Raw genomic sequence first — 72,089 nt, forward strand, 5'->3', positions numbered from 1 at the left:
TCAGACTTCGCTGCATTGATTTTAAAATTTTACCATGTAACAAAGTGATCTATTTCAGCCATAACAGCAGGGATGGATATATGTGATTGAGTGATATATACTAGGACATCATCAGCAAATAGAGAGCACTTGTACTCGGTGCCTCCCACCTCAATCCACCTAATATTGGGGTTATGGCGAATTGATGAGAGCAGGTGCTCCGTCACTAGGATGTATAAGAGAGGGGACAGAGGACATCCCTGCCTTGTCCCATTGGTGATTGTGAAAGGTGATGAAAATGTTCTGACGCACCCCCTGGGCCTTGGGACACCCGGAGCCGGACCCTTTTTGGTGGATGCTGGTGGTTGTAGTCTTCGTGGCGGCGACCCGGTTCCGTGGCTCAGGGCGGTCAAACCAGTGGCGGAACTATTTATGTGGTTTTGATGTTTAAATGTCCGACTACGCCACCCGTGGATTGCGGTCAGAGTGAACCGCCGCTACAGGGCAGACCGCTGAGGCTGGTGTTGTGGGTGCAGCAGAGCGTAGCATAACTCCCCACGGGAGGAGTATAGCCTCAGGGCAGTGTATGCGGAGGATGGGGGTGATGGTGCAGGGCAGCAGCAGTAACGACACGGAGTCAGTGATGCAGTCCAGGGCCTTTACTCACAGTTCTTATTATCCAGACCACGTCTGCAGGTAACGGCTGCCCACGTCGTACTGTGCTCACCAGGTGAGGGGCTCAGACAACTCCCAGATAACTTTGGAGCACTTCACAGGACCCCCTTTGTGTGTCCTTTGTCTGGCCTTTCTTACCAACACTTCTGTCCGGCTGCCTCGGGCCTCCTCTTGGTAAACTTGGCGCCAGTTTCCCTGACCCTATGTGGTGCCTTCCTAGCGGGTGTAGCGAGGGGCTGCGCCACATAAAATGTCAGAGCCTCCGGTTTCTAGCTGAGGGTCGTTTCCTGCCTCCACTAGTTCGGGGACCGGTCTCCCCCTTTGGCCTGACCCCTCCACGCAGGTGGATTCGGGCGTGCGGTGGTGACTCGCCCGTCCGCACCCCTGGGATCCCTTCATTCCTCGTTCCTGGAGCCTTCTCCGCTCCTCTTCCTTCCTTCTCCCTCTTCCAGGCCTGGGCCTCTGTTACTAGGCCCGCCTCCGGAGCAGAGCTCATGCAGAGCCCCTGCTCCCTGCCACTTCTGCTCAGACTTCTCTGCACTGAACTAAGATGGTGCCCACCTTTTATACTCCCTTCTCAATGCACCCAGGAACTGCTTCCTCCCTGCTCCTGCACTACAGGGTTCCCCTTCCTCAGTGGTCCCTCCCCCCACTCCAGCCAGGGACAGGGACTGTCGTGCCCATCTCAGGGGCATATTGGTCGCCCTGCCCCACGGCAATGTGGTGTAATGCATGCAGGTGTCGGGTCCTGATCCACACTCCATCCTTACCTGAGAGTGAGATATCACACCTCTGGGTGAGGTGCAATACGTCTGTAGCAACCGAGCCCTCAGGGTGCTACAGTTCCATTTATCTTCAGCCTAGGTGACGTATTGCGATACAGGGCCGTGATTTTGGCTATAAAAGGGTCCCCTAGACCCCTACCCCAAGCTTTTTAAGAGAATCATATATGGCGTGCCAGGAGACTCTATGGAATGCTTTCTCAGCATCCAACGAGAGTATCTAATTACAAATTTTTAACTGCATCTAGCCCAGGAAATACTTTGTGCCTAGTAGCAGTGTCTGCTAGTCAGCGGATTATCCCGGCTGTTAAGCAAGCTACACCACCTGTAGTTTAGACACTTAATTTTTTCAAAGGAAATGCTTCGGGACCATGGGATACTTAGTGAAGAGCATCAGGAGGCACCCCAAGGCATAGGGGCTGGGACTGGCAGTAGGATGCCTTGCGGTGGACAGCCGAGCTCGATCCTTATAAAAGCTTTTTAACTGCAGCAGCTTTAGTGGACGCTACTGGAGCTGGAATTACCGCGGCTGCTGGCATGAGACTTGCCCTCCAATAGATCCTTGTAAATGGATTTAAAGTGTATTCATTCAAATTAGAGAGACAATTTAAATTAAAAAGCTTAGAGCTGCCTCCACCACAGGGGGGCTCGCTCGACCCACCAGCGGACAGGCACCAGTATTGGGAGAGGGGGGCTGGCCGTCAGGGTTCACCGCGGCTCTGGCACAAACCCGGCGACACGGAGGTGGCACGGGCAGGAGCGGACTGAACGTGTAGGCTTCTCACTTTTTGGATTTTAGAAGGGCATGACATGCCTATATTTGTGTCTCCCTCTGCTTTTACTCCTCCACCTCTTTTCTTTTCGCATGACTATATGTACTTGTCACTTTTCCATGTGTTAGTTGTGTCTTCTGAGCAGTTTGTCAGCTTTTGGACACCTTTGAAGGTGTTTTCTATGTGTTTCTATGTGTTTTTGTTTGCCTGCCATTGGTTTTAACGGTGTTCGAAGGTGTTCGACGAACAGTTCGACGAACAGTTCGGCGAACACACGGGTGTTCGACGAACCGAACTCGAACACTACGGGGGTGGCTCAACACTACACACGACCATGCCTGGCTGTAGGTTCAGCGGTGTCAGCCACAGATCTGCCTGCTATTTCAGAGATGTCCACAACTCTTCAGCATTGTGCGGTTTGTCACCTAAGCATATTAGCTTCAGCACAGCCTGTTGGCGCTTGGCTGAGGGAGTGCTGCAGTGCTTCCAGCTTGTGACTGATGTGGTCATTTTGGAGATGGAGACTGAAATGGATAAGGTGCAGGAGCTGTAGGATGTGGGGGGCAACCCTGAGTGACCCAGGGCCCGCAATCCTCGGTGTCGGGAGGATGTGTTCTGTCTCAAGGTCTGACCGGGTGTAACATCCCCGGCGGCGTGCTTGCATAGAGTACCACCTCCCACTATGCAAGACCGCAATCTTACCTGTCAGTCCAGCCTGCAAATCTTGCTCCAGTTCATGCTGTGTGCATGTCTCTTGACTGACTGCTTAGGGCGGCGGCCCGGTTACTTCCTGATTCTTATAGCTGCTGTGGGCACACCCCTAATGCGTCTCCAGCCTATTGCTGTGAGTCTCAGGATATTTAAACTCCCTCCACCCAGTAGGAGGTGCCTGAGCAACACTAACATTCAGTGTGCTCCTTTACTCTGAAGTTGCCAGGTCCAGTTCTGCTTCATGTCTGTTTCCGCCATCTCTGGGGGCTTCATACCCAGACCTGTTATCTGTGACTTCTTGTCCGTTTCCGCCATCTCTGGGGGCTGTATTCCCAGGCTCGTTCTTGTATCTCTTTGCAGTAGCAGTTCCTGTCTGAACTGTATCCTAGCCTGTTACCTGTTTGTCTCTATGTCCGTACCTTCCCTTTTCCTTCAGTATCTGAACCTGCACCTAACTCCAACTTGTTGTCTCTGTACTTCTGTTTGTGAGTTTTGTGTCCACTTGCTACTTCATAGGAAGTACCTTGTGTGTATCTGGTTCTGCTTGTCCCTTTTCCCTTCCTCCGTATCTTCCTGTATTTTCCAGTCTGTTCCATGTGAACAGAGCCCTGTCCTCTCTGCCTTGTCCACCGCACCTGCGGTTTCGCTCCACTGTGTCTTGCCCACCGCTCCGGCAGTTTCTCTCTGCTCTGACTTGCCCACTGCTCCGGCAGTTTCCCTCTGCTCTGCCTTACCCACCACTCCGGCAGTTTCTCTCTGCTCTGACTTGCCCACCGCTCCGGCGGCTTCCCTATGCTCTGCCTTACCCACCGCTCCGGCGGCTTCTCTCTGCTCTGACTTGCCCACCACTCCGGCGGCTTCTCTCTACTCTGACTTGCCCACCGCTCCGGCGGCTTCTCTCTGCTCTGCCTTGCTCACCGCACCAGCGGTTTCTCTCTGCTCTGACTTGCCCACCGCTCGGGCGCCTTCTCTCTGCTCTGCCTTGCCCACTGCTCTGGCGGCTTCTCTCTGCTCTGCCTTGCTCACCGCACCAGTGGTTTCTCTCTGCTCTGACTTGCCCACCGCTCCGGCGGCTTCTCTCTGCTCTGCCTTGTCCACCGCTCCAGCGGTTCCGCTCTGCTCTGCCTTGCCCACCGCACCTGTGGTTTTCGCTCCACTCTGCTTGCTCACCGCACCAGCAGTTCCTCTCTGCTCTGCCTTGTCCTCCGCTCCGGCAGTTTCCCTTTACTCTGCTTGTCTACCGCATCTGCGGCTCTGTACCTGTCTCCCAGTCTGTACTGGACCCTATGCAGCCTGCGCTCCAACCTGCTAGTACCTCCTGGTCTGCACTCCAGCCGTGCTTGCCAGTATCTCCCTGTCTGCATACCAGCCGTGCTTGCCAGTGCCCACCTGTCTGCATACCAGCCGTGCTTGCCAGTGCCCACCTGTCTGCATACCAGCCGTACTTGCCAGTACCCACCTGTCTGCATACCAGCTGTACTTGCCAATACCCACCTGCCTGTGTGCCAGTCTAACCTGCCTGTTTCTGCATTCCCTCGTGTGGGTCAACAACTGTGACCGGGGTCTGACCTGGAGTTGCACCTGGTCCCTCTGCTCGGTTCCTCCTTGGTCCACGGAGTCGACTAAGCCGCTTGGTCGGATCGGGTTGATACTTAGTTACGCCCCTCCAGGCACTCCTCGGTTCATGGTACAGTGGGATCACTAATCATTGCTCACGCCAGTCAGTCCGGGTGCGAGCGTAAAACTGTGTCCCAACTTCCACTATGTTAACCCAGTGTGCCGTCAGTGAGATGTACCGTCCCTGCCCACAAGTACTTGTCCACATGTCCGTGGTTAGGTGGACTTTCCCAGTAACTGTATTGTTGAGGGCACGGCTAATGTTGTGGGACACATTCTTGTGTCATGCGGGGGTGGCATACCGGGAGAACTAGTGGCGGCTGGGGACCGAGTACCGAGGGACGGCCGCCGCCATCAGGTTGCGGAAAGCTTCCGTTACCACGAGCCTAAAAAGGCAATATTTTGAGCGCAAGCATTCGCGAAATGTGTGAATTTAGTAGTGTGGCCTGTGGGGCGTTAGCTGTGTATTTGCGTTTGAGTTCCAAGGACTGGGGTAGGGACAACTGAACACTGTGCTGGGACAAGGATGTGGACCTGCTTGCTGATGGTGCTAGTTGAGAGTGTTCAACGACAGGTGCAGGGCGGGAGGCATCTTGGCATGCGCCATGGACAGGGAATTGGCGTGCATGCACAACAGCGGAACAAGCAGTGGTGTCACCTGCAGACACTGTTGCTGGACCCTGGGGTTCGGCCCACTTAGTCGGGTGCTTTCCTGCCATGTGCCTGATCATGCTGGTGGTGGTCAGACTGGTAGTTTTGCTACCCCTGCTGATGCTGGCCTGGCAGGTGGTGCAAATGGCCTTTTTGGGGTTATCGGTAGAGTCTTTAAAAAGCAACCAGACTCGGGAAGACCTAACAGTTGTACTGGCAACTTTCGTAGTGTTGGTGTTATGAGGAACGCTTTCCCGCCTTGTGTCTGCGGCCACCACACTGCTTCTTCCTGCCTGTTGCGGAGCTATACCTCCCTCCCCCTGTATGCTGCTGTCTTCGCTCTGCATGTCCCCCTGCCAGGTTGGGTCAGTTACTATATCATCCACCTCCTCGTCTTCCACTTCCGCACACTGGTCCTTCTCCTGACTTTCTGACAATTGTGTCTCATCATCATCCACCTCTTGTGACAGTTTCCCACCGTCGCCTTCGTGTGACCGTGGCTGCTCAAATATTTGGGCATCGCTGCATGCAATCTCCTCTTGCCCCGCTTCAAGTGGACCGGGCGAGAGGCCCGGATCTATAAATGGAAAAGTGAACAGCTCTTCAGAGTGTCCAAGTGTGGGATCAATTGTCTCCGGGCACTCGGCATGGTGGGAGGAAGGAGGATCAGGGTGAGGAATATGCAATCCAGACTCACGGCTATTGACACTTGACCATTTGGAAGACAGGGTGGTGGTGGTGGTGCTGGCTAAGTGACTGGAAGCATTATCCACTATCCAACCAACAACCTTTACACACTGCTCTGTGTTCAATAGTGGTGTTCTGCAGTCCCCTATTAATTGGGACAGGTAAGTCGAGCGACAAGATGTGGGTGTTTGTTGTGCCACAATTTCAGATTGCCCATGGTCTCGGCCTCATCCTCTGCATGCACCATCACCATCACGTCCACTTCCTCATCCCTTGCCACGTGCCTTGCCCATTTTAAATGTGGACAATATTTTCCACATTCACTACAAATGGCTGGATTTGAACCGCAGTGATATGCGATATGTGTGACGAAAAACCACAATTTTAAATAGCTGGCCTGTAGGTTACTATTTTTCACAGCGACCTCATGTCAATAACTTCACTGACACACTGCAACAAAATTGAAATGGAGGCCTGAAATGCCTGAATTTGGAGCACACTTATATGTGATACGTGTGATGGAAAACCACAGTTTTAAATAGCTGGCCTGTAGTTTACTATTTTTCACGGCGACCTCGTGTCAATAAGTTAACTGACACACTGCAACCAAATTTAAATGAATTGCAAATATTTTCCACGTTCACTACAAATGTCTGGATTTTTATCGCTGTAATATGGAAAGAATCTGGCAGTATTCTGAAATGGCAACAAGCAAATGGAGCAGAAAAACTGTGTTCTCTGGATTGCTTTTTAAGCAAATAATCAGGATTAAGATAAAAAAAAAAAAATTATACATGGCCCCTGATACCTGGGGCTATTTCTAGAAATATCTGTAACAGCAGGAGCAGACAGAACTGGAATGGAGCCTCTTGTGCTGTATTCACTGCAGTCTGCCACATACACTGCCTGCCTGCCCAGCTCTGATATACACTACCGTTCAAAAGTTTGGGGTCATTTAGAAATTTCATTATTTTTGAAAGAAAAGCACATTTTTTTCAATGAAGCTAACATTAAATGAATCAGAAATACACTCTATACATTGTTAATGTGGTAAATGACTATTCTAACTGCAAACGTCTTGCTTTTATTGCAATATCTACATAGGTGTATAGAGGCCCATTTCCAACAACCATCACTCCAGTGTTTTAATGGTACATTGTGTTTGCTAATTGTGTAAGAAGGCTAATGGATGTTTAGAAAACCCTAGAAAACCATTGCACAACTATGTTAGCCCAGCTGAAAATGGTTTGGCTGATTTGAGAAGCTTTAAAATTGACCTTCGTTTGAGCTAGTTGAGAATCTGGAGCATTACATTTGTTTGTTCTATGAAACTCTCAAAATGGCCAGAAAAAGAGAACTTTCATGTGAAACTCGACAGTCTATTCTTGTTTATAGAAATGAAGGCTATTCCATGCGAGAAGTTGCCAAGAAACTGAAGATTTCCTACAACGGTGTGTACTACTCCCTTCAGTGGAGAGCACAAACAGGCTCTAACCAGAGTAGAAAGAGAAGTGGGAGGCCTCGCTGCACAACTGAGCAACAAGACAAGTACATTAGAGTCTTTAGTTTGAGAAATCGACGCCTCACAGCTCCTCAACTAGCAGCTTCATTAAATAGTACACGCAAAACGCCAATGTCAACGTCTACAGTAAAGAGGTGACTAAGGGATGCTGGCCTTCAGGGCAAAGTGGCAAAGAAAAAGCCATATCTGAGACTGGCTAATAAAAGGAAAAGATTAATATGGGCAAAAGAACACAGACATTGGACAGAGGAAGATTGGAAAAAAGTTTTATGGACAGACGAATCAAAGTTTAAGGTTTTTGGATCACACAGAAGAACATTTATGAGACGCAGAACAACTGAAAAGATGCTGGAAGAGTGCCTGACACCATCTGTCAAGCATGGTGGAGGTAATGTGATGGTCTGGGGTTGCTTTGGTCCTGGTAAAATGGGAGATTTGTATAAGGTAAATGGGATTTTGAATAATGAAGGCTATCACTCCATTTTGCAACGCCATGCCATACCCTGTGGACAGCGCTTGATTGGAGCCAATTTCATCCTACAACAGGACAATGACTCAAAGCACACCGCCAAATTATGCATGAACTATTTAGGGAAGAAGCAGGCAGCTGGTATTCTATCTGTAATGGAGTGGCAAGCGCAGTCACCACATCTCAACCCCACTGAGCTGTTGTAAGTGCAACTTGACCGTATGGTACGCAAAAAGTGCCCCTCAAGCCAATCCAACTTGTGGAAGGGGCTTCAGGAAGCATGGGGGGAAATTTCTCAAGATTACCTCAGCAAATGAGCAGCTAGAATGCCAAAGGTCTGCAATGCTGTAACTGCTGCAAAGGGAGCATTCTGTGACGAAAGCAAAGTTTGAAGGAGAAAATTATTCTTTCTAATAAAAATCATTATTTCTAACCTTGTCAATGTCTGGACTATATTTTCTATTCATTTTGCAACTCATGTGATAAATAAAAGCATGAGTTTTCATGGAAAACACAAAATTGTCTGGGTGACCCCAAACTTTTGAACGGTAGTGTATATATATATATATATATATATATATATATATATATATATATGTATATATATATAAGTTGTGGAATACCTAGACTAGCAGGACGTTCAATGGACCCTCTTGCTATATGCACTGCAGTCTGCCACATACACTGCCTGCCTGTCTAACTCCTGCTATCACCTTCACCACTGAAAATATGCAGCTGGATTAGTCCTCATAGAGACTGTTAGTTCAGATGGATATATATATATAGATGTTGTGGTATACCTACACTACCTAATACACAAGCAAATCTCTCCCTGACGCAGCAGCAGCTCTCCCTACTCTGCCTGGTTTCGGCGTAGACTGTGACGAGCATGGCGGTGCCAGGTCTGATATAGACCTGATGACGCTGTCGGCCAGCCAATCACTGTAATGCCCACAACCAACATGGCTACGGCATTATAGTGTGTGGCAGGCAATCCCTGCATGCTCATTGGCTCTCTAAAGAGCGCCAAACATGCAGGGAGGGGACCCGAGCTCCCGCCGAGCAACCCGGAAATACTCAGCGAGCGCCGAGTATCTCGAACAGTGAGGTGCTCGGGCGAGTACTGAGCAGTGGCGAGCATGCTCGCTCATCATTAGTGGAGAGTTGACGCTCAACCCAGAGAGGTGAAAAACTATACTCTTGGAGAAACCTTTTCAGTTTTTGCACCAGATCCCATTCATAGCACAACTATTTAGTTGTCAGATGGAGGTGTACATTATGTGTGGGTTAGAAAATATTGTACTCTGTCATTTACAATACCATTTATATATCATTTTATTAACATAGTTTGAAAAAATAACATGAATCACATTACATATTAAGTATAACTTAATATTACTAATCAATATTCCACTTTAGTTACTTGATATTATTTTGTTTCTGGGTCAAAGTTCAGAATACAGAATTGTATTCTGGGTAGACAACCAGCTGAAAAGAACACAAAAGGAGGAGCATTGTGAGGAGCTTAATATTTATCAGATGCTTCCAGCCAATCAGCTCTACTGAGAATACCTTTGAAGTTGGTGATTGGCTAAGAGGGTTCTCCTCCCAATGCTCCTCCTTTATGTCCTTTTCAGTTAATTGAACGCTGGTCACATCTGCTGTAACAGATTTCTTTTTCAAGGCAGTGGTCATGCAACTATTTTATTATGGCTAATACATACAGTATATACTCCTCTATTATCACAGTAAGGAAAACCCATACATAAAGGGAAAATATTTGGGTACTGAATGAAACATTCTAACTGCACATTTAGATTAATATACTCATCAAAATTCCCATAGCAAATACTTCTAGTTCAGTATTAAAGGGAATCTGTCAGCAGGTTTTTGCTGTCTGAATCTGAAGACAGCATGCTGTAGGGGTTAAAACAGAGATTTCAGCAATACCTCTTATCAAGCTCTGTGGTTTTGTTTGTTTGAAGTGATTGTTTTAGCACCAGTAGCTTATCATTGCTGGACACAGCAGCTACCTCCTGATCCAGCCTCCTGTGATAGGCACCTCACAGTCTATAGACATTGTATATACAGAGCCTGGTGGGGGCGGGGTTAGCTTTCTGAGCTCTGCTTTATTGCTAAATCTAAAAGCTCTGATTGTGTGTGAATGGCTGCACCCAGTAATCTAAGTGATACATTGTGGGATTCAGCTTCTCTTTGCCTACATCAGGCTGCTCTCAGATGAGGTAAAAAAAAACCTGCTGACAGATTCTCTTTAAGCTTCTGTTATTTAATGGAAGAACTTTCTGTACATGATTCTTTGGGTAGCTGGAGAAGATTGGTTTGCAGTTTCTTGCTCATCTTACAACACATCAAACTATATACATACTTCCGACACATTGATGAGGCATAGTAATACATTAAAGGATCAAGACAACTACTTATGCTGCTGATACAAGCACAAAGAATGTATGAGAAATATAGACACTCAGAATGACCATTAATGAAGTGCAGATAATGCATTAGAAAGATAATATTGGTTGGACCAAAGCAAATAATGAACACAGAAAGGACTATGATAGTTAAGAGAATAGCTCTTGTCCTTTTAGTAGAATTTCCAATGTCCATTGTGCTTTTACTCAAGGTTCGAATAATTTCAATGTAGCAGAATATTGTAACGAATAGTGGAAAGAAGAAAAAAATAGAGGAAAAGGCAGTAAAGTAGTACATATAGAAGTTCTGTTGGTCTTTTAATTCCAGCACGTCATGGCAAGTTGTAATGTCCAATGAGTCAATGTAGAGAGTTTGCTTGGTAAGTAGAAGAGGAACGGTGCTAGCTATGGATACAAGCCAGATGAAGACACATACTAGCCAAACTCGTTTCTTTGTGCGCCAGGTGCGAGAGTGTATTGGAAACACTACAGCCATGTATCTGTCCACACTCATACTTGTCATGATCAGGATGGAGCAGTACATGTTACAGTAAAAGGCGGCAATGGCAAATCGGCACATTCCTTCTCCAATTTGCCAGTTGTTCCCAGAGAATCTATAAACAATGTAGAAGGGCAACACAGCAACAAAGAGCACATCAGCTGTCGCCAAGTTCATCATGTATATTACTGCTGGAGTTTTGACTTTTATCTTTAATAGAAACATTAGAATCGCCATTATATTTAGAGGCAGAGCCACAGTGAAAACCACAGTGTAGACCGATGGTACAAGCTTGGTCAACCATGTGCTAGACAGGTAGAATTTGGTGTAATCTGAAATGTCACCTAAAATAAGAGAATCTGCAAGAGAAAACAGAAATATTTGTTTTTTATTTCAAAGATGACATTGACCAGGACAGACACAGATGTAGAAGCAGATAAACTTACAATGCTGGCGCTATAGTTAACATTAATTTAAGTCAATTATTGTGACACCAAATATAATGATTATTTTTTGCACATCATGCAATCTGAAATAAACTGGCTGTACTATAAGAAAACTACAATCGAGAATCACAGGACGTATCAGATGTGATTAAATGCAAAACTGTTGGTTCTTCAGGTGCAACTAAACATTTTCTTGAAAAACACAATGGAGATTTAAATGGTTTTGGTTTCTTTGGACTAGAGAGGGTTAACAAACCTAGATGTGGTGGGAATTGGAGGAAAGTGCTACTAAACAGGGAAGCCTTTTTGATGTATATCTGTAAACAGGTGTGTGGATGCAATGGCGCAGAAGAAAAAGATGCAGTGGTAACTTGTACCAAATTATTTATTTACTTACAGAAAAGGTTGGATTACTATGGTACAATATCAAGAAGTTAGCAAGGAAATGGAATATTGTAAAGTATTTCCAACATCAATGGGTTAATTCTGAGATTGTTTCAACAATTCTAACAACTTAGTTCTGCTATGCAAATAAATGTACAATTACTATAAATATTAATGTCTCTATCTAACACTCGGTCTATGATGCGTCAGATTCTGCCCTGCGGTCAGTACCGTCGTCTCTATGTCTACTATGATATGCAGAGCACAGGCCCTATCGGAAGACAATGTTGAGTCACTTCAGCAATGCATGCCTCTGTCCCCCGAAGCACGGCTCTGTCCCCCCTATACCTTAATGTATGTGTGGCGCCCGTGTCTATAGCGCCACAAAATGCCTCCATGTGTGATATAATTCATATGCATTGCCAGCAATGGTGAGGGATAAGTTCTCTGCTGTTTTCATTACATACACATATTGATACCCGATCCCTTATTAGAGGATTGTGCACTTTTGTCCAAACCAGGAAGTTGTGCACGACCCCTTGTAGTTTTGAGGAGGAAAGATGTAGCATCATGGAGGGTCCTGGTACAAGGGAGAGAAGCGTGCTCCCTCTGCAAGGACAAGCTGCACAAGGCTGGGTCTCAGTCCCACAAGCACAGAGACTTCCAGGGTCCGTGCTAAACTGAAAGACCGCTCAGTCTTTATGACTGGCAGAAGAGTGTTTTTTTTCTAGGGGCTCAGCCGCACATAGAGTCAGGAACACTACTACAGAACAAAGTAGGTGTTTTCCACAGGATTCAAGCTACCTGCTCGCTAGAAGGGATCACGGATCCAGTAACTGTTCACCTTGGACCCCTGTGGATTCAAGGAATCTTTTACCAGAGGTATAATGAGCAGCAGGAAGGCTACACAACCTCACAGCAGAGAAACTGAACCCCCACCATGCAGGTCTGTCCAAAACCCTGTATGTGAATTTCATAGAATGTTCTGGAACTGTTTGCAGAACTCTAGTAAAAGGTACAATCTGGTTATTACCCTGTGTAAAGCTAATTATTTTCTGCTGCGCCATTCCTGCTCTAACTCCCCTGGGAGCCAGCTCTGGTTGGGAAGGGTTAATCATCTGGCACTGCTCATCAGCACCTAACTCCCAAGGGCCCTCATGAGTGCCCGGCCATACCAGGCCGAACATCCCAACTGGCGTCACGAACCTTTTTATTATTTTATTATTAACCCTCACAATTGATAAAGACTGGCGGGCACCTCTGGTCGGACCATACCAGCACTCAGACCGCCGTGCACCAGTACCATGACTGCACCAGCCCAGCCGGGGCGGCACATATGCCTAGGTCACAGTTCACTTGATTGTCTTAATTCCTCTATCTGGTCACACGATCGTCTGGACCCCGTCTGTCCGCCCACAGGATCTGGCTTGGTTCTATCAGATCTGGCTTGGTTCTCTTGGATCTGTCTCGGTTCTCACGGACCTGGCTCGGTTCTCTGGGAACTGGCTTGATTCCTTCGGATCTGGCTCGGTTCTTTGAGATCTGGCTCGGTTCCTTCATATATGGCTTGGTTCTCTTGGATCTAGCTCGATTATATCTCTCTTCCTCTCCTCAGACTGAGGCCTTGGTTCCTTGGTTTCTCTCATCCTGGGGCTTGTGGCTATAAGCCAGCTTAGATGCTTCACACATCTGTCCTGGTACAGCTTCATCTCTACCCTCCGGCACCTTTTATAGTTCTTAACTGCAACCCAGCTACCACCTGACCTTGTGTCTCCTACAATCTTTCTCCTCAAGGGAACATGCACTTCTCTCATCAGTTCCTGCCAATGCAATTCTCTCTGCTTTCCCCTTTCTTATAATCTTTGACCAGCAGTTAGCGGTGTTCGCTTACAAACACTCTGTTATACATTAACTGTGCGGTCTTCTCGCTTTTCCATCTCCTTACATATCTACTAATTCTGAGAATTTATTTGAATAATTATGAAGGTATTTATTGACAGTTCCCTCTGTATATAATTGTATTATTATTTTGTTGATTTACATTATTCTTGCAAGAAATGTATTCATGATTTAACTAAAAGAGGAGTGTTTTTTTGTTGTTAACTGAAGTGACTGCTTGTACATCGCATGTTACAATTAAGAGCAGGGTGTGGTCGAAACGTGTCAAAATGTTTTTTACCAGCCTTTGTGCTCCATGTAATTTTTAATGAAGATTAAATACATTTTGGAATTTTAAAGACACCTACAGCATTTCTCCTAGAAATATACAGGACTGATAAAAGTTTTGTCAGGAGCTGAGAGGGAAGAAGAGGAACATGAGCTGCTAACTGCTATATAAAAATCAATGGGCTGGAGAGAGGTGGCTGGAATCTTAGCAGTTATCTCCTGAGCATAATCAGCCTTGAAAATCAGCTGTAAACTATGAAAGATAGAAGTTTTCATTGTAGAAAAGTGACAGATAAAAAAAGAAAGTCAACTGCAAACTTATTTCCATGTTGTCTAACTAACTAAACCCATTTAATAACATGAGAATATCCCTAATTGTTATGAATTTATTATAAAAAGTGAATAGCTTTGCTTTCATGGTAATAATGATCGTTCTAATTCATTGTGGTAAGAACATTCACAATCCTGGCTAACATAAAAACTATATTGTGTAAACAAACTGGATGGTATATTTTGCAGCATATACACACATTTACACAATAACCTTTTTACATACCTGTTGAATTATACTTTGCACTAAAGAAGATAAAAGAGAAATGCACAGTGTTCTTTTGAAAATCTGAAATAGAAGTAAAATTATTATTTCAAATACAGAATTTATGCCAAATTCGTCTCATCTCTTGAGAGAAGCAGGAAGAGAACCAGGTCTTCATGTGACCGCAAGTAAGCAAATCACATATGAGAACCAGCAAGCAGAGGCGAATCCTAACTAATGGCGGCAGACCACGCCACTGCTATGGGGCCCGTGGCCGGAGGGCCACAAGCAGCGTGGGAACGAGAAGGATAGGTGAGTAAGAGGTTGCGGCGGCAGAGGAGCGGGTTGCGACAGTGCAGGAGCGGGGCACACGCTGTAGCCGCTGCTGCAGCTATCACGTGTCCCCGCTGCTAAAGGGACATGAATATTCCCTCTTCTCCACTCCCATGGGCGTGGAGAAGACGGAATATTCATTCTCTTTAGTAGCGGCACGGAGGAGCGCTGAGCCCCGGCTCCTGCTGTCAGTGCAGAGGAGTGAATGTGCCGGCAGCGCTCACCTCGGCTTCTGAGAGCGCGCTCTGCTCAGATGCCGACATGAGCTGCAGCAGACAGGACTCAGCGCTGGAGCAGAGGTGAGGAAGGAAGGTGAGTATAAGTGTTTATTGTTTTATGTGTGCAGTGATTGGGGGGATGAGGAAGCCACACATACCAGGAATGGGGGATTGAGGAGGCCACACATACCAGGGATGGGGGATTGAGGAGGCCACACGTACCAGGATTTGGGGATTGAGGAGGCCACACATACCAGGATTGGGGGATTGAGGAGGCCACACATGCCAGGGATTGTGGGATTGAGGAGGCCACACGTACCAGGATTTGGGGATTGAGGAGGCCACACATACCAGGAATGGGGGATTGAGGAGGCCACACATACCAGGATTTGGGGATTGAGGAAGCCACACATACCAGGATTTGGGGATTGAGGAGGCCACACATACCAGGAATGGGGGATTGAGGAGGCCACACATACCAGGATTTGGGGATTGAGGAGGCCACACATACCAGGAATGGGGGATTGAGGAGGCCACACATACCAGGATTTGGGGATTGAGGAGGCCACACATACCAGGAATGGGGGATTGAGGAGGCCACACATATCAGGATTTGGGGATTGAGGAAGCCACACATACCGGAATTTGGGGATTGAGGAGACCACACATGCCAGGGATTGTGGGATTGAGGAGGCCACACGTACCAGGATTGGAGGATTGAGGAGGCCACACGTACCAGGATTGGAGGATTGAGGAGGCCACACGTACCAGGATTGGAGGATTGAGGAGGCCACACGTACCAGGATTGGGGGATTGAGGAGGCCACACATACCAGGGATTGTGGGATTGAGGGGGCCACACATACCAGGGATTGTGGGGGCCACACATACGTGGGATTGTGGGGGCCACACATACGTGGGATTGTGGGGGCCACACATACCCAGGATTGGGGGATTGAGGAGGCTACACATACCAGGGATTGTGGGGGCCACACATACCAGGGATTGTGGGATTGAGGGGGCCACACATACGAGGATGGGGAAATTTACCAGTAGCTGCTGCATTTCCCACCCTAGGCTTATACTCAAGTCAATAGGTTTTCCCATTTTTATGTGGTAAAATTAGGGGCCTCGGCTTATATTCGGGTCGGCTTATTTAAAATATACGGTATTTTAAAATCAGTGAGTACGTGGTGCCCATAATACTGCAGGACTGTGGCGTGCATTATACTATATGGGGGCTGCATTTTACCCTATGGGGTGTGTAATATACTGTATGGAGGACTATGGGGAGTGCATTATATTCTATGGAGGACCATGGGAAGTTCATTATACTATATGAAGGATTATGGGGGGCGCATTATACTATATGGAGGTTTATGGGGGGAGCATTATACTATATGGAGGATTATGGGGGCGCATTATACTATATGGAAGATTATTGGTGGTGCATTATACTATATGGAAGGCTATGTGGGGCCATTATAATATTTTGAGGGCTATGTGGGGGGCCATTATACTGTATGAAAGCAATTATACAGTGTGAATGTTTGTGTGGGGTCATTATACTGTTTGGAGGGCTGTGTGGGGGCCATTATACTGTTTGGAGGGCTGTGTGGGGGCCATGAGAGTGTATGGAGGGCTCTGTGGGGTTCACAGTTGGGGGATTATACTGTGTTAGGGTCACCATACTTTGCCGTGGGAGTTGAAATGGGGTACAATAGGGTCATTATACTGTGCATGTGGAGAAATGCACCATAGGGGTATCATACTGTTTGGGGGGCACTTTTGTTGGCATCATACTTTATGGGGGCAATGAAGGAGGAATCTAGGACTTCAGAAGGAGGTAAATTACTATGTAAAGGCAGGAAAGTTATGAGGTCTGCTCTTCTGTGACACAGACAAATATTTATTTTTTGTAGGGGGGGGGGGCCAATTAGAGCTTCCGCTATGGGGCCCCATGACTTCTATGTACGCCCCTGCTTCCAAGTCTAGAAAACCCCTTTAATATGAGAATTTGTAGAAGAGAAACCATATGCTTGTTCTTTATTAAAAATATAACTATGTATTTTTTATTCTTAAAATCTTCCATTGGTTGTTGTAGATATTCTTTCTATATTACCCGTATAAATAGCACAGCAGATTGTGTGCTTTTTATGGCAGCTACATGGGCATTACTTCACAAACATTTAATTGTTACAATTACTAGGAGGTTAAAGAGTACTGGCTGGTTCAATATTGATATACTGCAGTTATATCTACTGCGGAAATGTCACTTTATTTCACAATATAAACAGCCTACATTATTAAATAGACCTGATGAGACCAGTGCACTTACTTTGAAAATCCTTGTCAGAAAGGTAGTATAATTCTGATATTAATATTAGTATTTTATGAGTTCACCTATAGAATAAAAATAGCTCATGTGTCTAAGTGTATTCACTCTCCACCCACCCAGGCTGACTGACAGCTGCAGCTTGTAGTGAGGAGTGTGAGATCTCAGCAGCAGGGGGATCACTGAGGAGCTTTCACTTAGGCTAAATGGGATTGAGCGTAAACTTTAAAATAGGATTATACGGCTATTCTAAACTGGACTATCACAGTAAGTACACCAGTTCATCGGATATAAGAGACCTCTTTAAATGGAATCTGTAACAAAGTAAGGACAGGTCTTTGTAGGTTACCTTGCACTAAAAGGAGCTATCCTTTTGATTAAAATACGTTAGATAGTTTTCGTAGAAAACCCCTTCTCCCACAATATCACCAGATAGCTCTCCGCAGTCAATCAATGCAGCAGAGGCTTAGTAACTTAGAATTGCAGTAAGGGGGCTCTGAGCACCTTATTTGCATATGAGCTTAAAGAAGAGAGGATTTTTTAACTAACTGTATGGCTCCTCTTAGTAAAAGCTCATCTACAAGGACCTGTACTTAATTTAATACAGATTGCTGAGCTGACAGACTCCCTTTAAAGGGGTGGTCCGAAGGCAAAGCATTTTTCTCCTAACTCCCTATCTATTTAGTCCCATAATCTAAGCAGTTTACTTGCTTTAAAAGTTCCCTACTGTCTACTAACTATACTATCTAGAAAAAACACAAAATTTGTGCTTGGTTTAAGATGGTATACTTGCAGCACATAAATTCATGTTTTACAATTGCCATGAATCAGAAAAACCTACAAGAAGCAAAATAAACATAAATCCTGCTGAAAATAAATAAAAAGCAAGTGCATCTAAATAAAATATGGTTCTTAGTAACACTGTTTTTGATCAAAAATAGTATAAAAGCTTTCCCACCAGCGACAAGGTGAACCCATTCGGGAAAGTCCTACACTGTCTAATATTAAAAACCTTATCATGTGTCAAAGTTGACCTCTGTGTGAATAAGGGCAGACATAGGACTGGGTCCTAAACTGTGGACACCAGCCAGGGGAAGCTACACTATCTAACAGATTTTGTATTTGAGTATCTCCCAGTGCATGCGGAGATACTCACACGAATCATCATCAGGGGGCAGAGGCTGTGGTTACTGTTATAGCCTCTGCCCCCTCCTTGAAACTACGTGTCAGCTCTTTTCAGGGGCTGGTCCCTGCTCTGTCCCTGAGCGTCTCCCTTGTGCAGTGTCTCCCCCATGCACAGTCTCCCCCAGTGCCCTGTGAGATGAGCGCAGCGTCCGATCTATTGTCAGCTTAGAGGAATAGTAATAAGCTGGCAACACAGCGGTGTCACTATACGCGACAGAGACAGTGACGTCACCTGCGGGAGCAGCGCTAGTCCTCTTGCACGCCGTGTAAAGAGACACCATTCTGCTGCGATATTATTGCTATTCATCTAAGCTGACAAGAGACAGGAATCTTTGCTCATCACACAGGGAGCTGGGAGAGACTGTGCACGGGTGAGACAATGCACAAGGGAGACACTCAGGGACAGAGCAGGGACTAGCCCCTGAAAGGAGCGTCACTTGACGCGCCCCTGGGCCTGTGTCGCACTGCGGTGTGCACGCGGGAACTTACCCGGAGCCGGATCCGTGGAGGGTTGTAGTCTCGTGGCGGTGACCCGGTCCGTGCCCAGGGAGTCAAACTGGACGGCAGTCTATTAGTAGTAAATAGTTGATGACTACGCCACCCGTTGAGTGCAGCCAGGGAGCTGCTGCTGCGGGGCAGACCGCTGAGGCCGATGGTAGGATTATGCAGCGTGATAGTATAACCCCCAACGGGAGGGGTATGGCCTCAGGGCAGCCGACGTGGATGATGGGGGTAGCAGGAACCACTCAGAGACGGTACGGTGTAGTTCAGGGTCTTTACTGGTAACAACGATAGACCCTCCCGGAGTACTTGCTAGCGAACGGGGCCTGGTCAGTCCTTGAGCAGATGGGATCTCCCCTGGCCAGGCGTAGTTGTAGGCCTCCCAAACTGACTGTACTCTTCTGGCTACCTTGCTAGAAGCTGATGTAAGTAGCCCACGTCCCTGAGTGTACCGTGTGGTGCTCACCCGTATGGCCGGTGACTCGGGGCCTTCTAATGGCTTCCGCTCCACGATGGCAGTGCTGGTCCCACGCGTGTGACCGTGCCTTCGGGCTTCTGGGCCAGAGGACCTGAAATCCCCTGCCTAACGGATTCTGCTGCTGGGTAGGAGTTAGTCCCCACAGCCTCGGACTCCGGGTCCGGAAAGAAGTCTTCTTAGTCAGGACGAGCTCTGCAGCTGCCAGCCCCTGACTCCTTGTGTCTCTGCTGTTTCCTATGCTGCTTCTTGTCTCTACTCCACTTGTCTGACTCACCCTGCCTCAGCCCCGGGTTTATACAGGGGAAGTTCTTCCCCTCCCAAGACTGGGCAGGAGGTGTGGCATGCACAGGATCCCTGACCAAAGGACCTCCCACCTGCTCTCAGACATAACATTACATTACTGTGGAAAACCAGACCCCTGGGGTGCCACATTCCCCCCTAGTGAAATTTAGTACTCCGGGACTAAACACATTTAGAAAAACATAACAAGGCAAAAACATTAATAATACAATAAGAAAACATATAAAGATGGTTACGGCGTGTCCGCAACCGGGTGCAGTCTCTGAAGAAAGCAAGGTGTCCATTTCACCAACACAGGGAGACGTAACCAGGTAGGGGTCTGTCCTACCCCGAGTCCTTAACAGTCTCTAGTCCATCCTGGGTTACGCTCCAACTATGTACAAGGATTCCCGGTAAATCCACCAAGGATCCCTAAAAATAACTAGAAACACAAAATTATACACAAGCAACAAGACACAGAAAAACATAAATAAAACAATTTATACACTTCAAATTCTCCAGCGTGCGGGTAACTGGCCTCTAGTGGCCCGAGTGGACCTACGGAGCTGACTGTCTGGCCCTGAACTACAGGGTGTAGGAACTGTCAAGGGTAAACTGGGCAGCTGTCTACCGGCTCTTTGTCTCACTAGGGGTACGGCAGGCTCACTATAAGCAGAGGGTTGATTCTCCTGTTCTGCTTGTGTGGAGTCTTCTGCCTCCTGGACCGGCTGTTCTTCCAGCTCTACCCGTTGCTCCGTAGGTTCTTGGGATGATGGTTGGAGGAAGGTGAGTACGGGTACCACAACTGCACCATTGACTTGAGTCCAAGACTGAGGGAAGTCCCCGAGCACGGTACTAACCATATCTTCCCTTTCTTCCACGGGTCGATGGTCTTCTTGTTCCTCTTCAGGGTTCCTCAGTTGTTCGGGACACTTCTTCAGGTGGTCCCGGGATACAATGGCTGTGGTTTCCCCTCCGTCTTTACTGATGGTACAGACCTTCGGGTTCTCGTGGCTTGAGGGCAGTACGGTGTACGGGTCCTTCTCCCACTGGTCGTCCAACTTGTGGAGCCGTCTCTTCCTCTTCAAGACCTGCTCTCCGGGTACCAGGGGAACAGCGGGAGCATACTGGTTGTAAGTTTTCTCTTGTCTTTCCCTAGCCTGACAGAGACTTCGCTCCACGCTCTCCTGTACTCTCCGGTACTGCTGCTGCCTCTCTGTGTCCCAGTCTGTTTCTGGTGAAGTGTCCTCGGGGGTCAGGACTCCCATTTCCAGGTCAACAGGTAACTTACCAGGTCTTGCCCTCATTAGGTAAGCCGGGGTACAGTTGGTGGAACCTACCGGGATGTGGTTGTATAGGTCCACCAGATCGGGCAACTTTTCAGGCCACAGACTGCGTTCTTCCAGGGGCAACGTTTTTAGAAGATCCATTACCACCTGGTTCATTTTTTCACAAAGTCCATTAGTCTGCGGATGGTAGGGTGTCGTCCTTATCTTCCGGCAGCCATACAGATTGCAGAATTCCTGAAAGACCTCCGCTTCAAAGGCAGGTCCCTGGTCCGTCAGCACTTGGTCCGGGTACCCGTGTGGACGGCAGAAGTGCTGCTGGAAGGCTCTAGCTGCTGTTTGAGCCGTTAAGTCCTTGACGGGGACGACAACCAAGAACCGGGAGTAATGATCCACGATGGTTAACGCGTAGACGTAGCCACTTCTGCTTGGGGTCAGTTTTACATGATCCAAGGCTACCAGTTCCAACGGTTGCCGGATGACGATGGACTGCAGGGGAGTCTTCTGGCTGGCTCGGTCCTTCATTCTCAGGTTGCACGGGCCACAATCTCTGCACCACTTCTCGATGGTTCCCCTCATGCCTACCCAGTGGAACCGCTCGCGCAGCAGGAACTCCAGCTTTTTCCACCCAAAGTGTCCAGCTCCGTCGTGGTATGCCTCCATCACCATGGCTGCGTCTCTTCGTGGCACCACTACTTGCCAGAGTAATTCATGCGTCCGGGAGTTAACCATTCTGCGGCACAACTTCCCTTTGTAAAGGAACAGTCGACTCTTCTCTGCCCATAGTTGTTTGGCTTCCTCCGGAGCGTCTGGTTCAAGGCGAGCCTCCGGCCGAGTCAGCATCTCCTTCACCAGTCGGACGGCAGGGTCGCTGTCTTGCGTTTCCGCCCAGTTGTAGTGGGGTAAGGGGTTCAACGTAGCAGCCTGCTTACTCCTTACCCGGTGGGAATACTGAATAGTCCCATGACGGTGGAACGCAGGGAGTTCAACTTCTTCCAGTCCCTCCGGATCTTCTCCTCCGTCCGGCAGGTTGGGCATCCTGGACAGGGCGTCCGCGTTGGTATTGGAGCGTCCTGCCCGGTATTTAATTGTGAACTCGTAGTTGGACAGACGGGCCATCCACCTCTGCTCCAGGGCACCGAGTCTTGCCGTGTCCAGGTGTGTCAGCGGGTTGTTATCCGTGTACACGGTGAACCGGGAAGAAGCGAGGTAATGCTTAAAGCGCTCAGTGATTGCCCATACTACGGCCAGGAACTCTAACTTAAATGAGCTGTAATTCTCGGGGTTCCTTTCGGTGGGTCGCAGTTTTCGGCTGGCGTAGGCGATTACTCGTTCCTTCCCCTGCTGGATCTGGGACAGTACGGCTCCTAGCCCGATGTTACTGGCGTCGGTGTAGAGGATAAAGGGCTGGCTATAATCCGGGTACGCCAGGATTTCGTCCCCCGTGAGGGCCATCTTCAGCTGGCGGAAGGACTCTTCTTCCAGCTCTTCCCATTTGAAGGGCGGCTTCTGGTTCTTGGCCTTCCGGGACTGGCCTATCAGGAGGTCCTGCATAGGTGCTGCCTTTTTGGTGAAACCGGGAATAAACCTTCGGTAGTAGCCTACCAACCCGAGGAACTGCCGCACTTCTTTTACGCTGGAGGGGCTTGGCCATTCCTTAATTGCGGTGATTTTATCAGGGTCGGGAGCCACTCCGTCAGCGCTCACTACGTGTCCCAGGTACTGCACCTTTGGTTTCAGGAGGTGACACTTGGAGGGTTTCACCTTTAGGCCGTAACTCGCCAGAGCCTCGAACACTTCCGCCAGGTGTTTCAGGTGGTCCTCATACGTCTTGGAATATACGATGACATCGTCCAGGTACAACAGGACCGTCTCGAAGTTTCTGTGGCCCAGACAACACTCCATTAGGCGTTGGAAGGTTCCTGGTGCGTTGCAGAGTCCGAACGGCATGCAGGTGAACTCGCTAAGTCCCATCGGGGTGGTGAATGCGGTCTTCTCCCGGTCTGCCTCTGCTACAGGAACCTGCCAGTACCCGCTAGTGAGATCCAAGGTAGAGAAGAAGTTAGCAGATCTTAACGCAGCCAATGACTCCTCTATCCTTGGTAAGGGGTACGCATCCTTGTGTGTGATACGGTTGATTTTCCGGTAATCTACACACATCCTCATGGTGTTGTCTTTCTTTTTGACTAAAACTAATGGGGCTGCCCAGGGGCTACAACTATCCCGGATTACCCCAGCCTCCTTCATGTCTCTAAGCATCCCCTTGGCGTGTTGGTAATGTGCAGGGGGTACGGGTCGATACCTCTCTTTTATGGGAGGATGATCTCCCGTGGGGATGCGATGTTCTACCCCCTTGACTCGCCCGAAGTCTAACGGGTGTTTACTAAACACTCTCTCATACTCTTGAACCACCCGATAGACTCCTTGTTTCTGATGTGAGGGAGTGGAGTCAGTACCCAGATGTAGTTGCTGACACCAGTCCTCCATGTCTTTCTTAGAGCCGTTACCTTCCTCCGGGTGAGATGGAGGCAAGGGTTCCACAGATTGTATAGAATTTTGATTAGTGATATATAATTTGGCTAGCGTGGCATACCGGGGCAGGTACACTTCCCTCTCCCCGATATTTATTATGCGAACGGGCACCCTCCCATGGCGTACATTGACGACCCCCCGTGCTGTCAAAATGGTGGGCCTACTGTCTGAGTAAACTGGTTCTACCATTGCCTGGTAATCTCTACCTCTCAGACCAATAGCTGCCCGGCACCAAATCATCATTTCACTTTTTGGGGGCATGGCAATAGGAAAAGGGTCACACATTCTTACGCTACCAATCTCACCGCCGGAGAGTTCCACTTGTTGCCGTTGCATCAGTGCCCGGATCTCTTTCTGGAGCACCCGCTGCTCGCCGGAGCTGGCATTCTTGGCAACCTGCTGTAAAAGGAAAATCACCTCTGCAAGACAATTTTCAATTACATTAGTTCCTAGAGTTATTTTTGGGTGACTCTCATGTTTATCAATATCTACAATGATCAGTCCCTGTGCGGCCAGTTCGACTCTACCAATTTTGATGGTCACCTCTTTAAATCCGATCTGTGGCACGGGCTGACCATTGCTGGCGATGATACTCAAGTCGTCGTCGGGGTAGCGGGTAATATCCGAGTCATTCCAGTACTGCTTGAAGAGCACGTACGGGATGGTGGTGACCTGTGACCCGGTGTCCAGTAGGGCAGTCATGGGAATGCCATCCAGTACCACAGGCAAGACTGGACGTCCTCCCACATATCTGTCGCGCCAGTTCGATGGGCCTGGTGATCTTTTTCCTGGGGGTTGGCCCTCTACCCCAGGTTGTGCCCGTTTAAAGAACAGTACCTTGCCATATGTCCGGGTTGATTGCAGCGGCGGCAGATGGGTCGTCCGTCCTCACTGTATCGGTCACTGGGTCTTCCTCTGGCCGGTGGGGTCCTCCTTGGTCGACGCCACGGGATGTCCTCCGGTCCGGATGCCAGCTGGATCTTCCCTGGGGTGGAAACCTGTAAAGACTGCACAGTTCGGGTTAGCGCAGCAACGCTCTTAGCTAGCTCTTGGACCTGATGGTGTAGGTCTGGAGCCGGGTCATTGTCCAGAGCCTGCGCATCAGCTCCCACAGGCCCTGCTGACAAGGGCGCCGCCTCCTGGTAGTAAGTGGTAGTGGGGCGTCTGTGGGTCACAACGCCACCTGGTGCCGGTTCTCGGAGCACCCGGATGGCTCTGTCCTTGAACTGTGCAAAGTCCAGATGGGGATCCTGTAAGGCCATTGCCCGCAACTGGGTTCGGTGGGCATTGCAATATAAACCCTCTATAAATTGTTCAGTCAACAGCCTGTCCTCGTTTCCCACCCCATCAGGGTCGGTCTGCTTAATGGCCCTCAGGGCCTCTTGTAGGTTTAGTGCATAGTCCCTTATACTCTCATGCGCTCGCTGCTTGCACCCGTAGAATCTAAGCTTAATCTCGGCTGAGGTGCGGGTATCAAAGGTGTCCTTCAGCCGGGTTAGTATCCCTGCGACAGTCTTCCTCCCAGGTGGCCAGGATTTTACTTCCCTTTTGGCTGCCCCAGTTAGTTGGGCCACCAGGATGCTCACTTTTTGCTCTTCTGTGAGGGGGTACACCTGGAAGAGGCTATCCAGCTTTTCTCTAAAGTCATGCAGGGTATGTGACTCCCCTGAGTACTGGGGTAGCCAAGCTGCTCCCGGGATATAGGGCATGGTGAAGGGCATAACTGCAGCAGCGGTGGCGCTGGCGGGGGTTGAGGCAGCGAAGCTCTCTTCCGTATCCGACATCTTCCTCCCCCCTAGTGGACCGTGGCCTACCTTGCGATGATCCTCTTCCGTAGGCCGCGGCTCCGCAGTGGATCGTCAGGGTTGAGGACCTTCCGTCGCGCTCCTGTGACGTCGGCGTCTGCTGGGCTCCTTCCAGGACCTTACGCAACGTCCGGACGTGAGGCGGGGCTTCAGTTCTCGCGCGCTTTCGGAGTCCACGCCCCTCTTCTTCCCGCGCGGCGTCCTCAAGATGGCGTCCAATGGCGGGAAAACTCCACGGATGGCGGGAAGAAGGTCGAAGATGGCGGGAAAACTTCGCGGATGGCGGGAAGAAGGTAGAAGATGGCGCCGGATGGCGGGAAACCTCCACGGATAGCGGGAATCTTCACCACTGGTAAGTTTGAACAGTCTTTGCTTTTCAGGCACGCAGTACCCGGTGGTTGCGGGCACGAAATCCTGCCGACTACGCCAATGTTGACGCGCCCCTGGGCCTGTGTCGCACTGCGGTGTGCACGCGGGAACTTACCCGGAGCCGGATCCGTGGAGGGTTGTAGTCTCGTGGCGGTGACCCGGTCCGTGCCCAGGGAGTCAAACTGGACGGCAGTCTATTAGTAGTAAATAGTTGATGACTACGCCACCCGTTGAGTGCAGCCAGGGAGCTGCTGCTGCGGGGCAGACCGCTGAGGCCGATGGTAGGATTATGCAGCGTGATAGTATAACCCCCAACGGGAGGGGTATGGCCTCAGGGCAGCCGACGTGGATGATGGGGGTAGCAGGAACCACTCAGAGACGGTACGGTGTAGTTCAGGGTCTTTACTGGTAACAACGATAGACCCTCCCGGAGTACTTGCTAGCGAACGGGGCCTGGTCAGTCCTTGAGCAGATGGGATCTCCCCTGGCCAGGCGTAGTTGTAGGCCTCCCAAACTGACTGTACTCTTCTGGCTACCTTGCTAGAAGCTGATGTAAGTAGCCCACGTCCCTGAGTGTACCGTGTGGTGCTCACCCGTATGGCCGGTGACTCGGGGCCTTCTAATGGCTTCCGCTCCACGATGGCAGTGCTGGTCCCACGCGTGTGACCGTGCCTTCGGGCTTCTGGGCCAGAGGACCTGAAATCCCCTGCCTAACGGATTCTGCTGCTGGGTAGGAGTTAGTCCCCACAGCCTCGGACTCCGGGTCCGGAAAGAAGTCTTCTTAGTCAGGACGAGCTCTGCAGCTGCCAGCCCCTGACTCCTTGTGTCTCTGCTGTTTCCTATGCTGCTTCTTGTCTCTACTCCACTTGTCTGACTCACCCTGCCTCAGCCCCGGGTTTATACAGGGGAAGTTCTTCCCCTCCCAAGACTGGGCAGGAGGTGTGGCATGCACAGGATCCCTGACCAAAGGACCTCCCACCTGCTCTCAGACATAACATTACATTACTGTGGAAAACCAGACCCCTGGGGTGCCACACACTGATGACACTTCGGTTCAGGCGGGGGCTGTAACAGTGACCACAACCTCTCCTCACCTCATGATGCTTTGTTTGAGAGTCTCAGCATGCACTGGGATACTGAAATGAATCGTCATCAGACAGTAAATAGGAAAAAAATACAAAAGTATTTAGATAGTGTAGTTAGGGAGCGGTAGGGAATTTTTAAGCAAGTATAATAGAAAATAGCTTAGATTAAGGAACTAAATACAGTAGATAGAGAGTTAGGAGAAAAAAGCTTAGCCTTCGGACCACCCCATTAATGATGTAGGCAGTTTGCTTTAAGTAATCTGCTGAAAAATGAACTTTAAAAAGCCTGTGCAGTGCAACACACCTCGTTCAGCCAGTTAACACTCGTAGTCACTAAAAAGCAGGCTCCATTGGCCTCCTGACCTCTTACCATACATTTAGGCACTAATGTACTCTAGCCTCCAATGGGATTGAGCCTCTCTGGCCTCTTTCACAGTAGCACAATATTATTGTAAATGCTCTGCATACAGTAGGTATACTTGTCCCTGATTTTCTAGCATGACTTTATAGATGAGATATATATTATCCGAGCCATGCTTGCATGTTTATGGGGGTGGTGGAAGCAACAGGCAGGATTTCTGTCAGCGAAATTTAGGGAAGATTTAGTGTTCTTTCATAATTGTGGCCTAATTTGATGACCTAACGATATTCAGTCTATAATCAACACATTCTTATGCCCAAGTTAATCAATAGAAAGAATATCATTAATTACTATAAACGAGATCTAAAGGTTTACCGACAGCAAACATTGATATAGAGAGACAAGTAGATAACGGGGATCTGGACCACTAATTCCCTCATTTATGCTGGATAAACCACTGTGCTTTATAATCACTTTGCTCTGTATAATGAGAGAGGTCTGGACTGAGGTCAGTATTAAAGGGAACCTGTCACTTGATTTATGCTACCCAAATCACAGTGAGCATGAAGGAGAGCCTGGCTGCACGATTACAGCCAGGTATGATTTTCTATTAAACACTCTGAGGTTTCAGGGAAAAAGTACTTTGAAGAGCAGGCTAGAGACTATAGGGAGAGACCTGACTAATCCAGCTACGTCCCCTGACGACTTCTCCCCACACTGTTCCAGTAGATTCACCGGTCTCTCCCATTTGTGTACATAGTCAGAGATAACGCTGGAATTGTGCAACCAAGCTCTGATTCATGCTGCCCATAGTTTGGACAGCATGAATCAAGTGACAGGATCCCTTTCAGGGGCTTTAATCCAAGGTCCATCATTGTAATTAGGGTTTATAGTATGTGGTCTGTTCATTTTGCGGTGAACTGAAGAAATCATACATATTATTTTTGATCCAAGTGGTATTGATCGGGGGTTGTAATTTATGTAATTGGGTGGCGCTTAAAGAAAAACGTTCTCTCATATGCTCCTTGCACCACTTTTTCATCATGTGCATTACATGCATCGCTTTCTGTCATTTTGATGGTCGAGAGTTATTTCATATTCACACTATGCGGGGTGGATATGAATGCTCTGTGGTTAGAGATGAGCAAATTGATTTGCAAGACCCTGTTCCTGCAGCCAGGTCTGTATTCCATGGCCGCCAAATAGAAACCCTGTGAACCTCCTCCTACCCACTGAAATTCCTGGCACCTCTTCTGATTAATAGGTCCACACAATGTCATATGTGTGTGTGATGCCGCCATGATAACATTGCCCCTATAAATCAAAAAAGGAGACAGGGATTCCAGCAGGGTAGAGGTGATTCGTAGAGCTCCCATATGGCGGCCACAGAATTATGACCTGTCCCCTGGAACAAGGCCCTGAGAATTTATTCACTCATCTTTATCTGTGGTAGTACAGTATTTACTTTGGATTTAGATTACTTGACATAGCATAAAATTGGTTTTAAATGTTTTCAATTAGGGAGCATGTGTTCATTTTTTAATACCATTTTTTTCATGTTTATCCTATATGTTTACTCCGTGTTCAGATGAATATTGGTTTATTATCAGGATAATCTGAAATGTGGTAATCTATTCCAATAATTATCCACTGTGTTACGGATCCGTGTGGTTGGACCTCTGTGCTGTGATACAAGGAGGGACCAGAGGGGCGTAACTAAGTGCCTACCCGGACCGACCCTGGCCACACGGCGGCTTAGTCAACTCCGTGAACCAAGGAGGGACCGGGAAGGTGAACCAGGTGCCACTCTGGGACCAACATTGTGTGGGAGCAGGCGACTCCCACGGGACTGATGGCCGAAGCCGACAGGCACAGCAGATGAGCACGGCTGGTAGACAGGCAGGAGATGTGGGTAGACAAGCAGGCGGGCACGGCAGATAGACAGGCAGGTGGGCACGGCTGATAGACCGGCAGGCACTGCTGATAGACAGGCAGGCGGGCTCGGCTGATAGACATGCAGGCGGGTATGGCTGATAGACAGGCAGGCGGGCACAACTGATAGACAGGCAGGCGAGCACAGCTGATAGACAGGCAGGCGGGCACGGGAACCTGAGGGCTGGAGAGAGTGTAAGCACACAAACAACAACCTTGCACAGGCACCTACATATTGGAGGAGGTGCCTTATACAAGGGCAGTCCTCCGGCCATTGGCCGGGGACTCTTTAGGACGGTGCACGCGGCCCCTTTAAGAGGGAGGGAGCGCACGAGCATGCCCTAAGTACAGTACCCGGGGAACTGCGCGTGGTGCACGTAACCCGGGCAGATGCAGCAGGAGAGCCGGAGGATACCGGACCGGGACCGCGGCGGTGAGGGGATCGGCGTCTCTGCCTGGCAGGAGGCAGAGACGCCGACGCTACACACTGTGATTAACAAATTTGAATGAAGGTTAATAATTAGTTTACACAACATTGCATTATATATATGATAGCTTTATTTCACATTTCGAGGTGTCTGAAGTCCTACAATTATTTTTTGGCTGCGGAATCCAGCTGAAGCACTTGACTCCTCTCCCACTGATTTGTTCTAACTGCCCTTTCCCAATATTACTTTTTTCCACATTTAAAATAAAAACAAATTAACATGTAACCTGAAAAATAAAATATACACTTTATTGGTTAAAATTAAAAATGGACTAAAAAACAAATATCCAAACTTTGAACACACAGAGAACACCGTCAGGTTATCTGGTTCCTATACACAATAGATGGTGAGATCAGAGTTTCTGGATAACATATCATGCCCCATTCCTATATGCAGATAGAAATCTTACTCTTTGACTCTCAAAGAAAATAAGTAACCAGAACAGATCCCGATCAACAGATATTTAGTGTCCTCAGGTAAATAAGGTGACTAAGTGCAATAGCACTCTGAGTTGACATGAGGACTGGGATCTATATCTATGCTGTTCATCTGAGATAAATCTTTATCTATTCTATTTTCTATGAGAAGGTTGCATTGTATTGTGATGCAACATAGTAGTAGGGCCATCCAGGGCTAGTGAGGGAAAGCCGATGAGGAGTGGTGGCGCCATATCGCCATATTGCCATCTTTACCTAGGGTGCCAACCTCCGCCGCTAGGCAGGGAATATTTGATAGCCTTTCTCTCATAGGGCATGCAAGCCTGGATAGGGATTTGTAGACTTATCTGTATATGTTTTTATATTTGCACTATATTACTTTTTTGCACTTAGTCATCTTATTTACCTGAGGACACTAAATATCTGTTGATCGGGATCTATTCTGGTTACTGATTTTCTTTGAGAGTCAAAGACTGAGATTTCTATCTGCATATAGGAATGGGACATGATATGTTATCCAGAAACTCAGATCTCACCATCTATTGTGTATAGGAACCAGATAACCCGACGGTTTATCCAATAAAGTGTAGATTTAATTTTTCAGGTTACATGTTAATTTGATTCTATTCCTCAAAATTATTCATAGAATTCTTAGTTTATTTTCAACATTTAGTCTTACTTAAATTTGTACTAGGTACATCTTATACAAATGTATTTTTATATACATTTTAGTACTAGATTTGCATTATAAAATGTAGTTTTCAAATTTTATGACCCAAAAAGTTCTCGGTATGTTTGGCCGTTACCTCCTAGACTTTGACCATAAGGCAATACAAATATAGACCTGTTATTGTTTCCGTCTGAAAAATTACCTGTTAAAAAAAAGAGAGAATGTACAGATAGATCCATTATTCACGATAAAGACTGATGGAGAACAGTTGGTTAGAATAAGATCTCAGCATGGTCAAACACAAAAGATGAATGCCAAACTAATCTGTCTGACTCTCCTCCTGCAGTTGAATGATTGGGCATGTTGAATTTCAATGCCCGATCCTTTAGTTCTCAAGCCACCTCCAGAGACACGTGGCAGCAGCTTCTTACCCTCCTACTTTTAAAACACATCTTGAAAATCTCTGCAAATTCCTTGTGAGTTTTTAGAAATATATTTTAATTAGAGATGACAGGACAATGACAATAACATAAAGCAAATGTTGTTGCCCACTTAAAATTTACCAGACAGACCAGAGTGTTGCAAGTTCACACCATACTAGTGGTAGAGAAGAGATGTGGGGTACCGCTGGACTGTATTTAGCCAAAGCTGGCTCGGTCTGAATGCGCTCTAACTCAGCCAGTTTGGGGTGACTAGAGGCCAACGTTTTATTATAACTTTTCTGTGTTTTGACTCAACAATTCAGACTGAAAAAAATCACATAACCAAAAAATTTGCCTTAAGTTTTTTGGTTTGACCTGAAAAAGAAGCGCTATTGTTGAGTGCTGTCATCATTAAAGAATCTCTCATAAAGATATTGGTGCATTTTTAGGATGCTAAATACACTAAAAATGTGGCATAATTTGCACCAAAACACTGTCGTTAATGACCTTGATCATATTTATGTGTTTTAGATCACATGACTTTGCTGAAAATGGCTGGGGTTTATTGGGAAAGGGAGCATGGATTAAAATGGAACACTGTGCACCAGAAAATGTGGCACAACTTTGGCTCAAACAGTCTCAAAATTAGACATATTTATCAAACAACATGAGACACTTTTATAAAGCTTTCAAATTTTAAGACTAGAAAAAGCTGTTCTATCTGTTCACGGCTTCTTTTGTGCCCGATAGATGCTTCAGAGGATTGCTAGTTAATCAGGTGCATGGAAAAACTAAAATCTTCTGGCCGGTTCCATGTGAAACAATCACAGAAGATAGTTTGTAGTATTCCCGCAACATAGAAAAAGTAATCTAAAAATTCAAAAATGTATATAGCTCTATGATAGTGTATCTAAACTATCATGAAGGGCCTCTAGCAGGCTAGAAATGCTTAAGAGACGTTATCTTGTAGGTGTGCACTAAAATATTTTTAATGAATTGAAATCAATTTTTAGATTTTAAGCTATTTTTTGGTGGTTAATTTTAAGACAGTCTATTCTTAAAGCGTATTTTTCTTATTTGATTATAGTGAATGAGCATTCCTAAGATCACTCATTCATGATAATCGTGCAGGCCAAATAGACTGTTTATCACCTGACGAATGAGCAACTCGCTTGGTTGTTGAGTGAAATGATCTTTTGGTTTCCCCAAAAGATTATTGTTCTCGGCAGCATATCGTGCTTTGTAAACAGGACCTGAGTTGCTGAGAACAACGGCAGCCTATGCGTACTGAATGATCTATTCTATTACAGATCATTCAGTGTGCATCTGAAACACAGTTTGCCTGTATAAACATGCTATTACATGACAGAGAATAGGTAAATATTTACCGATCAGAGCTCGTTTAACTACACAAATTGGCTTAAAGAATCAAAAGGAATAATTGTTCAAAAAAAATAATTGTCAACTGGTAACTATTTGTACATCTTTATTGCCAGTGTCATTGGACATTACCTTTACATTTTGAAAGTAGATGGGCCATTGACATTTTTTATTCTGAAAATTTGACCATATCTTAGACTGATGCACAGCTTACACTTGTTGAGAAATATTTTGCCAAAAGAGAGAAAAATAATCAATGCTATGCATCTGTAAAATGATCCTGTTTTCTTTACAAGTCACTGACTCTACATATAGTCATACAATACCTTGTACATAATACAAACTGTTGTTGAAGAAATCACACATGTTCATTCCGGGTGTAATCCCTTAAAGGAAATAAAGCAATATTAGACAAAATGACATATAATCTATCTATCTATCTATATACAGTATATATATATATATATATATATATATATATATATACAGTTATATGAAAAAGTTTGGGCACCCCTATTAATCTTAAGCTTAATGTTTTATAAAAATTGGTGTTTTTGCAACAGCTATTTCAGTTTGATATATGTAATAACTGTTGGACACAGTAATGTTTCTGCCTTGAAATGAGGTTTATTGTACTAGCAGAAAATGTGCAATCTGCATTCAAACAAAATTTGACAGGTGCATAAGTATGGGCACCCTTATCATTTTCTTGTTTTAAATACTCCTACCTACTTTTTACGGACTTACTAAAGCACTATTTTTGGTTTTGTAACCTCATTGAGCTTTGAACTTCATAGCCAGGTGTATGCAATCATGAGAAAAGCTACTTAAAGTGGCCACTTGCAAGTTGTGCTCCTGTTTGAATCTCCTCTGAAGAGTGGCATCATGGACTCCTCAAAACAACTGTCAAATGATCTGAAAACAAAGATTATTCAACATAGTTGTTCAGGGGAAGGATACAAAAAGCTGTCTCAGAGATTTAACCTGTCAGTTTCCACTGTGAGGAACATAGTAAGGAAATGGAAGAACACAGGGACAGTTCTTGTTAAGGCCAGAAGTGGCAGGCCAAGAAAAACATCAGAAAGGCAGAGAAGAAGAATGGTGAGATCAGTCAAGGACAATCCTCAGACCACCTCCAGAGAGCTGCAGCATCAACTTGCTGCAGATGGTGTCACTGTGCATCAGTCAACTATACAACGCACTTTGCACAAGGAGAAGCTGTATGGGAGAGTGATGCGAAAGAAGCCGTTTCTGCAAGCACGCCACAAACAGAGTCGGCTGAGGTATGCAAAAGCACATTTGGAGAAGCCAATTTCTTTTTGGAAGAAGGTCCTGTGGACTGATATAACCAATATTGAGTTGTTTGGTCATACAAAAAGGCGTTATGCATGGCGGCAAAAAAACACAGCATTCCAAGAAAAACACTTGCTACCCACAGTAAAATTTGGTGGAGGTTCCATCATGCTTTGGGGCTGTGTGGCCAATGCCGGCACCGGGAATCTTGTTAAAGTTGAGGGACGTATGGATTCCACTCAGTATCAACAGATTCTTGACAATAATGTTCAAGAATCAGTGACAAAGTTGAAGTTACACAGGGGATGGATCTTTCAGCAAGACAATGATCCAAAACACCGCTCCAAATCTACTCAGGCATTCATGCAGAGGAACAATTACAATGTTCTTGAATGGCCATCCCAGTCCCCAGACCTGAATATCATTGAACATCTGTGGGATCATTTGAAGAGGGCTGTCCATGCTCGGCGACCATCAAACTTAACTGAACTGGAATTGTTTTGTAAAGAGGAATGGTCAAAAATACCTTCATCCAGCATCCAGGAAATCATTAAAAGCTATAGGAAGCGACTAGAGGCTGTTATTTTTGCAAAAGGAGGATCTACTAAATATTAATGTCACTTTTCTGGTGAGGTGCCCATACTTATGCACCTGTCAAATTTTGTTTGAATGCAGATTGCACATTTTCTGTTAATACAATAAACCTCATTTCAAGGCAGAAACATTACTGTGTCCAACAGTTATTACATATATCAAACTGAAATAGCTGTTGCAAAAACACCAATTTTTATAAAACATTAAGCTTAAGATTAATAGGGGTGCCCAAACTTTTTCATATAACTGTATATATATATATATATATATATATATATATATATATATATATAACACCAAGTTCAGTTCAGTTGATATTGACTCCACATGTATTTACACTGCAGTGAAGAAAGCAAACTGTCATTATGTCTCACACAGGTCATTTTCTAAGCTTATAGTGGGTGCGTGTTATTATTCACCTTACATGTGGATGCCTGTTTATGATGTGCTAGCAGCACTATGAGTGGAGAGCTACTTAAAGTGTTTGTAAGGAGACTCAACTCTGCAGCACTGCACCTCCCCCACACTAACTGCCAGAGATGAGAGCTGAAAGCTGTCAGTTAATTATACTCAGGTCTGATCAGCTGTGCTGCGGCACATGTCATCATTTTGCAGTAAGGAGAGCAGACTGTCAATACAAGCCTCACACTGAGACTGTTCTATCCTATTGTGGGGGCGTGTTCTTCTTTCACCAGTGTGTTGCTGCCTGATTGTGATTGGACAGTCTCATGCAAGGGAAGAAGTACACACCCCCAGTAAAATCTCTCTGGTAATGCCCACTTGGACTTGTCAAATACTTTGATCACTAATATATCTCCGCAATGGATAGGCGAAATAAAAAAAACGAAACTATTTATTTTGCTCTGCAGCGCCTATTACATCAAGTGTCCGGTTCAACATGAAAAATTTGGTGAATACACTATTGTCTCATTCCCTGATGATACTGATCTATCAGTGGAAAATCTTGGGGGACATGTGCTGCATGACTGAATTTAATATACTGTATATTCAATATTTGCCACACTATCTGCCGATGGTACTCCATGGCATTACGTTAACAATTAAAAAATAAGCTACTGCTTGTCAATAGAATAATAATGAAATAATGGCAAATATGAAGCAATAATTTTATTTCTAACCTCACAATACGAATTTTAAATTTATCTAATAAAATGTATATTTCATTCACCTGTTAGTGCGGCACTCTATTCAGTTGGGCTCTGACACTATATAATTATTCCCTTCCTGGGCCACTCTAATTTCCAGGAGTATATATATATATATATATATATATATATATATGTGTATGTATATACACTGCTCAAAAAAATAAAGGGAACACTTAAACAACAGAATATAATTCCAAGTAAATCAAACTTCTGTGAAATCAAACTGTCCACTTAGGAAGCAACACTGATTGACAATCAATTTAACATGCTGTTGTGCAAATGGAATAGACAATAGATGGAAATTATTGGCAATTATCAAGACACACTCAATAAAGGAGTGGTTCTGCAGGTGGGGACCACAGGCCACATCTCAGTACCAATGCTTTCTGGTTGATGTTTTGGTCACTTTTGAATATTGGTTGTGCTTTCACACTCGTGGTAGCATGAGACGGACTCTACAACCCACAGAAGTTGCTCAGGTAGTGCAGCTCATCCAGGATGGCACATCAATGCGAGTTGTGGCAAGAAGGTTTGCTGTGTCTGTCACCATAGTGTCCAGAGGCTGGAGGCGCTACCAGGAGACAGGCCAGTACACCAGGAGACGTGGAGGGGGCCGTAGGGGGCAACAACCCAGCAGCAGGACTGCTACCTCCACCCTTGTGCAAGGAGAAACAGGAGGAGCACTGCCAGAGCCCTGCAAAATGACCTCCAGCCGGCCACAAATGTGCATGTGTCTGCACAAACGGTTAGAAACCGACTCCATGAGGGTGGTATGAGGACCTGACGTCCACAGATGGGGGTTGTGCTCACAGCCCAACACCGTGCAGGACGCTTGGCATTTGCCACAGAACACAAGGATTGGGAAAGTCGCCACTGGCGCCCTGTGCTCTTCACAGATGACAGACGTGACAGAGTCTGGAGACGCCGTGGAGAGCGATCTGCTGCCTGCAACATCCTTCAGCATGAACGGTTTGGCAGTGGGTCAGTAATGGTGTGAGGGGGCATTTCTTTGGAGGGCCACACAGCCCTCCATGTGCTCGCCAGAGGTAGCCTGACTGCCATTAGGTACCGAGATGAGATCCTCAGACCCCTTGTGAGACCATATGCTGATGCGGTTGGCCCTGGGCTCCTCCGAATGCAGGACAATGCCAGACCTCATGTGGCTGGAGTGTGTCAGCATTTCCTGCAAGATGAAGGCATTGAAGCTATGGACTAGCCCGCCCGTTCCCAAGACCTGAATCCGATTGAGCACATCTGGGACATCATGTCTCGCTTTATCCACCAACGTCACGTTGCACTACAGACTGTCCAGGAGTTGGCGGATGCTGTAGTCCAGGTCTGGGAGGAGATCCCACAGGAGACCATCCGCAACCTCATCAGGAGCATGCCCAGGCGTTGTAGGGAGGTCATACAGGCACGTGGTGGCCACACACAATACTGAGCCTTATTTTGACTTGTTTTAAGGACATTACATCAAAGTTGGATCAGCCTGTATAGTGCATTTTTCCATTTTAATTTTGGGGGTGACTCCAAATCCAGGCCTCCATTGGTTAATAAATTTGATTTCCATTGATGATTTTTGTGTGATTTTGTTGTCAGCACATTCAACTTTGTACAGAACAAAGTATTTAATGAGAATATTTCATTCATTCAGATCTAAGATGTGTTATTTGAGTGTTCCCTTTATTTTTTTGAGCAGTGTGTATATATATATATATATATATATATATATATATATATATATCCAGTACAGACCAAAAGTTTGGACACACCTTCTCATTTAAAGGTTTTTCTGTATTTTCATGACTATGAAAATTGTACATTCACACTGATGGCATCAAAACTATGAATTAACACATGTGGAATTATATACTTAACAAAAAAGTGTGAAACAACTGAAAATATGTCTTATATTCTAGGTTCTTCAAAGTAGCCACCTTTTGCTTTGATGACTGCTTTGCACACTCTTGGCATTCTCTTGATGAGCTTCAAGAGGTAGTCACTGGAAATGGTTTTCACTTCACAGGTGTGCCCTGTCAAATAAGTGGGATTTCTTGCCTTATAAATGGGGTTGGGACCATCAGTTGTGTTGTGCAGAAGTCTGGTGGATACACAGCTGATAGTCCTACTGAATAGACTGTTAGAATTTGTATTATGGCAAGAAAAAAGCAGCTAAGTAAAGAAAAACGAGTGGCCATCATTACTTTAAGAAATGAAGGTCAGTCAGTCCGAAAAATTGGGAAAACTTTGAAAGTGTCCCCAAGTGCATTTGCAAAAACCATCAAGCGCTTCAAAGAAACTGGCTCACATGAGGACCACCCCAGGAAAGGAAAATCAAGAGTCACCTCTGCTTCTGAGGATAAGTTTATCCAAGTCACCAGCCTCAGATATCGCAGGTTAACAGCAGCTCAGATTAGAGACCAGGTCAATGCCACACAGAGTTCTAGCAGCAGACACATCTCTTCAACAACTGTTAAGAGGAGACTTTGAGCAGCAGGCCTTCATGGTAAAAAAGCTGCTAGGAAACCACTGCTAAGGACAGGCAACAAGCAGAAGAGACTTGTTTGGGCTAAAGAACACAAGGAATGGACATTAGACCAGTGGAAATCTGTGCTTTGGTCTGATGAGTCCAAATTTGAGATCTTTGGTTCCAACCACCGTGTCTTTGTGCGACGCAGAAAAGGTGAACGGATGGACTCTACATGCCTGGTTCCCACCGTGAAACATGGAGGAGGAGGTGTAATGGTGTGGGGGTGCTTTGCTGGTGACACTGTTGGGGATTTATTCAAAATTGAAGGCATACTGAACCAGCATGCCTACCACAGCATCTTGCAGCGGCATGCTATTCCATCCGGTTTGCGTTTAGTTGGACCATCATTTATTTTTCAACAGGACAATGACCCCAAACACACCTCCAGGCTGTGTAAGGGCTATTTGACCAAGAAGGAGAGTGATGGGGTGCTACGCCAGATGACCTGGCCTCCACAGTCACCAGACCTGAACCCAATCGAGATGGTTTGGGGTGAGCTGGACCGCAGAGTAAAGGCAAAAGGGCCAACAAGTGCTAAGCATCTCTGGGAACTCCTTCAAGATTGTTGGAAGACCATTTCCGGTGACTACCTCTTTAAGCTCATCAAGAGAATGCCAAGAGTGTGCAAAGCAGTCATCAAAGCAAAAGGTGGCTACTTTGAAGAACCTAGAATATAAGACATATTTTCAGTTGTTTCACACTTTTTTGTTAAGTATATAATTCCACATGTGTTAATTCATAGTTTTGATGCCTTCAGTGTGAATGTACAATTTTCATAGTCATGAAAATACAGAAAAATCTTTAAATGAGAAGGTGTGTCCAAACTTTTGGTCTGTACTGTATATATATACAATTCAAGCTCTTGACCATGCCAAGGGTACACCAAAGTGACCTCATTTGCATGTGTTATATAAAGAGTTCTCAAACTGATTACAACAGTAAGATGTATACTGCTAATATGTTTTTCTATAGTAGAGGGGCTAGGGCCCCTGCATAACTATTTAATTAGTTCAGTTTGCATTTTGTGGGTGACAGACTCCTTTTAAGCGAAAGTTTGGGATGCTGAAAGAAGCTTTCTAGGAAAGCAGTGTGATAACCAATATTTTGTACTATTTGATATTTACTCTGCAATTTAAAAAGAAAACAGTATAACTTCCTGACTTTTACTCTCTTTGATTATGCCTATAGTTATATCTCACACCTGGCACATGCGCACATTTGTAGAGGTTGCTCACTACTTTTACATTGATGACCTATCCTGTGGTTGGGTTATCAATGTCTGATCGGTGGGGATGTGACCCCAGGCACACCTGCCAAACAGTTGTTCTCGGTGTCGGCGGACAGAAGTGGTCAGTTAAGGAGATACACCATCTACTGATAGTGGCTTTGGCCGGGTACTGTACATCCACCCCCTATTGGTTTGAATAGCGTCATGAAGAGGCTCGTGCATATTAGCATGATCCAGTCGCAAGGAACTATATATCAGCACCCGTATAAATGCTATCTGCAAGTAGATAGCGGTTGACCCCTTTTAACGCTTTCCTTTTCACTATTACATGTAGTAAAAAAAAACTGGAATAACCAAACCTAGTTGTATGATTCATGCATAGACTTCCGTGTTAAATATAAAACAGGCTTTGAACATAGATTTTTGGGACACTAACTGGGCTGACACTTATACGGCAGAACAACGAACTTTTATCTCTGTTAGACTTGAGTATCAGTCTGCATGTTCCACCTGTGCTCCATTCACTTCCCATGGTGCTGCCTTAAGCCTCATAGAGAAACAATGGATCAACAGTCAGGCGTCCGACCGGCTGCGTCGCCTTGATACTGGCATTACAGTTCTGCAGATAGGTGCTGACCCCAGCAGTGGGATAGCCACTAATTAGTAAGATATCACTTAACCTGCGGATAGGTGATAACTTGCTTATTACTGGACAACCCCTTCAATTAAGTAGCTAAAGGTAACTTCCGTGTGCTGATTTAAGCGCTGTGGATCAGAGAGCTTTGTTTGCTCAGCCTTTGATCAGTGATCCACAATTTGCAAATACTGTAAGTCGGGAAAATGTTGCTAAGTGACTTTGATGTTTTATGGGTAAAAGCTTTGTAAACCACATTCCCAGAGAAGAGAGGGAAAGTACAAAGAGGTGGAGGAAGGTTTGCTGCTAATGGACTTTAGAAGTCATATTGTCAAATAACAAAAGATCACCTTATTTTCTAACCATTATTATCGCATAGCACCAGCAATGTGCTGTTGCTGGGTAGTGATATCCATTTTTTTGTTAGATACGCCTCAGTGATATGTTATCTGTTTCGAGAATACTGCAGCTTTAAATATGTGTGTGATGTGACAGTTTTGCGACACGTGACAAATTTGTGTGAGACCTCACATTAGAGATGCAAGTATGTAGTGACGTCATAGCTTATGATTATTCGGTAGATACGTCCTCATTGCAATTAATGTTTAATTCAGTAGTGGTTAAGATATCTGAGCTGCAACTATGAGAAGTGAATGTTTTTCATTTTGTCTTTGCTTATAACATAGCTAAGTCAAAGGGCGGCACGGGCAGCATTATCGTGTGGTGCCATGCCTCTGTGATAAACAGAAAACATAAGCGCACCTGTTTTCATGACAGTAAAGGTAAGGCATACACAGGCGGTGGAGACAGGCAGAGGAGGAGAACTGTTCTATACAGCAATCTAGCAGGTGGGTGTGAGTAACATTTACTAATATGGTGTAAGGCTGTGTGCCCATGTAGCATTTTTCAAGCGTATATGCTGCGGAATTTCCGCAGCGTAAACGCTTGAAAAACGCATGTATATCCGCACCCCATGGTCCCCAATGGGATTCCGCAAGTTCTATGCACATGCTGCGGATTTTTCCGCACCGTTTATGCCGCGTACAAAAATCCGCAGCATGTCATTTAATTTTGCGTTTCCGCAAGCGGAATTGCCTTTGTCCAATGCATAAAAAACGCAAGGCAATTCCGCATGTGGAAAACGCGTGATAAACGCGCGAAAAATGCGCGATAAACGCGTGCGGAATTCCGCATGCGTTTTTCCAGGAGAGAACTTGCATTTATGCAGCAGAAATTTTCTGCTTCATAAATGCAACGTGGGCACATAGCCTAACACCCCAGGATTTAGAGGAGTTATAGGAAGTTGTAACCTATGCCTGACTGTGAAGAGGGCATCCACTAAATAAGTGAAGATTAGCTGCCCAAGAGGGATGACAATTAGCCCCGTCACAGGAGTATGAAGTCGGATGCCTTAGGCTATGTTCACACGAGGCATTTTCTTAAGGGTTTTTTTTTCTGGCAGAAAAAAAGCAGTGTCAAAACTGCAGGTTTTAGTGCATTTTTTGTGCATTTTGTTGCTGCGTTTTTGCTTTTATTCATGGTCCCAAAGTTCAGCTTTGCTTCCACCACAGAAGCATGAACACAAGTCACCAATGCAAGACATATGTCCATGAAAAAATACACATTACAAATGTAAGCTGGGGAGGTGAATTGGTCAGGAATAGTTCACCTAGGACATTGGCAGAGCATTGTGTTTCTAGAACACTGTTTACTTTCACACTTTGGTGGGCCATTGAGTTGCTCAGGCATTGTTTAATTTCACACCTCGGTCGGCCACAGGTATTGTTCAATCTCACAACTTGGTCAGCCAATGTTTACTTGGTACATATCACTAATTTAATTAAACTGTGCTAATCCGTACTTCCATTTCAGGTGACCAAGACAAGATGGTAAATTTGGGAAAATTACAAAAATCAATGGGTTTCACATACTGCTGTACTTGCTTTTTTTCACTAAAAACGCAGCAAAACCTGATACCTACATTTTTCAGCGTTGTTTGCACCATCCATTGCTTTCAATGGGTGAAAAATGCTGAAAAAACGCTGAAAGAAGTGACTTGCTCTATTGTGCAAAAAAATGCAAAGTACAAAATATTGAGGACAAAAAAAAAGCTGTGTGCATGAGATTTCTGAAATCTCATAGACTTTGCTAGTACTTTAAAACGCAGCTGAAAATTTACATAAAAATAACGCTGAAAAAATGCCTAGTGTGAACATAGCCAAAGGGTAGTGCTGCACCAAAGGCATCTACAAGACTGGTGCCTTTGTGTGAGCGGCTGTTGCATTTCTGAACCATCATCTGTGTACACCAGCATTCATTCAACTATCCATGAGTGGAGGGGGAATTGCATTGCTATCAAGGTCCACTACATTCTGCACTGTACAGTATTTAAAGGGGGCACATAGCCAGCTATCTAAGCATCTCCTGCAGGTACACAAATCTTGTGATTTTCTGCTCACATGATCAAGAGACCTACTTAATTAAGCAATTAAGTCACATGACTGCATGTTAAGACATTGTTATTGTGTTTGTACAATGCTCTATTTGGACTCCTTCATGAAGAGGGTTATTTAGGTAAATTACATCTTTTTTGTTACATAGGGGTTTTTTTTGCAATCAATGTGGGTGTACTGTGTGTGCTTTAATATCCAGCTTTCCCAAAAAGAATATATTGCAAACCAGGGGAATACTATCCTAATGATAACCAGCATAGAACATAAAAATATAACAACCAATGGCAATAGCAATGACTTGGTCGGATTTTCGCGATTGTCACCCGTGACTTTCTTTCTGACATAGGTGACATTCAGTTCACTTGCAAAATCACGATAATGTTCACAGGCAAGAATTATTGCCGTCTAACGGAATTTGGGAAAACCCCTTTAAGAACATACCCACTAAAGCGGTAACAAACTATAACTTTTAGTTTTTGAAGCTTAAAGCTGGTAATGCACATGAGATGGGTGTTGAATGATCTCTTTTGAGAGTTCATGTTTTTTTTCCATAGGAAAGAGGAGAAAATCACTGCAAGTAAACTAGCTGTAGCTTATCCCCCCCCCCCTCCCAAAAAAAAGAATCAGCCATTGAAATTCCAATGGACTGATCCTTCTCACCCCAACATTATCTGTAGGGGGAGAGTCAGGAGGTCCGCACATCAAATGATCCTTGTGGTCCTGTCAGAATTGGTAAGTTCTGCTGATTTTCATCTAATGTGATTGTGGGGGGAATCTTAAATTACAAATATGAGGTAACACTCCGCAAAGAAAAAAGTTGTAGTTACTAGTGGCAAACAATCCGTTTACAATTTTCTAAGACATATTGTAAAAGAAACCCCTCAACTTATACAGTTGCTTTGAGCAATAGTGTAGCTTCTCCTTTGGACTATTGTTGCTATATGTATTTTTGCCATATAACACATTCCAGATATGTAGTAAAACAATTATATTGATGCACTTAAATCATGTTACAACATATTGTAAAATAAAGTGGTGTACATTTTCCTAAAAGTGAAATTTTGACTATATCTCAACTCTTCATTGTGCAGATAAAATGAGCTGTACAATGTTATGTCATGCCTTACCTGGTGATGGATCATCACAAAGCACAGCACAGAAGATGCTGAATGCACCAAGAAGGGAAGGTGGTAACAGCGCTGTTGTCTTCATGACTATATGGTTCTTTCCCCTGAGCATCAGTAACCCTATGTAGTGTGCTGACAGCTAGAGCAGTGCAGTGAATGTTACAGTACTGATGCTATCATGCTGCTACTCACAGGCTGGGGGGTGTAACCTTCCTGTTATTTAATAGGTGAGATGGAGGGGGCGCAAAATGTAAATTACCAAGTACATTAATACTCCACAACTTTTCATCATTCTGCTTTTCTGGAATGTCAATGTGACATAATATTAGAGTGAAGACTATCTAGGATTTTGTCCGAAAACATTTAAGACTTGTCAATGTATTACTTTATAAAACACAAAAGTTCCATCTGTCTACGGCCTCTAGTTCTTACTGTGTTAAATGTTGCACAGCCTCACTATAAAGTTGGTGAAGGCATAATCATTGTGCATTTTTGAATTTTGATTTCTTCAAGATGGCGGAAATTACTGCTTAGCATTTAAATTTTGGAAATAAGAATTAAGTACAAATTATTTCTACGAAGATCATAAAAAGTATGCAGGCAACACATGCGTCTTGAACATTAGAGGACCACCAATGTAACGGGTCTGGGAGGCGGAACCTCTGAGCTACTATACAAGGGGGCGGTCCTTGTAAGGGAGCGGGTGGCGACCAGGCAGGCAGTCACAGCAGGTGACCGGGACAGTCTCTAGAAGAACGGGCAGGAGGTCACGGTAAGTGACCGGGGCAGTCTCTGGATGAACGGGCAGATGGTCACGGCAAGTGACCGGGGCAGTCTCTGGATGAACGGGCAGATGGTCACGGCAAGTGACCGGGGCAGTCTCTGGATGAACGGGCAGATGGTCACGGCAAGTGACCGGGGCAGTCTCTGGGTAAACGGGCAGATGGTCACGGCAAGTGACCGGGGCAGTCTCTGGGTAAAGGGTTGGTACGACCTGTGGCGGCTGATGGTAGACGTGAGCTCCCAGGTGAGCAGGCGAGAGTCTCTGGATAAATGGGTGGTCACAGCATGTGACGGCGGAACCTCCAGGAAGACCAACAGACAGGCGGCAGATGAGCGCTCCCAGGTGAGCGGGCAGAAGTCTCTGGACAGGCGGGTGGTCACAGCACGTGACGGCAGAGCCTCCAGGTAGGCTAGCAGACAGGCAGCAGATGAGCGCTCCCAGGTGAGCGGGCAGGAGTCACTGAACAGGCAGGTGGTCACAGCACGTGACGGCAGAGCCTCCAGGTAGGCTAGCAGGCAGGTAGCAGATGTGCGCTCCCAGGTGAGCGGGCAAGCTGGTCCATAGACAGACTGACAAGAGTTGGAAGGCAGACCGTCGGACCTCAGGCAAGCAGGCAGGTAGTTGATGTGCGCTCCCAGGTGAGCGGGCAAGCTGGTCCTTAGACAGACTGACAGGAGTAGTAAGGCAGACCGTCGGACCTCAGGCTAGCAGGCAGGTAGCAGAATATCAGGCAGGAATAAGACAGCAAGCTGGCAGGAATCTGGCAGGTATCTGGCAGGTAACTGGCAACGGGACCTGAGGGCTGAAGCAGAGTAGTGAACAGTGCAACAACATTGCTCGGGCACCTCCATTTTGGAGGAGGTGCCTTATATATGGTGAAGTCCTCCGGCCATTGGCCGGGGACTCCTTAGGACGGCGCGCGCGGCCCCTTTAAGAGGGAGGGAGAGCGCGCGCCCTAAGCACAGTGGCCGGGAAGGAGCGCGCGCTGCCAGCAGAGCGGGAAGAGGACGCCGGGCACGGAGCAGAGAGGTGAGGGGAACAGCGTCCCTGCCTAGCAGAGGGCAGGGACGCCGGCGCTACAGTACCCCCCCCTTTAGGCCCCCCCTTTTTTAGGCCAGACAGAAATTTAGCAAGGATAAGAGGGGCATGGATGTTCTACCGGGGCTCCCACGTTCTCTCCTCAGGACCAAACCCCTTCCAATCTACTAGAAAAAAGGTCTTTCCTCTTACCCTTTTGGTGGCAAGAATGTTCTCTACCTCAAACTCGTCCTCAGCAGAAACCGGAGCAGGAGGCGCACCTGTAGACTTGGAAAAAGAGTTAAGTACCACAGGTTTGAGGAGAGATACATGGAAGGAGTTAGGGATCCGTAAGTTGGCCGGGAGTTTCAATTTATAGGCCACCGGGTTGATCTGACTGATGACCTCCAGAGGACCAATGAACCGAGGCCCTAACTTGTAAGAAGGTATCTTGAGTCGGACATATTTAGATGAGAGCCAGACTTTATCTCCAGGACGAAATTGTGGAGGATCCAGGCGTTTTTTGTCAGCGTGTCTTTTCATCCGTTCGGACGACTGAAGGAGTGCGGATCGGGTACTCTCCCAAATGGAGGAAAATTTGCTAACGAGAGATTCCGCAGCCGGGTTGTCCACAGAGGTGGAGACAGGAAAAGGAATCCGAGGATGCTGACCGAAGACTACAAAAAACGGGGATTTGGAGGAGGATTCGCTCTCGTGATTGTTATAAGAGAACTCGGCCCATGGTAGGAGATTCACCCAGTCTGATTGATGGGCATTAACGAAGTGCCGGAGGTAACTGGTCAGGTTCTGATTGATCCGCTCCACTTGACCATTGGACTGTGGGTGGTAAGCGGAAGAGAAGTCCAGGGTGACGTCTAGCAGTTTACAAGTGGCTCTCCAGAAGCGTGAGGTGAACTGTACCCCACGATCCGACACGATGTGGAGGGGCAGGCCATGAAGACGAAAGATGTGACGAATAAAGTCTTTAGCTAGCTCGGGTGCAGACGGGAGGCCTGGCAGGGGAACGAAATGAGCCATCTTGGAGAAGCGGTCAGCGACCACCCAAATGACCGTACAACCGGCAGAGACTGGGATGTCAGTTATAAAGTCCATTGCTATATGCTGCCAGGGGGCAGCAGGTACAGAAAGCGGAAGGAGGCGACCGGCTGGCAGATGTCTCGGAACCTTGTTGCGGGCGCAGGACACACAGGCAGAAACAAAGTCTGTTACGTCCTTGTGCAGGGTAGGCCACCAGTAGTGCCGGGTAATAAGCTGGAGGGTCTTTTTCTGACCGGCGTGGCCAGCCAGTTTAGACGAGTGACCCCAGTGAAGGATCTTCGCCCGATCAGGTACTGATACAAACGTCTTTCCGGGAGGGAGACGATTTAGACTCACGGGAGCCACCTGCATTACTCTGTCGGGATCGATGATGTGTTTCGGATCTTCCTCGAGATCAGACACCAGAAAGGATCGAGACAAGGCGTCCGCCTTGACGTTTTTGTCAGCCGGGCGAAAATGAAGAACAAAATCAAAGCGAGCAAAAAACAAGGACCACCGGGCTTGGCGCGGGTTAAGTCTCTGGGCATGCTGGAGGTAAGCCAAGTTCTTGTGGTCAGTGTAAATTATTACCGGGTGAAGAGCCCCCTCGAGCAGGTAACCCACTCCTCCAATGCCAGTTTGATGGCCAATAACTCTCGGTCTCCTATGGAATAATTGCGCTCTGAGGAGGAGAAGAGTTTAGAGAAGAAGCCGCAAGTTACCATCCTCCCGGAAGATGATTTTTGAGTAAGTACCGCTCCGGCTCCAGAGGAGGAGGCGTCAACTTCCAGGAAGAACTGCTTGTTGCCGTCCGGGCGATGCAGCACCGGGGCGGAAGAGAAGGCCTGTTTTAAGGAAAGAAAGGCCTCCTCTGCTTCGGGTGGCCACTCTTTGGGATTAGTACCCTTACGGGTGAGCGCGGAAATTGGGGCAGTCCGGGAAGAGAAGTGCGATATGAAGAGGCGGTAGTAGTTGGCGAAGCCCAGGAACCGCTGAATGGCCTTCAACCCCTCCGGTCGAGGCCATTTCTCGATGGCAGACAGTTTCTCTGGATCCATTCGTAGGCCGGTCTGAGAAATAATGTAGCCCAAAAACGGAAGCGAGGTCTGCTCAAAGAGGCACTTCTCGTATTTAGCGAAGAGGTGATTCTGCCTGAGCCTGAGCAGGACCTGACGAACGTCCCTCCGGTGAGTCTGGAGATCCGGAGAGAAGGCCAAGATGTCGTCCAGGTACACCACTACGCAGGAGTAGAGAAGGTCCCGGAAGATGTCATTGACCAACTCTTGAAAGACGGCAGGAGCGTTACAGAGACCAAAGGGCATTACCAGATATTCATAGTGGCCGTCCCGGGTGTTGAATGCCGTTTTCCATTCATCCCCCTGACGGATACGAACCAGGTTGTATGCCCCACGGAGGTCCAGTTTGGTGAAGATTCTAGCCCCCCTCAGACGATCAAATAACTCCGGAATGAGCGGAAGGGGGTACTTATTCTTCACCGTGATCTGGTTAAGGCCTCTATAGTCTATACAGGGACGGAGAGAGCCGTCCTTCTTTTTGACGAAAAAGAAGCCTGCTCCCGCCGGGGAGGTAGATTTCCGGATGAATCCCCTGGCCAGATTCTCCTCAATATATTCGGACATCGACCGGGTCTCAGCAGCGGATAATGGATAAATACGCCCACGGGGAGGAGTAGTACCAGGTAACAGGTCGATAGGGCAGTCGTATGGTCTATGAGGGGGTAGTGTCTCTGCCTCCTTTTTATTAAAGACATCAGCATAAGACCAATAAGGAATCGGAAGTCCAGGTAGATTAGCTGGGGTAGGAGAAGGACGGACGGGATGGACGGGAACCAGACAGGTCTTATGGCAGTCCTGTCCCCAGCGAAGGACTTCTCCGGTCTGCCAGTCAAGCACGGGTGCATGTCTCTGGAGCCAAGGTAGACCTAGCAAGAGGGCGTGAGAGAGTCCAGGCAGAACATGAAAGGAGATACTCTCAGAATGCAGCATTCCCACCTGCAGAGTAATGGATTCGGTGATGAGTTGGATGGGGCGTGGTAAGAGACCCCCATCCACGGCAGCAACAGACAAGGGTACAGCCAGAGGTTTGGTGGGGATGCGGTATTTCTCTACCAGGGACTGTGAAATAAGATTCCCGGCTGCTCCAGAGTCAAGTTGGGCTAGTTCGAAATAACGGTTCTCCCCGTAGACGATTGAGACTGACAGCAGCAGAGATGGAGAGGATTTATTCTTGTCTAGGTCGACCTCTCTGAGCGAACCTAGACACAGGCGTTTCCCGACCTCTCCGGGCAGGCACGGATCCGGTGCTCCTTACTGCCACAGTAGAAGCAGCTCCCCTCGGCACGGCGTAAGTCCTGACGGGTTTTGACCATCTTGGTCTGGTCGACCTGCATAGGCTCAGGAGAGTGTACCTGGGGAGAGACGGATTTCTGAAAAGTAGGAGCTAGACGTGGAAACCTCCTCTCACGGGTGACCTCTTTGGCACGCTCCTGGAACCGTAGGTCAATCCGGGTGGCAAGAGTTATTAGGTCATCGAGAGTGGTAGGAATGTCCCGACCGGCAAGTTCATCTTTAATACGGCCGGACAGACCCTCCCAAAAGACGGATACCAGAGCGTCGTTATCCCAGGCCAGCTCCGAGGCAAGGGTACGGAACCGTATGGCATATTGGCCCACGGTGAGACTTCCCTGACGGAGGCGTAGCAGTGATGATGCGGATGAGGTCTTCCGTCCGGGTTCGTCGAAGACTTTTCGGAAACCCATGAGAAAGGCAGGCAAGTCGGACACCAGGGGGTCTCCTCTCTCCCATAGAGGATTTAGCCAGGCCAGGGTCTCCCCGGTGAGATGGGACATGATGAAGGCAATTTTGGCCCGGTCGGAGTTAAACTGGTGGGACAGGAGTTCAAAGTGCAGGGTGCACTGATTTATGAAGCCCCGAGCCTGGGCGGAGTCGCCTCCGAAGCGAGGAGGTGCAGAAAGCCGGGGTCCGGGGTAGGATACCATGGTATTAGTGGACAGCGGAGCTGCCGGATTGCGAGTCATGGCACTGGCGGAGGTTGCTGGCGGAGCAGTCAGAGTGTCCAGACGAGAATTGACATTCCGCAGGTGACCCAGGATGGACTCCTGTTGGGACCTCTGACGGGACAGTTCATGACACAGGTCCGAGAGCGAGGGAGCTTGGGTGCCACCGGGTTCCATGGCCCGAGCAAACTGTAACGGGTCTGGGAGGCGGAACCTCTGAGCTACTATACAAGGGGGCGGTCCTTGTAAGGGAGCGGGTGGCGACCAGGCAGGCAGTCACAGCAGGTGACCGGGACAGTCTCTAGAAGAACGGGCAGGAGGTCACGGCAAGTGACCGGGGCAGTCTCTGGATGAACGGGCAGATGGTCACGGCAAGTGACCGGGGCAGTCTCTGGATGAACGGGCAGATGGTCACGGCAAGTGACCGGGGCAGTCTCTGGATGAACGGGCAGATGGTCACGGCAAGTGACCGGGGCAGTCTCTGGGTGAACGGGCAGATGGTCACGGCAAGTGACCGGGGCAGTCTCTGGGTAAAGGGTTGGTACGACCTGTGGCGGCTGATGGTAGACGTGAGCTCCCAGGTGAGCAGGCGAGAGTCTCTGGATAAACGGGTGGTCACAGCATGTGACGGCGGAGCCTCCAGGAAGATCAACAGACAGGCGGCAGATGAGCGCTCCCAGGTGTGCGGGCAGAAGTCTCTGGACAGGCGGGTGGTCACAGCACGTGACGGCAGAGCCTCCAGGTAGGCTAGCAGACAGGCAGCAGATGAGCGCTCCCAGGTGAGCGGGCAGGAGTCACTGGACAGGCAGGTGGTCACAGCACGTGACGGCAGAGCCTCCAGGTAGGCTAGCAGGCAGGTAGCAGATGTGCGCTCCCAGGTGAGCGGGCAAGCTGGTCCATAGACAGACTGACAAGAGTTGGAAGGCAGACCGTCGGACCTCAGGCAAGCAGGCAGGTAGTTGATGTGCGCTCCCAGGTGAGCGGGCAAGCTGGTCCTTAGACAGACTGACAGGAGTAGTAAGGCAGACCGTCGGACCTCAGGCTAGCAGGCAGGTAGCAGAATATCAGGCAGGAATAAGACAGCAAGCTGGCAGGAATCTGGCAGGTATCTGGCAGGTAACTGGCAACGGGACCTGAGGGCTGAAGCAGAGTAGTGAACAGTGCAACAACATTGCTCGGGCACCTCCATTTTGGAGGAGGTGCCTTATATATGGTGAAGTCCTCCGGCCATTGGCCGGGGACTCCTTAGGACGGCGCGCGCGGCCCCTTTAAGAGGGAGGGAGAGTGCGCGCCCTAAGCACAGTGGCCGGGAAGGAGCACGCGCTGCCAGCAGAGCGGGAAGAGGACGTCGGGCACGGAGCAGAGAGGTGAGGGGAACAGCGTCCCTGCCTAGCAGAGGGCAGGGACGCCGGCGCTACAGTACCCCCCCCTTTAGGCCCCCCCTTTTTTAGGCCAGACAGAAATTTAGCAAGGATAAGAGGGGCATGGATGTTCTCCCGGGGCTCCCACGTTCTCTCCTCAGGACCAAACCCCTTCCAATCTACTAGAAAAAAGGTCTTTCCTCTTACCCTTTTGGTGGCAAGAATGTTCTCTACCTCAAACTCGTCCTCAGCAGAAACCGGAGCAGGAGGCGCACCTGTAGACTTGGAAAAAGAGTTAAGTACCACAGGTTTGAGGAGAGATACATGGAAGGAGTTAGGGATCCGTAAGTTGGCCGGGAGTTTCAATTTATAGGCCACCGGGTTGATCTGACTGATGACCTCCAGAGGACCAATGAACCGAGGCCCTAACTTGTAAGAAGGTATCTTGAGTCGGACATATTTAGATGAGAGCCAGACTTTATCTCCAGGACGAAATTGTGGAGGATCCAGGCGTTTTTTGTCAGCGTGTCTTTTCATCCGTTCGGACGACTGAAGGAGTGCGGATCGGGTACTCTCCCAAATGGAGGAAAATTTGCTAACGAGAGATTCCGCAGCCGGGTTGTCCACAGAGGTGGAGACAGGAAAAGGAATCCGAGGATGCTGACCGAAGACTACAAAAAACGGGGATTTGGAGGAGGATTCGCTCTCGTGATTGTTATAAGAGAACTCGGCCCATGGTAGGAGATTCACCCAGTCTGATTGATGGGCATTAACGAAGTGCCGGAGGTAACTGGTCAGGTTCTGATTGATCCGCTCCACTTGACCATTGGACTGTGGGTGGTAAGCGGAAGAGAAGTCCAGGGTGACGTCTAGCAGTTTACAAGTGGCTCTCCAGAAGCGTGAGGTGAACTGTACCCCACGATCCGACACGATGTGGAGGGGCAGGCCATGAAGACGAAAGATGTGACGAATAAAGTCTTTAGCTAGCTCGGGTGCAGACGGGAGGCCTGGCAGGGGAACGAAATGAGCCATCTTGGAGAAGCGGTCAGCGACCACCCAAATGACCGTACAACCGGCAGAGACTGGGAGGTCAGTTATAAAGTCCATTGCTATATGCTGCCAGGGGGCAGCAGGTACAGAAAGCGGAAGGAGGCGACCGGCTGGCAGATGTCTCGGAACCTTGTTGCGGGCGCAGGACACACAGGCAGAAACAAAGTCTGTTACGTCCTTGTGCAGGGTAGGCCACCAGTAGTGCCGGGTAATAAGCTGGAGGGTCTTTTTCTGACCGGCGTGGCCAGCCAGTTTAGACGAGTGACCCCAGTGAAGGATCTTCGCCCGATCAGGTACTGATACGAACGTCTTTCCGGGAGGGAGACGATTTAGACTCACGGGAGCCACCTGCATTACTCTGTCGGGATCGATGATGTGTTTCGGATCTTCCTCGAGATCAGACACCAGAAAGGATCGAGACAAGGCGTCCGCCTTGACGTTTTTGTCAGCCGGGCGAAAATGAAGAACAAAATCAAAGCGAGCAAAAAACAAGGACCACCGGGCTTGGCGCGGGTTAAGTCTCTGGGCATGCTGGAGGTAAGCCAAGTTCTTGTGGTCAGTGTAAATTATTACCGGGTGAAGAGCCCCCTCGAGCAGGTAACCCACTCCTCCAATGCCAGTTTGATGGCCAATAACTCTCGGTCTCCTATGGAATAATTGCGCTCTGAGGAGGAGAAGAGTTTAGAGAAGAAGCCGCAAGTTACCATCCTCCCGGAAGATGATTTTTGAGTAAGTACCGCTCCGGCTCCAGAGGAGGAGGCGTCAACTTCCAGGAAGAACTGCTTGTTGCCGTCCGGGCGATGCAGCACCGGGGCGGAAGAGAAGGCCTGTTTTAAGGAAAGAAAGGCCTCCTCTGCTTCGGGTGGCCACTCTTTGGGATTAGTACCCTTACGGGTGAGCGCGGAAATTGGGGCAGTCCGGGAAGAGAAGTGCGATATGAAGAGGCGGTAGTAGTTGGCGAAGCCCAGGAACCGCTGAATGGCCTTCAACCCCTCCGGTCGAGGCCATTTCTCGATGGCAGACAGTTTCTCTGGATCCATTCGTAGGCCGGTCTGAGAAATAATGTAGCCCAAAAACGGAAGCGAGGTCTGCTCAAAGAGGCACTTCTCGTATTTAGCGAAGAGGTGATTCTGCCTGAGCCTGAGCAGGACCTGACGAACGTCCCTCCGGTGAGTCTGGAGATCCGGAGAGAAGGCCAAGATGTCGTCCAGGTACACCACTACGCAGGAGTAGAGAAGGTCCCGGAAGATGTCATTGACCAACTCTTGAAAGACGGCAGGAGCGTTACAGAGACCAAAGGGCATTACCAGATATTCATAGTGGCCGTCCCGGGTGTTGAATGCCGTCTTCCATTCATCCCCCTGACGGATACGAACCAGGTTGTATGCCCCACGGAGGTCCAGTTTGGTGAAGATTCTAGCCCCCCTCAGACGATCAAATAACTCCGGAATGAGCGGAAGGGGGTACTTATTCTTCACCGTGATCTGGTTAAGGCCTCTATAGTCTATACAGGGACGGAGAGAGCCGTCCTTCTTTTTGACGAAAAAGAAGCCTGCTCCCGCCGGGGAGGTAGATTTCCGGATGAATCCCCTGGCCAGATTCTCCTCAATATATTCGGACATCGACCGGGTCTCAGCAGCGGATAATGGATAAATACGCCCACGGGGAGGAGTAGTACCAGGTAACAGGTCGATAGGGCAGTCGTATGGTCTATGAGGGGGTAGTGTCTCTGCCTCCTTTTTATTAAAGACATCAGCATAAGACCAATAAGGAATCGGAAGTCCAGGTAGATTAGCTGGGGTAGGAGAAGGACGGACGGGATGGACGGGAACCAGACAGGTCTTATGGCAGTCCTGTCCCCAGCGAAGGACTTCTCCGGTCTGCCAGTCAAGCACGGGTGCATGTCTCTGGAGCCAAGGTAGACCTAGCAAGAGGGCGTGAGAGAGTCCAGGCAGAACATGAAAGGAGATACTCTCAGAATGCAGCATTCCCACCTGCAGAGTAATGGATTCGGTGATGAGTTGGATGGGGCGTGGTAAGAGACCCCCATCCACGGCAGCAACAGACAAGGGTACAGCCAGAGGTTTGGTGGGGATGCGGTATTTCTCTACCAGGGACTGTGAAATAAGATTCCCGGCTGCTCCAGAGTCAAGTTGGGCTAGTTCGAAATAACGGTTCTCCCCGTAGACGATTGAGACTGACAGCAGCAGAGATGGAGAGGATTTATTCTTGTCTAGGTCGACCTCTCTGAGCGAACCTAGACACAGGCGTTTCCCGACCTCTCCGGGCAGGCACGGATCCGGTGCTCCTTACTGCCACAGTAGAAGCAGCTCCCCTCGGCACGGCGTAAGTCCTGACGGGTTTTGACCATCTTGGTCTGGTCGACCTGCATAGGCTCAGGAGAGTGTACCTGGGGAGAGACGGATTTCTGAAAAGTAGGAGCTAGACGTGGAAACCTCCTCTCACGGGTGACCTCTTTGGCACGCTCCTGGAACCGTAGGTCAATCCGGGTGGCAAGAGTTATTAGGTCATCGAGAGTGGTAGGAATGTCCCGACCGGCAAGTTCATCTTTAATACGGCCGGACAGACCCTCCCAAAAGACGGATACCAGAGCGTCGTTATCCCAGGCCAGCTCCGAGGCAAGGGTACGGAACCGTATGGCATATTGGCCCACGGTGAGACTTCCCTGACGGAGGCGTAGCAGTGATGATGCGGATGAGGTCTTCCGTCCGGGTTCGTCGAAGACTTTTCGGAAACCCATGAGAAAGGCAGGCAAGTCGGACACCAGGGGGTCTCCTCTCTCCCATAGAGGATTTAGCCAGGCCAGGGTCTCCCCGGTGAGATGGGACATGATGAAGGCAATTTTGGCCCGGTCGGAGTTAAACTGGTGGGACAGGAGTTCAAAGTGCAGGGTGCACTGATTTATGAAGCCCCGAGCCTGGGCGGAGTCGCCTCCGAAGCGAGGAGGTGCAGAAAGCCGGGGTCCGGGGTAGGATACCATGGTATTAGTGGACAGCGGAGCTGCCGGATTGCGAGTCATGGCACTGGCGGAGGTTGCTGGCGGAGCAGTCAGAGTGTCCAGACGAGAATTGACATTCCGCAGGTGACCCAGGATGGACTCCTGTTGGGACCTCTGACGGGACAGTTCATGACACAGGTCCGAGAGCGAGGGAGCTTGGGTGCCACCGGGTTCCATGGCCCGAGCAAACTGTAACGGGTCTGGGAGGCGGAACCTCTGAGCTACTATACAAGGGGGCGGTCCTTGTAAGGGAGCGGGTGGCGACCAGGCAGGCAGTCACAGCAGGTGACCGGGACAGTCTCTAGAAGAACGGGCAGGAGGTCACGGCAAGTGACCGGGGCAGTCTCTGGATGAACGGGCAGATGGTCACGGCAAGTGACCGGGGCAGTCTCTGGATGAACGGGCAGATGGTCACGGCAAGTGACCGGGGCAGTCTCTGGATGAACGGGCAGATGGTCACGGCAAGTGACCGGGGCAGTCTCTGGGTGAACGGGCAGATGGTCACGGCAAGTGACCGGGGCAGTCTCTGGGTAAAGGGTTGGTACGACCTGTGGCGGCTGATGGTAGACGTGAGCTCCCAGGTGAGCAGGCGAGAGTCTCTGGATAAACGGGTGGTCACAGCATGTGACGGCGGAGCCTCCAGGAAGACCAACAGACAGGCGGCAGATGAGCGCTCCCAGGTGAGCGGGCAGAAGTCTCTGGACAGGCGGGTGGTCACAGCACGTGACGGCAGAGCCTCCAGGTAGGCTAGCAGACAGGCAGCAGATGAGCGCTCCCAGGTGAGCGGGCAGGAGTCACTGGACAGGCAGGTGGTCACAGCACGTGACGGCAGAGCCTCCAGGTAGGCTAGCAGGCAGGTAGCAGATGTGCGCTCCCAGGTGAGCGGGCAAGCTGGTCCATAGACAGACTGACAAGAGTTGGAAGGCAGACCGTCGGACCTCAGGCAAGCAGGCAGGTAGTTGATGTGCGCTCCCAGGTGAGCGGGCAAGGTGGTCCTTAGACAGACTGACAGGAGTAGTAAGGCAGACCGTCGGACCTCAGGCTAGCAGGCAGGTAGCAGAATATCAGGCAGGAATAAGACAGCAAGCTGGCAGGAATCTGGCAGGTATCTGGCAGGTAACTGGCAACGGGACCTGAGGGCTGAAGCAGAGTAGTGAACAGTGCAACAACATTGCTCGGGCACCTCCATTTTGGAGGAGGTGCCTTATATATGGTGAAGTCCTCCGGCCATTGGCCGGGGACTCCTTAGGACGGCGCGCGCGGCCCCTTTAAGAGGGAGGGAGAGCGCGCGCCCTAAGCACAGTGGCCGGGAAGGAGCGCGCGCTGCCAGCAGAGCGGGAAGAGGACGCCGGGCACGGAGCAGAGAGGTGAGGGGAACAGCGTCCCTGCCTAGCAGAGGGCAGGGACGCCGGCGCTACAGTACCCCCCCCTTTAGGCCCCCCCTTTTTTAGGCCAGACAGAAATTTAGCAAGGATAAGAGGGGCATGGATGTTCTCCCGGGGCTCCCACGTTCTCTCCTCAGGACCAAACCCCTTCCAATCTACTAGAAAAAAGGTCTTTCCTCTTACCCTTTTGGTGGCAAGAATGTTCTCTACCTCAAACTCGTCCTCAGCAGAAACCGGAGCAGGAGGCGCACCTGTAGACTTGGAAAAAGAGTTAAGTACCACAGGTTTGAGGAGAGATACATGGAAGGAGTTAGGGATCCGTAAGTTGGCCGGGAGTTTCAATTTATAGGCCACCGGGTTGATCTGACTGATGACCTCCAGAGGACCAATGAACCGAGGCCCTAACTTGTAAGAAGGTATCTTGAGTCGGACATATTTAGATGAGAGCCAGACTTTATCTCCAGGACGAAATTGTGGAGGATCCAGGCGTTTTTTGTCAGCGTGTCTTTTCATCCGTTCGGACGACTGAAGGAGTGCGGATCGGGTACTCTCCCAAATGGAGGAAAATTTGCTAACGAGAGATTCCGCAGCCGGGTTGTCCACAGAGGTGGAGACAGGAAAAGGAATCCGAGGATGCTGACCGAAGACTACAAAAAACGGGGATTTGGAGGAGGATTCGCTCTCGTGATTGTTATAAGAGAACTCGGCCCATGGTAGGAGATTCACCCAGTCTGATTGATGGGCATTAACGAAGTGCCGGAGGTAACTGGTCAGGTTCTGATTGATCCGCTCCACTTGACCATTGGACTGTGGGTGGTAAGCGGAAGAGAAGTCCAGGGTGACGTCTAGCAGTTTACAAGTGGCTCTCCAGAAGCGTGAGGTGAACTGTACCCCACGATCCGACACGATGTGGAGGGGCAGGCCATGAAGACGAAAGATGTGATGAATAAAGTCTTTAGCTAGCTCGGGTGCAGACGGGAGGCCTGGCAGGGGAACGAAATGAGCCATCTTGGAGAAGCGGTCAGCGACCACCCAAATGACCGTACAACCGGCAGAGACTGGGATGTCAGTTATAAAGTCCATTGCTATATGCTGCCAGGGGGCAGCAGGTACAGAAAGCGGAAGGAGGCGACCGGCTGGCAGATGTCTCGGAACCTTGTTGCGGGCGCAGGACACACAGGCAGAAACAAAGTCTGTTACGTCCTTGTGCAGGGTAGGCCACCAGTAGTGCCGGGTAATAAGCTGGAGGGTCTTTTTCTGACCGGCGTGGCCAGCCAGTTTAGACGAGTGACCCCAGTGAAGGATCTTCGCCCGATCAGGTACTGATACGAACGTCTTTCCGGGAGGGAGACGATTTAGACTCACGGGAGCCACCTGCATTACTCTGTCGGGATCGATGATGTGTTTCGGATCTTCCTCGAGATCAGACACCAGAAAGGATCGAGACAAGGCGTCCGCCTTGACGTTTTTGTCAGCCGGGCGAAAATGAAGAACAAAATCAAAGCGAGCAAAAAACAAGGACCACCGGGCTTGGCGCGGGTTAAGTCTCTGGGCATGCTGGAGGTAAGCCAAGTTCTTGTGGTCAGTGTAAATTATTACCGGGTGAAGAGCCCCCTCGAGCAGGTAACGCCACTCCTCCAATGCCAGTTTGATGGCCAATAACTCTCGGTCTCCTATGGAATAATTGCGCTCTGAGGAGGAGAAGAGTTTAGAGAAGAAGCCGCAAGTTACCATCCTCCCGGAAGATGATTTTTGAGTAAGTACCGCTCCGGCTCCAGAGGAGGAGGCGTCAACTTCCAGGAAGAACTGCTTGTTGCCGTCCGGGCGATGCAGCACCGGGGCGGAAGAGAAGGCCTGTTTTAAGGAAAGAAAGGCCTCCTCTGCTTCGGGTGGCCACTCTTTGGGATTAGTACCCTTACGGGTGAGCGCGGAAATTGGGGCAGTCCGGGAAGAGAAGTGCGATATGAAGAGGCGGTAGTAGTTGGCGAAGCCCAGGAACCGCTGAATGGCCTTCAACCCCTCCGGTCGAGGCCATTTCTCGATGGCAGACAGTTTCTCTGGATCCATTCGTAGGCCGGTCTGAGAAATAATGTAGCCCAAAAACGGAAGCGAGGTCTGCTCAAAGAGGCACTTCTCGTATTTAGCGAAGAGGTGATTCTGCCTGAGCCTGAGCAGGACCTGACGAACGTCCCTCCGGTGAGTCTGGAGATCCGGAGAGAAGGCCAAGATGTCGTCCAGGTACACCACTACGCAGGAGTAGAGAAGGTCCCGGAAGATGTCATTGACCAACTCTTGAAAGACGGCAGGAGCGTTACAGAGACCAAAGGGCATTACCAGATATTCATAGTGGCCGTCCCGGGTGTTGAATGCCGTCTTCCATTCATCCCCCTGACGGATACGAACCAGGTTGTATGCCCCACGGAGGTCCAGTTTGGTGAAGATTCTAGCCCCCTCAGACGATCAAATAACTCCGGAATGAGCGGAATGGGGTACTTATTCTTCACCGTGATCTGGTTAAGGCCTCTATAGTCTATACAGGGACGGAGAGAGCCGTCCTTCTTTTTGACGAAAAAGAAGCCTGCTCCCGCCGGGGAGGTAGATTTCCGGATGAATCCCCTGGCCAGATTCTCCTCAATATATTCGGACATCGACCGGGTCTCAGCAGCGGATAATGGATAAATACGCCCACGGGGAGGAGTAGTACCAGGTAACAGGTCGATAGGGCAGTCGTATGGTCTATGAGGGGGTAGTGTCTCTGCCTCCTTTTTATTAAAGACATCAGCATAAGACCAATAAGGAATCGGAAGTCCAGGTAGATTAGCTGGGGTAGGAGAAGGACGGACGGGATGGACGGGAACCAGACAGGTCTTATGGCAGTCCTGTCCCCAGCGAAGGACTTCTCCGGTCTGCCAGTCAAGCACGGGTGCATGTCTCTGGAGCCAAGGTAGACCTAGCAAGAGGGCGTGAGAGAGTCCAGGCAGAACATGAAAGGAGATACTCTCAGAATGCAGCATTCCCACCTGCAGAGTAATGGATTCGGTGATGAGTTGGATGGGGCGTGGTAAGAGACCCCCATCCACGGCAGCAACAGACAAGGGTACAGCCAGAGGTTTGGTGGGGATGCGGTATTTCTCTACCAGGGACTGTGAAATAAGATTCCCGGCTGCTCCAGAGTCAAGTTGGGCTAGTTCGAAATAACGGTTCTCCCCGTAGACGATTGAGACTGACAGCAGCAGAGATGGAGAGGATTTATTCTTGTCTAGGTCGACCTCTCTGAGCGAACCTAGACACAGGCGTTTCCCGACCTCTCCGGGCAGGCACGGATCCGGTGCTCCTTACTGCCACAGTAGAAGCAGCTCCCCTCGGCACGGCGTAAGTCCTGACGGGTTTTGACCATCTTGGTCTGGTCGACCTGCATAGGCTCAGGAGAGTGTACCTGGGGAGAGACGGATTTCTGAAAAGTAGGAGCTAGACGTGGAAACCTCCTCTCACGGGTGACCTCTTTGGCACGCTCCTGGAACCGTAGGTCAATCCGGGTGGCAAGAGTTATTAGGTCATCGAGAGTGGTAGGAATGTCCCGACCGGCAAGTTCATCTTTAATACGGCCGGACAGACCCTCCCAAAAGACGGATACCAGAGCGTCGTTATCCCAGGCCAGCTCCGAGGCAAGGGTACGGAACCGTATGGCATATTGGCCCACGGTGAGACTTCCCTGACGGAGGCGTAGCAGTGATGATGCGGATGAGGTCTTCCATCCGGGTTCGTCGAAGACTTTTCGGAAACCCATGAGAAAGGCAGGCAAGTCGGACACCAGGGGGTCTCCTCTCTCCCATAGAGGATTTAGCCAGGCCAGGGCCTCCCCGGTGAGATGGGACATGATGAAGGCAATTTTGGCCCGGTCGGAGTTAAACTGGTGGGACAGGAGTTCAAAGTGCAGGGTGCACTGATTTATGAAGCCCCGAGCCTGGGCGGAGTCGCCTCCGAAGCGAGGAGGTGCAGAAAGCCGGGGTCCGGGGTAGGATACCATGGTATTAGTGGACAGCGGAGCTGCTGGATTGCGAGTCATGGCACTGGCGGAGGTTGCTGGCGGAGCAGTCAGAGTGTCCAGACGAGAATTGACATTCCGCAGGTGACCCAGGATGGACTCCTGTTGGGACCTCTGACGGGACAGTTCATGACACAGGTCCGAGAGCGAGGGAGCTTGGGTGCCACCGGGTTCCATGGCCCGAGCAAACTGTAACGGGTCTGGGAGGCGGAACCTCTGAGCTACTATACAAGGGGGCGGTCCTTGTAAGGGAGCGGGTGGCGACCAGGCAGGCAGTCACAGCAGGTGACCGGGACAGTCTCTAGAAGAACGGGCAGGAGGTCACGGCAAGTGACCGGGGCAGTCTCTGGATGAACGGGCAAATGGTCACGGCAAGTGACCGGGGCAGTCTCTGGATGAACGGGCAGATGGTCACGGCAAGTGACCGGGGCAGTCTCTGGGTGAACGGGCAGATGGTCACGGCAAGTGACCAGGGCAGTCTCTGGGTAAAGGGTTGGTACGACCTGTGGCGGCTGATGGTAGACGTGAGCTCCCAGGTGAGCAGGCGAGAGTCTCTGGATAAACGGGTGGTCACAGCATGTGACGGCGGAGCCTCCAGGAAGACCAACAGACAGGCGGCAGATGAGCGCTCCCAGGTGAGCGGGCAGAAGTCTCTGGACAGGCGGGTGGTCACAGCACGTGACGGCAGAGCCTCCAGGTAGGCTAGCAGACAGGCAGCAGATGAGCGCTCCCAGGTGAGCGGGCAGGAGTCACTGGACAGGCAGGTGGTCACAGCACGTGACGGCAGAGCCTCCAGGTAGGCTAGCAGGCAGGTAGCAGATGTGCGCTCCCAGGTGAGCGGGCAAGCTGGTCCATAGACAGACTGACAAGAGTTGGAAGGCAGACCGTCGGACCTCAGGCAAGCAGGCAGGTAGTTGATGTGCGCTCCCAGGTGAGCGGGCAAGCTGGTCCTTAGACAGACTGACAGGAGTAGTAAGGCAGACCGTCGGACCTCAGGCTAGCAGGCAGGTAGCAGAATATCAGGCAGGAATAAGACAGCAAGCTGGCAGGAATCTGGCAGGTATCTGGCAGGTAACTGGCAATGGGACCTGAGGGCTGAAGCAGAGTAGTGAACAGTGCAACAACATTGCTCGGGCACCTCCATTTTGGAGGAGGTGCCTTATATATGGTGAAGTCCTCCGGCCATTGGCCGGGGACTCCTTAGGACGGCGCGCGTGGCCCCTTTAAGAGGGAGGGAGAGCGCGCGCGCGCGCCCTAAGCACAGTGGCCGGGAAGGAGCGCGCGCTGCCAGCAGAGCGGGAGGAGGACGCCGGGCACGGAGCAGAGAGGTGAGGGGAACAGCGTCCCTGCCTAGCAGAGGGCAGGGACGCCGGCGCTACAACCAAATTCTTAGAAAGAGGATTAAAATTATCTGGTCAGTACTTGGAATCAAGAAGAATCACAAAAGTAGTCATAGAATATTTAATTCATTCATTGATCTCATCTGTAATGCTATTGGTAAGAAAATACCAGTATTCAAATCACAGAGATCATATATGATAAGATATCTGTTGTTTGAAAAGGAGAATTGCATAAAGCCAATCAAAAATGCACCATAACTATGTGATAACCAAATATGGGCGCCTACAATCCTAACTCTGTATGTTGTCAGAAAGTTTACTTAACAGTTCTTCCTTCTTGATCAGGCTGTAGGTGAGGTACCTGATATAGAGCTCTGATAGTTTAAAGAGATTCTCCAAGAATGTAACAAAATGGCCCCTGTTATGTACTTCAAACAGCAGCCCATCTTAGACTCATGTCAGAACAGGCTGTAGTCTGAAGAAACACAGCCCCCGAGACCTCTGTCCCAACTGACAAAAGACCAGTGTTGTATACAGACATACCTCTTTGAGACGAGGAGAAGGGCTGTGACATCAGAAGAAATCTTCTCTGCTGACTTAGCACAAAAGATTTTTTTTCTCCATCCTCAGTCCTCGGTGCTCAGTGTGTTAAGCAAAAGATTTATCTCTTCTACTGACACACACTTCTCTGAAAGCTCCTATATGTGTGCCTATGACACAGCTCCTCAGTCAGTTGAGACACAGGTCTCTGGAGCCACGTTTCTTCAGACTTCAGCCCGTTTTGACAGGTGTCTAGTACAAGCTGCCATTTGAGTTATGTGATGGGACCATTTTATTACATTCTTGGAAAACCTTTTCAAGATGTCTGCATGTTAGGAGGTTAAACCATCTGGTCCGATCCTACGAAACAAGCTATTTGTTAGAACCCTCCTGTTTGTTTTTTCCATCTTGTGTTTTGCGGTCACGTGACCATCTGCCTTTATATTCCAGCTCCGCCCTTTTGGCTGTGCTGGACTTCAGTGTTTGTTTCTCTAGCCAGGTGCTTCGGTGCCTCTCTCTGTCAGTTCGCTTGGTCCTTCTGGGACCTCTAGTACCTTTTTGTCAGTTTGTTTTTTTGTGTTCTGCAACAACTTCTCTGTTTAGGAGGTGTCCCATTTTTGTCCCAGTCCTTAGTTCTTTTAGGGACCCCTCCCCTTATGCTATAGGTCTTCGTTCAGACTAGCCGAGGACTAAGGCGGGTCTGTTCGCTAGGAACAGTCAGCCCGCTACATCGTAGGGATTCAGCTTAGTCTTACTGTAGGGACAGCTTTCCCTTATCTTTCCTTAGTACTTGTTTCAGATCATAACAGTAAGTCCAGCCAAAAAAAACGCTAGCAGGGATTGTCTCTGGAGGTGGCCAAGCTACAGCAATACGTGAGTAGCTGTTCTGGAGCACATTTTATGGAACCCAAGGTAGGACTGCCTGATGTTTTTTATGGTAAACAGCAAGATTTTTTTTCCTTTAAAAATGCTTGTTTGTTATATTTTCGTTTGAGACCAAGGTCCTCTGGGAATGAATCACAGCGCATTGGTTTTATTATGTCACTTTTGCACAATGAACCACATGGGTGGGCCTTTTCTCTACAACCTAATGATCCGTGTTTAAGGTCTGTAGAAGAATTTTTTTCTGCTATGGGGCTATTATATGACGATCCTGATAGAATCTCATCTGCTGAGGCAGAACTCAGGCGTTTGAATCAGGGGTCAGGTGATGTTGAAAATTATTGCACACACTTCTGGAGATGGGCTTCAGAAGTCAAATGGAATGATCCTGTGCTGAAATGTTTATTTCTTGCTGGTCTGAGTGAAAGGGTTAAGGATCTGCTAATTTAATTCCCCGCACCTGAGACTTTGCAGGATGCCATGCAATTAGCTTTTTGTGTGGACAGGAGACTGAGGTCCAGGGTGAATGAGGTAAAGAGTCCTGTAATGTCAGGTCCTAGTCCCCAGAAAATCTGCTCTGACGGCGGAGAACCGATGTAGGTTGGGGCGATGTCACTCCGCTCTCAGGAAAGAGAGAGGAGGTTCGCCTAGGGATTGTGTCTTTATTGTGGTAAAGCTGACTATTTGATTAAGTATTGTGAGCTTTGCTTAAGTAAAGAAAAAAAAAAGGCAGTTTACACCCGTATAGCTTGTTTACGCTCTGCAGGAGTATTTCTTTCTGGGAGTACTACTTTGCAGGAAAATTTGATTGAATTTCAGGTATTTGTGGATTGTGGTTCAACACTTAATGTGATTGATAAAGGGTTTTTGGAAAACCTTAAATTGAAATCCAAACCTTTGTCATCACCTATTTCTGTGATTGCAATTGATAACACTCCCTTGAAATGTATTACTCACAAGGTTGCTGCATTTCCCCTCACTATCAATGGAGTTCACCAAGAAATTTTGGACTTGGTTGTATTAGATAATTTACCCTCTCCGGTCGTTTTAGGTTTGCCTTGGTTAAAACTGCACAATCCTTTGCTGGACTGGTCTACTAATGTGATTAAGTCTTGGAGTCCGAAGTGCTATGATAAATGTTGTAATGGTCGCATTGCGGCTGTGGAAAAAGGGGAATTACATGTACCTATTGAAGATTTTTGGAGGGTTTTGTCAGAGGAGAAGTCGCAAGTTTTACCTCCTCATAGGGATTATGATTGCGCCATTGAGTTTGTTCCGGGAGCTACTCTTCCCAAGAGTCGCTTGTTTAATCTGACTATTCCTGAAAGAAAGGCCTTGGAGGAGTACATACAGACTAGCCTGGCTGCTGGTCACATTAGACCTTCTAAGTCGCCTGTGGCAGTTGGATTTTTCCTTGTTAAAAAAAAGGACGGGGGTTTAGGTCCATATCTGGATTTTCGTGAAATTAATAAGATTACCGTACGCAATTCCTACCCATTGCCGTTAATTCCTGACTTGTTTAACCAGTTGGTGGGGGCCAAGTGGTTCTCTAAAATTGATCTCCGGGGGGCATACAATTTGTTACGAGTGAAGGAGGGTGATGAATGGAAAACTGCTTTTAACACTCCAGTAGGTCATTTTGAGAATCTGGTGATGCCTTTTGGTCTTACCAATGCACCTGCATTTTTTCAGAACCTTATTAATGACATCCTGAGACCTTTGATTGGTAAGAATGTGGTTGTGTATTTGGATGACATTTTGATTTATTCACCAGATTTAGAGTCCCATTGGCAGAGTGTACGTGAAGTTTTGCAGTTATTGAGTGATAATTCACTCTTTGCTAAGCTGGAGAAATGTTAGTTCGCTGTGCAGAAAATTAGTTTTTTGGGCTACATTGTCTCCAGCGAGGGCTTTGAGATGGACCCGGTGAAGGTTCAGGCTGTGCAGGAATGGCCTAGGCCTAGTGGTTTGAAATCTATACAGAGATTTTTGGGTTTTGCCAGTTATTACAGGAAATTCATTAAGAATTTTTCTATAATTGTTAAGCCTCTGACCGATCTCACCAGGAAAGGTGCGAATACGGTCCAGTGGACTACTGAGGCCATTGAAGCGTTTGAGTATCTCAAAGAGAGGTTCAGTTCGGCCCCTATCCTTAAGCAGCCTGATGAGACCAAGCCTTTTTTGGTCGAGGTCGATGCTTCATCGGTGGGGGTCGGAGCAGTTTTGTCTCAGGAGAACAAGAATGGAGTACATCCTTGTGCCTTCTTTTCGAAAAAAATTTCGGAAATCGAACTGAATTATGATGTTGGAAATCGGGAGTTGCTGGCTATTAAATTCGCGTTTGAACATTGGCGTCATTTTTTGGAAGGCGCTAGATTTCCTATTCAGGTTTTCACAGATCATAAGAATGCATGATAATGCCCCGTCTCATGCTGCACATAACACATCTGCATCTCTGGCTGCTGTGGGCATAAAAGGGGACAAACTTATGGTGTGGCCCCCATGCTCCCCTGACCTCAACCCCATTGAGAACCTCTGGAGCATCATCAAAAGGAGTGTCTATGATGGCGGGAGGCAGTTCACATCTAAGCAACAGCTCTGAGAGGGTATTCTGTCCTCATGCAAAACAATTGAAGCAGAAACCATCCAAAATCTGACAAATTCAATGAATGAGAGAGTTCAAAAGCTCCTTTTGAACAAGGGGTCCTATGTGCAAATGTTACATCACCTAGAATAAAGTTTTGAGTTGAAAACTGTTTGATTTCAGTTTGTAATAACCTGCTAATGCTTATAATTTCAAAAATGACCATTTTTTTGTTCTTTATTAAAATGAAAATGTTGAAAACTCTACTGTGCATAATAATTTGGAACATGCATTTTGAGTGCAGTTTGAGTGTTTTATTTTTTAAAAAATATACTGTTATCATAGGCAGTTTGTACAAAAACCTTTCAGTTGTACTCTAATAGTTATTTGACTGGAAAATTACAATGACTGCAATTCATATAGGTAATTTGGGAAAATCTGAGAAAATATTATTTGCATAATAATTTGGAACAGTGTATTGTTGTGTCCAACCAGGTACAAATAGGCAGCTGGTGGTTGGGGGCAGCCCGTTCCTGCCTGCTGTACCTGGCTGGACACAAATATAGTGCGAAGCCCCACGTCAATTTTTTTTTCAATTATTTCATGAAATTCATTAATTTTTCTGCCAGAAGTTCCTTCACGTTGGAAGATACCCGTTCCGAATCCTCCGACCAGACCCCCTGAGCTATCTGGTCGTTTAAATGAGTCCCCCACCCCCTGGGGCTTGCATCTGTAGTTAGGACCTGTGACACTGATATTGTCCATGGAACGCCTCTGGCTAAATTGTCCCCCTCCGTCCACCATGTTAGGGAAAGCAATGTTTTTGATGATAAAATTAGCCGACCTTCTAAGTGCCCTTTTAGTGACTTTTCCACCCCCAAGATTTCACATTGCAAGTCCCTGGTGTGCAACTGAGCCCAGCGGACCCCCGGGATGCAGGCAGTCATGGAACCTAGAAGGGACATTGTTCCCCGCAGAGTCATATAGGGATGGTCCTTTACATGGGCTATCCAGGCCATCATACTCTGGATTTTCCCTGCCGGGAGACCGCATTCTTGATTCCTCGAATCTAATAGGATACCTAGATACTCTTGTACTTGATCCAGCTCCAACCTGGACTTTTTTAGATTCAGAAGCCAGCCTAAATTCGTCAAGGAACCCATGACTCTTGCTAGATGGTCCTTGCAATGGTTGAACGAGTTGCCTATTATTAGCAGATCGTCCAGGTATCGGGATTATTAGGATGTTTTGCTCCCTCAGATGGGCCATTACCTCTGCCACTATTTTTGTGAAAACCCTTGGGGCTATCGCTAACCCGAAGGGGAGGGCCGTATATTGGTAATGTTTGATTATACCTTTGTGAAGACCAGCCAGACCGCCCGCTTCCACCATCACCTTGGCTGTGTTGGCGTGAAGGGTCATTGGGAGGTCCTTTCGTACGCTTCCCATGTTTCTGAGGTGATTGTGGGTGCAGGGACTGCACCTCCTGTAGCTCCTGCTCACTCATAGCTGAAGAGAGCCAGAGTGTGCCAGGAAGTACTTCCTTGTGCTCTCCTGGCAATTTAACCTCTACAGGGGTCCCCCCCCCCCCTCTGGCTTGTCCACCGCTGTGCACCTCCAGCATGGGGGACACCCCCCCCCCCTTAGAACGCAGATTTTGTTTTAATAGATTATGGGCTCGATTAGCCAAACCCCTGAGGTGCCAGAACAGCAGAAACCCCCCCCCCCACGCTGTCCCCATATTGGAAATCTCACTGCCTAAGGAATTCATCTAGGGGTGTAGTCAGTATTTTGAACCCATGGTGCCTCACATATTTTTATAACATTGAGACAGGAAATATTACATTTTTGTGGTAAAAATGTAATTTTTGTATTTGCTGCAAATATATCATGTAACACAAGGGTTAATAGGTGAAACTGGACTCCATAATTTATTATGCAATTTCGCCCAAAAGCGGTGATGCCCCATATGCCAGAAATTACTGTAAGGCCACACGTCAGGGCTGACCAGAAAGGAGCGCTATTTGTTTTTGGAGAACAAATTTTGGTAGAATAGTTTGCGGGTGATATTTGTGGAGCCCCAAAAGGTACCAGAACAGCAGAAACCCCTGATAAGTGACCCCATTGTAGAAATTGCACGTCCCAATGAATTCATCTACGGCTGCAGTGACTATTTTGTATCATTCACACCGTTCTTTGTTTTCTAGAGAAATGCAAATCTGCCAGTTTAGTGCCTATACATTGTGCCCACATACAGTACAGTGCCCTCATACATTGTGCCCCCATACATTGTGCCCAGCTTGTGCTTCTGGCAACACTCCATAAATTAAGTGCTCTCCCCACCACAATAATGACAAACATGTGGCCGCTTACTATGATTTAGGCACAGTGGGGCATTTGGATTTGTGAGCACAGAATTCACTGGATTTTATTTGAGGGGGCAGGAGCCATGTCACTTTTCCATTGTCTTTGTTCTACCAGTAATATGGGAACCCCTATAGTTCCAGTGACAGACCTGAGAGGGCTGGTTTTGGGCGGGATAAGTTAGGGTTTTTATTGGTAACATTTTGAGGGACATAACATTTTTTGATCATTTTCAGTATAAGGCTGGGATCACAATCCTGTGTTCTGCGCTGAGCACTTACTTTGGGGTTTGTGTAAATTTCAAAAATGCAATTCAGACAAAACCACCCATCATAACGAGGCAGATGGAGACGCTTTGGACTCCGGTTTCGTGTCTGCTCCGGTGGTCTCCATATTTTTAGGCATCACAGGTCTGTGGTTGACCACACTTGTGAGCTATAAAGACCTCTAAAATGGTGGGACAAATTCCCGGCCGTCCCAGCGCCTGTGCACGAGTTCCCTGCTCCACAAGGCTGTACGGACGGCAGGGAGAAAAGCGGCGTCCGTACAGTGGAAACTGCGCAGGCGCAGGATGCGGCCGGGAACTGCACGTCACAGGGCCCTGTAACGTGCAGGGGAGGTGGGGAGAGTATGAAAATAGGGCTACTAAGCGGGCATTTCTTGGCGTCCAGGGTGATGCAAAGCTTAGCAGAAATCATTTAATAAAAATGCGATTACACAGAAACCAGACCGCTAATATGGGCCATACAAGCAAGAAGAGATTCACATTTCTATAACATGTATGCCCATATTAGCGGTCTGAAAAGTCCCAGGGTGCGGTGACAGATTCCCTTTAACGAGCCTTGAAATATGACTCCGGATAAAAGCAAAGTCAAAATCTCATTTTGCAGACTGTATTTCAGGGTATAGCCCCTCAGTGTCTACAAATTGAGATTCTGATTTGGCTTTTATCCTGCTTGTACTGACAAGGGGCAGTACCCTGAAATACTATCTACAAACTGAAATTTTGAATTTGCTTTTATCTTAAGTCATATTTCAAGGCTCGTTAAAGGGTCGATAATGACTTGTAGGATTGCTGCTTCCAATAGGTGGCGCTACAGTTCATGTCCTCTTCCTCTCTGAAGAGACCATTTGCATCTTTAGAAGTAATTTGAATGCTATTTAGTGATTATCGGACAGTTACTGTAAAGACTATCCTACACACTCCCACTTTCCGAAATCCATTCATTGTGTGTGCGCTCACCAGTCCCCTTGAATTCTCTTTATTCATCATATAAACTTATGTATTTTTAGCCATTTAATAATTTATTTTAACTTCTATTCAAGCGTGGTATTTTTTTCATGCAGGCTTTATGGTTAACCTTTCACACATTTCCATCTTGTGTAAATTAGTAATCTTGACGTGAGTAGTGTTGAGCGAGTATGTTCTGTTAACCCTTTCGCAGAGTATGCTCGGGCCGAGCTCCGAGTATTTACCGCTGCGCGAGTATTTACCGCTGCGCGAGTATTTACCGCTGCGCGAGTATTTACCGCTGCGCGAGTATTTACCGCTGCGCGAGTATTTACCGCTGCGCGAGTATTTACCGCTGCTCAGTGATATGGTTGAATCGCTCCCGTGTGCATGATTTGCAACTGTTTGACAGCTTTATTACATGTGAGGAATGTGTAAGAAATAGACATTCTTCCCATGTATTAAAACTGTCAAACAGTCGTAAATCATGCACACGGGAGGGATTCAACCATATCACCGAGCAGCTGTAAATACTCGGAGCTCGGCCCGAGCATACTCGGCGAAAGGGTTAATAGAACATACTCTCTCAACACTAGACATGAGAAACAAAAGTTGCTTCATTTACAATATTCTTCATAATTAGGAGTTTACCACTAGATGGAGCCAGGCACCACCTGACCGTGTAATCCTGCAGTCACACAGACTGTGAAAAAGGTGTAAGAACAGACTGATTCCTGGACCTGCTGCAGGTCTCCTGACCCAAACGTTTCAACCTCATATGCATACATAACATTATGCAAATAAAGACAAGATCCAATTACAGTTTATAATGTTTTAATGTAATTTAATGAATTCCAAATGGTCAGAAACATCTGAGATCAGGATGGACAAGTTCTTCGTATTTACAAGCTGCTCATGTATAATTCCTGACGATCTAGAAAGAATAAGAAAAAAAGTGGTGTAAGTACAGAATGAGGTCAACAAAATGTGACAATTTTAGTTTGGCAGGTAACCAATACTGTATAAAAGCAATATGGTAACAAGTTCCTGGTAGTAGCAGCCGCTGCCTTCCCAGCCTTCCCAGCTTCCTACCTTTGCACAATGGTGCACAGCACCAACGTGACCGACAAGGGAGCAGGGATTCATTTGAGGTTTTGGTGCAAGAGTTTTGATCATGTCCAAGCTATAGGAATAATGTAGTCAGGGTTGAGGTCCAATAATGAGAAAACTAGTGCTCCTGGAAATGCTCGTTTCCCAACTGTTGGCCTGGATAAGCAGGCTGCCAACACCCAAGCGGTTTACTCATTTGTAGCGTGCAATGATTTTTAAGCTTGGAGCTTCTTGGTGGCACATGTCCTACGTAAACAGGATGTGCTGTCAAGAAGAATATTCTAGAACTCTGAACACTTGAAATTATTGAGGTTTTCCATTTCAGAAAACCTTTGTCCCCCAGCTGCAGTATACCAGGTGCACAGACTGTGCTGGACCTGGGGAGGTTGAATAAAAAAGTTTTTATATTAAAAAACAAACTGCAGCATTGGGCCAGGTTTCTGGATACAGAAAATTACTTTAAAAGGGGTTTGTCCAGTCTCAAATGATAAGTCTGCAGTCCGTGTGTGTGACTGCAGACTTATGAATACCCCCAGCGCAGGCACTGTACGCTGCAGGGACTCGCCGGTTTCTGAGCTGTGACCGGCAGTGATGTATGAGATGTGCCTATTCCTGGGCAGAACCAGTCTAGTGGGTGCAGCATCACTCGATAACACTGGTATGGAGCGAGGCCGTGCCCACTAGACGGCTTCTCCCTGGGAGTTGGCGGCATATCACATACATCACCATTCCAGGCTCAGAAACTGGTCAATGCATGGAGTGTGCACGCTGAGGGGATTAACAGGTCACAGTGACTGTACTTATCTTAGACCAGACAACCCCTCTAACGATCTATATGTGCATATGAAAGTGTGGTGGGCCAATCTAAATAGGCCATTAAATATTTAATGGTTACTGTCAGCCAATGAGTGCACCCTTATTAACATTGACCTATAGATCTTACTGAGTTCATTAAGGCTGGCATTGTGCAGGTCACTGGGCATAACCGCATCACAAGAGAAGCAGTGCTCGTTACTCGTTCGCCGAGGGTGCTCGGCCATGCACAAAGTATCGCGGGTGCTCGAGTGACATGTTAGGGTCCATGGGGCCGCATGTTTTGCAGTTTTTAGATAGCCACACAAAATGCAGGGATTGTCTGACAAAAGCAGGCAATCCCATGTTTTGTGGAGGTCAAACAGCTGCGAAATATGCAGCTGCAGGGACTCAAACATGTCACTCGAGCACCCGCTATACCCGATGCATACCCGAGCACCCTCGGCAAATGAGTAACAAGTACTTGCACTCATCACTAAAGATAAGCCATGCACCAATGGGCAAGGCACAGTGTCCAGAGCAGTTGTAAAACAAGCATGGCAGTTTCCTGGTGCATGTGCCATACTAATGACCTCATTGGGGAGATTTAGCAAAGCAGTCAAAAATAAATCAAAAGTATTTGCTGCCCATAGCTTTTATTTTTCCAAAGCTACAAAAATTGTGCAGTCAGATGACAGCTTGCTATGGGTAAGTTTGTTTCAGACAATTTTGATAAATTAAACCCAAAGTTTTTATATTCTTAGCATGAAAAGTTAAGAATATACAAAACAGTACAATGTACGTTCGGACACAACTGTTCCCATGCAACCTAGTACCCGCACAATAATATCAGGGCACGATAAGGGGCATGGAAGTTACTGTATGCCTTGTTTGACGCCACATTCATCATTTTGATAAAATGAATGGGTAACACAAAGGCAAACCTCCCTGCTCCAGCACAACAGAACATTTTGTAAACTTAGAACATAGAAAATGGGTTCTCATAAGAGAGGGCTTGAAGCACAAGTAATAAGACTAACCAGGATAACATTGTCCTCAGAT

General features: G+C 47.9%; 1 protein-coding gene, 1 long non-coding RNA gene and 1 other non-coding gene across 3 annotated transcripts in view; all 3 read right to left on the bottom strand.

Moving 5' to 3' along the window:
• Nucleotides 1-9,495: 9,495 nt before the first annotated feature.
• Nucleotides 9,496-43,603, bottom strand: LOC141168194 (proteinase-activated receptor 1-like). The gene is made up of 5 exons (XM_073655044.1): nucleotides 43,449-43,603; nucleotides 32,765-32,806; nucleotides 30,755-30,820; nucleotides 14,347-14,409; nucleotides 9,496-11,153 (listed from the first exon to the last, which is right to left on the bottom strand). Exons 1-5 carry the CDS (start codon nucleotides 43,558-43,560, stop codon nucleotides 10,150-10,152), a joined length of 1,287 nt encoding a protein of 428 aa, XP_073511145.1. The 5' UTR covers nucleotides 43,561-43,603; the 3' UTR covers nucleotides 9,496-10,149.
• Nucleotides 43,604-69,942: 26,339 nt separating this feature from the next.
• Nucleotides 69,943-72,089, bottom strand: part of LOC141266322 (uncharacterized) — a 7,173-nt gene continuing 5,026 nt past the window's right edge. The window contains exon 4 of the long non-coding RNA XR_012320367.1: nucleotides 69,943-70,059. This is a non-coding gene — a long non-coding RNA (uncharacterized lncRNA). The remainder of the gene's footprint in view (nucleotides 70,060-72,089) is intronic.
• Nucleotides 71,840-71,968, bottom strand: LOC141175055 (small nucleolar RNA SNORA13). The gene has a single exon (XR_012253008.1). It is a non-coding gene; the product is annotated as a small nucleolar RNA SNORA13 (small nucleolar RNA).

This window comes from Phyllobates terribilis, unplaced genomic scaffold (assembly GCF_046119375.1).
Source record: "Phyllobates terribilis strain yellow unplaced genomic scaffold, ASM4611937v1 Scaffold_1__5_contigs__length_1240528914, whole genome shotgun sequence".
Lineage (NCBI taxonomy): Eukaryota > Metazoa > Chordata > Amphibia > Anura > Dendrobatidae > Phyllobates > Phyllobates terribilis.

What these genes read in the sequence shown, in the direction of transcription:
- LOC141168194 (XM_073655044.1), bottom strand. Translation starts at nt 43,560, where the DNA reads ATGCTCAGGGGAAAGAACCATATAGTCATGAAGACAACAGCGCTGTTA. An exon ending in TTGTGATGATCCATCACCAG is followed by an intron (nt 32,807 to 43,448) that starts GTAAGGCATGAC and finishes ATTTCCTTTAAG; the next exon opens with GGATTACACCCGGAATGAAC. An exon ending in TGCAAAGTATAATTCAACAG is followed by an intron (nt 11,154 to 14,346) that starts GTATGTAAAAAG and finishes TTTCTCTTGCAG; the next exon opens with ATTCTCTTATTTTAGGTGAC.